The 72089-nt window shown below is 41.3% G+C and overlaps 1 protein-coding gene across 1 annotated transcript; it reads right to left on the bottom strand.

Moving 5' to 3' along the window:
* Nucleotides 1-22431: 22431 nt before the first annotated feature.
* Nucleotides 22432-53792, bottom strand: tmtopsb (teleost multiple tissue opsin b). The gene is made up of 4 exons (XM_074622212.1): nt 53192-53792; nt 43037-43365; nt 29806-30039; nt 22432-23632 (listed from the first exon to the last, which is right to left on the bottom strand). The coding sequence occupies exons 1-4, from the start codon at nt 53631-53633 to the stop codon at nt 23312-23314; spliced, it is 1326 nt and encodes a 441-aa protein (XP_074478313.1). The 5' UTR covers nt 53634-53792; the 3' UTR covers nt 22432-23311.
* Between the last annotated feature and the right edge of the window lie 18297 nt (nt 53793-72089).

The raw sequence follows: 72089 nt of genomic DNA, 5'->3' as shown, positions 1-72089 counted from the left end.
CTTCATCTGGTTGTTGGGACTTGAAAAACAAACCAAGAAGTGTTTAAACGTCTTTGAAGGCCACATGTCACACACACACACACACTCAGTGTTTCTGTTTTGTCCTCATTCAAAAAGTTTCCCCCCTTTGTTTCCTCCTCTTGTTGTTCTATAACTTGGTGATTAGATGTTCTGCGTGTTACTTGAGGGCCACGTCTCTCTGAGGCGAGCGGGCGCTTGGCGACAGGTTGTCGTGGCAACCTTGGTGTGATAGATGTCCCCGCCTCCAGCTGTCGTCTTGGCGATGCTCTGGTGTTTATCTTGCCATCCTTCGCCCGGGGCACTCATTCATCAAACGACTGCTCAGAGGGGGCAACATCCCCCGCTAACAGTGTGTCTGATTAAATATTAATCACTTTTTAAAACACTGCTAGACGTGTGTGTTTGTGTACAAAAAAAAGTGTTGTTTTTTCCTGTACTCTTTCAAGTCCAGTTTGGTAAGAAGGTTTTCCAAAACTTGCTCCACAGAAGTAGCATTTGCTCTGCCTCCCTCTCTGTGCATCTCCTTTTCCACATTTAATTAAAGCAAAGTAATGGAACGCTCTGAAAATTAAATCTGAAGGGCCATGAAAGTGGAGCAGCCATTTGCCCGGCGTGACAAAGTCCATTCTAATAAAATGTGTCTGAATATGTGAGCGTGCGTGTCTCTGAATGATGTCGGTGCGTCCCTTTCTGTGTGCGCTTTCCAAACTCCCCATGTTTGGCCATGAAGCTGTGCCATCTGGAGCCACAATGCCTCCAGTTTATGCATATGTGTGTTCACATCTGAACAGCAGCTGTTTAAAACCGCAACAGATGGCTCCTCCTCCTCTCTCCTGGGGCCCTTCACATTTAACCCTCATCGGAAAGACAAAGTGGAAGAGATCTAAGCAAAAATAGGCTGTTTTTTAAACCTTTACATAAGAGGGACAGTAATAGAATCAGTGTTCATTTGGGCAGCATTTTCAGATTAATCACAGCAATGTTAGCACATTAGTTATTTTCATTGTTTAGTTATTATATTTCTATTAATATCTCTCTACTTGTTGGCCAGTATACTGTATGTGTGAGTTTGTTACAGTTCATGTTTGCACTAATTTTCACTGTCATGTTTTGTAAGTGGTCTCTTTAAGAGGGCAGTGTTAACATGACATGCCTCTTGCTGAGGTTTAACCAGGGTCTGACAAGTGAAGCCAAGGCTGAAGTGCCTTAAACTTGCATTCTTTCTAATAGCCAGCAGGGGGCGACTCCTCTAGTTACAGTCAGATTGTATAGAAGTCTATGAGAAAATCAGCCTACTTCTCACTTGATTTATAATCTCAGTAAACATCGTAAACATGACTTTATGGTCTCAATCGCTAGTTTCAAGTCTATTATGGTCCCATTTAGAGTGAAATAGACCATAAAGCAGGAATGCTTTAGAGCGTGGCTAACTTGTGATTGACAGGTTGCTACCACGGGGTTGTCCGGTCTGAGAGTTGTCTGTATTTTGTCCTTTCACAGTGTGTTTTCAGTTTAATGAAAGTTAATTATAACCTTTTTGGTCGCCTAAAAATGTCTTATTCAGCATTGTACTTAGCTCCACCCTCTTGTGTCACTTCCGGTTGCAAAAAAACAAGATGGCAACGGCTAAAATGACAAAGTCAAGGCTTCAAAACAGTAGTCCATAAACCAGTGGGTGACGTCACGGTGACTACGTCCACTTCTAACAGTATATACAGTCTATGGGTTTAACTTAAATACCTCTCCTCATTGCACTCTATACCCTGATGAAGACTGTTTGAATTCGAAACGTGTTGGTTATCCACGCGTCAATAAAGGATTTCCCATTGAGGGAACTGGAAATCGTATAAGCTTTCATTATCCAGTTTTACAAAAGTCTGCTCTCCGGGAACCATCACCTTAACGTGGTGGAGAGGTTTGTGTGTCCCTATGACCCTGAGGGCTGTGTTGTCTGGAGCCTCGTGCTCCTGGTAGGGTCTCCCATGGCAAATTGGTCTTAGGTGAGGGGCCGGACTAAGAATGGTTCACAAAAAACCCAATGACGACACGAGGCAGAGGAGGAGTTACCCGGCCCGGAGGAAGCCCGGGGCCCACGTCTGGAGCCAGGCCCAGACGGAGGGCCCGTCAACGAGCGTCTGGTGGCCGGGCTTGCCACGGAGCCCGGCCGGGGATACCCCGAAAAAGGAACGTGGCACCCCCCTCCTCTCCATCCTGTGGGCTCACCACCTGCGGGAAGAACCGCTTGGGTCGGGTGCGCTGCCACACGGGTGGCAGTGAAGGCCAGGGACCTCGACGGACTGGACCCGGGCGGCAGAGGCTGGCTCTGGGGACGTGGAACGTCACCTCTCTGTGGGGGAAGGAGCCGGAGCTTGTGCGGGAGGTGGAGCGCTACCAGTTGGATCTGGTAGGGCTTACCTCTACGCACAGCCTCGGTTCTGGAACCGTACTCTTGGATAGGGGTTGGACTCTATTCTTCTCTGGAGTTGCCCATGGTGTGAGGCGCCGGGCGGGTGTGGGGATACTCACAAATCCCCGGCTGAGTGCCGCTACGTTGGAGTTTACCCCGGTGGACGAGAGGGTCGCCTCCCTACGCCTTCGGGTTATGGGGGGGAAAACTCTGACTGTTGTTTGTGCGTATGCACCAAACAGCAGTTCGGAGTATTCGGCCTTCTTGGAGACCCTGAATGGAGTCCTGTATGGGGCTCCAGTAGGGGACTCCATAGTTCTCCTGGGAGACTTCAACGCGCACGTGGGCAACAATGGAGACACCTGGAGTGGCGTGATTGGGAGGAACGGCCTCCCTGATCTAAACCCGAGTGGTCGTTTGTTGTTGGACTTCTGTGCTAGTCATGGATTGTCCATAACGAACACCATGTTCGAACATAAGGATGCTCATAAGTGTACGTGGTACCAGAGCACCCTAGGCCGAAGGTCGATGATCGATTTTGTAATCGTATCATCTGATCTGAGGCCGCATGTTTTGGACACTCGGGTGAAGAGAGGGGCGGAGCTGTCAACTGATCACCATCTGGTGGTGAGTTGGGTCAGAGGGTGGGGGAAGACTCTGGACAGACCTGGTAAGCCCAAACGCGTAGTGAGGGTGAACTGGGAACGTCTGGAGGAGGCTCCTGTCCGAGAGATCTTCAACTCACACCTCCGGCGGAGCTTTTCTGGCATCCCTGTGGAGGTTGGGGGCATTGAACCCGAGTGGACGATGTTCAAAGCTTCCATTGCTGAAGCTGCGGCGGTGAGCTGTGGTTTTAAGGTCTTAGGTGCCTCAAGGGGCGGCAACCCTCGAACACCGTGGTGGACACCGGTGGTCAGGGAAGCCGTCCGACTGAAGAAGGAGGCCTTCCGGGATATGTTATCTCGGAGGTCTCCGGAGGCAGTTGCAGGGTACCGACGGGCCCGAAGAGCAGCAGCCACTGCCGTGACGGAGGCAAAGCAGCGGGTGTGGGAGGAGTTCGGAGCAGCCATGGAGAAGGACTTTCGGTCGGCACCAAAGTGCTTCTGGAAAACCATCCGGCACCTTAGGAGGGGGAAACGGGGAACCATCCAAGCTGTGTACAGTAAGGATGGGACACTGTTGACCTCAACTGAGGAGGTAATCGGGCGGTGGAAGGAGCACTTTGAGGAACTTCTGAATCCGACCAATACGCCCTCTATGGTAGAGGCAGAGCTGGAAGCTGATGGGGGACCATCATCAATTACCCTGGTGGAAGTCACTGAGGTAGTCAAACAACTCCACAGTGGCAAAGCCCCGGGGGTTGATGAGATCCGCCCAGAAATGCTGAAGGCTCTGGGTGGGGAGGGGCTGTCTTGGATGACACGTCTCTTCAACACCGCGTGGAAGTCGGTGACAGTGCCTAAGGAGTGGCAGACCGGGGTGGTGGTTCCCCTTTTCAAAAAGGGGGACCAGAGAGTGTGTGCCAATTACAGGGGTATCACACTGCTCAGCCTCCCTGGTAAAGTCTACTCCAAGGTGCTGGAAAGGAGGGTTCGGCCGATAGTCGAACCTCAGATCGAAGAGGAACAATGCGGATTCCGTCCTGGCCGTGGAACAACGGACCAGCTTTTCACTCTCGCAAGGATCCTGGAGGGGGCCTGGGAGTATGCCCATCCAGTCTACATGTGTTTTGTGGACTTGGAGAAGGCATATGACCGGGTCCCCCGGGAGATACTGTGGGGGGTGCTGCGGGAGTATGGGGTGAGGGGGGCACTTCTCAGGGCCATCCAATCCCTGTACGCCCAAAGCGAGAGCTGTGTTCGGATCCTCGGCAATAAGTCGGACTCGTTTCCGGTGGGGGTTGGCCTCCGCCAGGGCTGCGCTTTGTCACCAATCCTGTTCGTGATATTCACGGACAGGATATCGAGGCGTAGTCGGGTGGAGGAGGGTTTGCAGATCGGTGTGCTGAGGATCTCATCGCTGCTTTTTGCAGATGATGTGGTCCTGTTGGCATCATCGGTCTGCGACCTCCAGCACTCACTGGATCGGTTCGCAGCCGAGTGTGACGCAGTCGGGATGAGAATCAGCACCTCTAAATCTGAGGCCATGGTTCTCAGCAGGAAACCGATGGATTGCCTACTCCGGGTAGGGAATGAGTCCTTACCCCAAGTGAAGGAGTTTAAGTATCTCGGGGTCTTGTTCGCGAGTGAGGGGACGATGGAACGTGAGATTGGTCGGAGAATCGGAGCAGCAGGGGCGGTATTGCATTCGCTTTACCGCACCGTTGTGACGAAAAGAGAGCTGAGCCGGAAGGCAAAGCTCTCGATCTACCGTTCAATCTTCGTTCCTACTCTCACCTATGGTCATGAGGGTTGGGTCATGACCGAAAGAACGAGGTCGCGGGTGCAAGCGGCCGAAATGGGTTTCCTCAGGAGGGTGGCTGGCGTCTCCCTTAGAGATAGGGTAAGAAGCTCAGTCATCCGTGAGGGACTCGGAGTAGAGTCCTTGCTCCTTTGCGTCGAAAGGAGCCAGTTGAGGTGGTTCGGGCATCTAGCACGGATGCCTCCTGGGCGCCTCCCTTGGGAGGTGTTCCAGGCACTACCAGCTGGGAGGAGACCACGGGGAAGACCCAGGACTAGATGGAGAGATTATATCTCTACTCTGGCCTGGGAACGCCTCGGGATCCCCCAGTCAGAGCTGGTTAATGTGGCCCGGGAAAGGGAAGTTTGGGGTCCCCTGCTGGAGCTGTTGCCCCCGCGACCCGATCCCGGATAAGCGGTTGAAGATGGATGGATGGATGCTCTCCTGAGTGAGAAGCAATGTGATAGCAGCTGGCTGCTTCATATTGATTTTACCACAAGCAAAACTATAGCCACAACCCACAAGTCATTTAGGCACCTGTAACAATAACGACAAATGTGCACCCACCTCTTTATCTGGCGGTTTACAGTATACCCAACTATCAACCAAAAAGTCATTGGAAAACATAGGAGAGTACACCCGCTTCCTCCTCAGTAACCTCCTACCCATCTACCTCGTAGTACACCCACCTCATCAAGTCATTTTGAATGGGGGCAGTGTGTTTGGGCTGCGGCAGCCGCAGAAGGTGCCAAAAAAAGGCAGCGGAAAAGAAGAAACAGAATCAACTTTTGGAGAAACGTAATCTGACGTCACGCTGCGGTGGCCAACCACGTAATCGGCGATCTCGAGCTCCACAACCCAGGCACGGGGCAGCAACGCCAATCATTGCAGTCCAAGTGCCTTTAAAGTGACTTTCCCACACTGCCGCACGACCCTGCAGCAAATCACCACAGCGCCTGATCTGGTGAGAATGCAGCTTCAATCAGATTTTGTGAAGTACAGCCACAGTATCCCCTTTGTCCGAAAAGGAAAAGACATCCATATGAGCTGATGTGTCTACTGAGACTTTCAAAAGATTTCCCCATTTGTGGTGCGTTTTAAAATCTCACGTCCCCAAAATGAATACGGTTGCTGTTTTACGACATTAGTTTGTCTGATGTGTGTTTCATTAAAACATGTATACTTGAAGTTGAGGAGTGTATCGAACTGGAGGCAAGAGTGCGTGACAGATTGTGGTGATTTATTCAAGCTGATGTCCTGATGTTTCCCTCTGGAAATGGTGGAGTGGCCTTTTTAAGTGTTACCCTCTTCACTTTTCCCACATTTCTTGTGTTAGACATACAATTTTTCGCAAATGTATCAACAGCTCAAATATCATTACATGAGCATTCAGAGCCTTTTATTTATTTCTTCGCAACATCATCACTGGCATCGATTACAGCTTCTTCCGTCTACCAGCTGTGCTCATCTGGATTTTGTCAGTTTCAGAGCTATTATTTTCAGGTCCCCCAACACATTTCCATGAGGCTTAAAGGACCAGTTTGCAACAATTAGAGGGATCTATTGGCAGTAATTTAATATAATATTAATAAATATGTTTTCATTAGTGTATAGTCACCTGAGAATAAGAATCATTGTCTTTTCATTAGCTGAGAATGAGCCGTTTATATCTACATAGGGAGCAGGTCCTCTATTTCAACAGCCCAGAACGGACAAACCAAACTGTTAACTTTTCCTGCTTGAGCCGGAGTCGATAATGTTACTTGCTGCCATCGCAGCTCTCGCTCTCTTGCTTCACCACTCACTTCCCTCGTACACACACTCTACGCACAGGCTCTGCTCCAAATGGCTCTAGAGAGGGCCATTCGCGTTGGCCACCATAGCCCTCCAACACGCTTGGCAATCTCTTCACCTCACTGCTAGATACCGCCAGATCCTGCACACTGGACCTTTAAGGCCTTGCTTGTCCCCAAGCCAGCCTTGCTTTGGCTGTGTGCTTCAGGTCATTGACTCGCTGAAATAGAAATCTTGACTCCAGTGGAGCAAGTTTTCTTCCCAGTCACGGCTGCAGAAAAGCATGATGCTGCCGTCAGCAGACATCACTGGAGAGATTATTATCCAGGTAATGAGTGAGACCTGGTTTTTATCAGATGAAGCATTTGGCATTAAGGACAAAGGTCAATAATTGTCAATTTAAGTTATTTGTGGAAAATCTCAGACAAGCTGTCATTGCCGTTTACTCAGAGATGGTTGTTCTCTCGTCTCTGCAGAGTAAGCTTGATGAAGCTATTTTCAGACATGCTCCTTAACAACGCAAAATAGGATCAGATTATAAGAAAACCTTAGAAACCTTAGAAAGACCAACACAGAAAAAGCGGCAGTGTGTGCACTAAACTCTAGACTGCCTTTTAAAGTCCTGTATAGTCATCTTCCTGACCTCTTCAGATGCTGAGTTTGAATAGCCGACTCTTATAAAGAATCATAGTAAAGAAGTGGCTGACAGGATGATTAATCATCACCAGCTGGGTGACTGCAGGAAAACCACAGAGGGTAACTGTGGTTCCCTGTGCTGAGCCCCAATAATGTGATAATGTTCAGGCTGTTCTCATTCACTGTTCGTACCCATACTGTACATACGAAAAGTAATGCACTGTAATCCGTATATAACCCACGTAATTGTGAGCCACTAAGGAAGTCAAGTGGCGTAGTATAAAGAGTGACAAAGTCTGCGTAGGGAGGAGGTCAGAATGGATGGATGGGACAAACAAACAGGTTTGTTTTACACCGTGAGAAACCAAGTTAATGTTGACTAATTTGACCTTACTTTTGTTTTACGTAACTTACGGGCTTAACTAACACCACGTACGTTATTTTATGTAACAAATTTATTCTAACCCAAACCACAATCTTTTCCTAAACTTAAATAATAGTTAGTTTATTACACAGAACCATCTGAGAAGACATCATTGGAAACTGTTTGGAAAAAGGCAGGCATTTTCAAAAATACTTGGCAGGTGATTGGTTGAACCATCTGTCAATCAAACTTTTGCCGAACCCAGTCGGGAGAAGAGCGAAAACAGCTTTTCAATCGAGAAAAGCCTTCAGTGCCGTTCTTTGCTCTTCTTTCAAGAAATATTCTCCAGTTTTGATATAACTGATGCTCTTGCAGCTACGCTAAACCTCTTAAGGAACTGCCATTGTTGTTTAGAATGAACAATCATCTCACACTAAGCCACGCCCGTAGTTGCCAGTAGCTTTTATGGACGCTGATTGGTCCGTGATCTGGCTTGCCGGACACAAACGCATTACTTGAAGCCTGACGATGGATTTTCTGTGATATGAGATCCTGTGATTCTCGCGTGATATCGTGAGAATCCAGCTGCCGTGCAAGGTAAGGACATTCATAGGAGAATGCACGAAAAATGAAATGTAACTTTTCATAAGATCGTACGAACCGTTGTATGAGGAAATGTTCTAATGCTGGACTTTGGGGCCAGATGCTTCAGTATGGAAGAGTGTAGGTGCAGGCTAAGGGCCCAGTCAGTGGAAGTGCAGTAGTTAATGGGGACACATGAAGTGCTGGACTCCAGGAAAGTGCTTCTAATAAGCTCCAGAGATGCACTGGAGGGCGCTGGAAGACACTAGAAAGCAGCAGGTAGGAATTGGAAGATGCCAAACAGGCACTATAGGAGATGGCACAGAAGTGAGAATGGAGGGCTCAGGGGACTTTATGAAGTGTTTGTTTCTCCCAGTTGTGTGAAGAGTGGAGTGAAAATGTTGTGGCAGAAGGGTCGTGTGTGTGTGTACCTGAATACATCACCAGTATCTCAAGTGAGCTACTGTTTACCTGCTTTTCAGCCATTTTCACTTTATCCACATAGCTCAGCTTGTTTCATAACAGGTTCACTTTGTTGCAGCAATGTGTGCCATCAAACAATATTTGTGCGTTTCATCATGTGGAAATGACTGCTCCAATCCATATTCCCAGCAAAAGAAGAGCAGAAGACAATACTGAACACCCTAAAAATCTTCTACAACCTACTGTACGTGAGAAGAGGCACAATTAGTCTCATATTTTCCCAACAGGATCCGTCACAGTCCAGCAGAGCTCGGCTTGCCGTGTTCGTTGTTTGTTTGCCAAGATGTTCAGAGCCCGTAAGCATCTAACCAGCGATACGCTCAATATCAATTGTGTTATTTTCTGTGAAATGAGAAATTTATGCAGTGGCCCTAAATAATGTGAACATGAACTGGACAGCTAAAATGTCACAAAATGGAAGACACTCATCTGTGAGAGGCCACACAGTTGCAAAAGGTTTCCAGGAAGGCAATAAATATTTATGCATTTTCATTTCTGGAAGCTTTCCTAGCAGCACTAATGCTTTTCTATTTTTTTCCCCCTTTTCATATATATATCTGCATTGCTGGAAGCATATCTTTTGTTTCCACACCATTTCTGTGTATCCACGCCACACAGTGTTACATGACTCTTACACAAGTAAAAAGAGCAAAGAAGAGAGGGAGCGTCCACATTCAGGCCCGGAGAGGTCAAGGATGTTGGTGCGGATGTTTTTATGAGGTGAGGACGAGCAGCCGCATTTGTCTTCAGCGTCGTGGTCAGCCGCAGGATGTAGAAGGACAAAAGAGAGGGATGATGGAAGGAAGCGAATGGCAGGACAATAAACAAGTGCCACATGGCTCTTTGCTCACGTTGCATGTGCGTCTGTGTGTGTGTGTGCGCCCAGGTGTGTGTGTGTTTGAGTGTGATTTGCTGTGATGAATACTGTCATTACTCAACGTGCCCTTTGACATTTTCCTTTGGGAGCTCATTCAGAGCCCCCCGAAGAATAAAATGACAAACACAAAATGAGTGAATGTGCATGAATATGTATGTGCATGTGTTTGAGTGTTTAAAGTCTTGTTTACAGCAAAAACCTCATCTCACAGCTGTGATTACAGATGAGCAGCGCAGAGCCACGACAAAACAAAGAGGGAGGATGGGACAGCGAGACAGAAAAGTGATTACAGAATACAAAACTACTTTAGTAGTAATAGTTTGTTTAACGGAAACGTGGCTCACTGAAGAAACTAAGGAATTATATCTCTGTTCACCTTGTAAGGGAACGTGGTGTTTCAGTTTTCATACATAAAGAACATAACTTTGTGAATGCATCTGATCTATCCCTCAATTCTGAGCAGACTGTGTTTAGTAGTTCAAAAAGATTAGATACAGATAATAATAATGTTTGGTTTACTATTGGTTTGCGAAATCTCCTTAGAGCAGCAAAAAAAAAAAAGTTTTTCCAGTGATTAGTTCAAGAAATCTGCAAGTAATATCAAAGAAAATTATGAATACATAAGAAAAAAAAGCATCCACAAGATTTCCCCTAGTTTTTCGGATGGGAAAACATCCATCACAAATGATTGAATCCTTTGTGAATGTGGGAGTTTCCATTTGTAAAAACATTGGTAATGATAGTCCAGCTGATAAGGAGGTAACAAGCTCAATTATGAAACAATTATTTAACCATATTTTTGCAATGTCCATGGAAACTGGTATTGTATAAAATACTGTACAAACACTAGTATGGATTCAACAAAAAACACTCCGCCTTAATGGCTCTTTTACAACTAGTGGACAAGATTCATATTGCCATAGAAAAGACAGAGTTTACAAGTGATTCTGAATATTAGTATATGAGCGAATTTAGATCAGTCCAGATCATCCATAGACCCAGGCAACGTATCCTCATACGACAGTTCGTATGATATCTCACGAAAAGTTGTTCCTCATTTTTCGGGCGTTTCCCACGAAGGTCCAGCAACACGTGTTTATTTCCTCTTGTTACATGCATCCAGTCTCCTCAAAATAAACTTCCATCTTCACTGGAAACAACTTGGTTAGGTTTAGGCAACAAAACTACTTGGTTAGGCTTAAGGAAAGATCGGAGTTTGGGTTAAATTAACTCCGGAAGTGGCCTAACTTAAAGTGGCAGTAGGCAGAATATTTTTGGCATCATTGTGCAGAAATTCCATAATAACCTTTCAGCATATTGTAATTCAAGTGTTCTAAGAGATAACTAGATTCCTGCTCCTCCTCATGGCTCTGTTTTCAGGCTTTAAAACATCTAGCCCGTGACGGGAGACTTTGATCAATCACAGGTCGTTTCATTGAGAGAGCGTTCCTATTGGCTGTGCTCCGGTCATGTCACCGGAATTTGGCGTTCATTCAAGAGATTTCACAATGGCTGCTGCGTCACAAACTTTCTCATTTTACAGCTAAACCGTGCACTACAAGATGATTCTGAAAACATTTGAGGTGAGAAATAGGCATTAACGTAACATAATATTGATTAATATTTGTTTGAACGTTTGGTCGGAGTTCGCAATTGATTGACTCTCATAGACGGCAGCTGGTCAGCGGACTTCAGATCAGCTCTGACCGGTTGTTTCACAGAGGCACATGATTTTTTCAGGTTACCTGTTTCATGTACTACTGTCACGATATAGCGTCCGTTTTATAAAAATGACTTTTTTTTAATCATATTTGCTCCAATCTCGCCTATTTCAGCTTCAAGTACAGAAGTTTGGAAGGTGTGTTTCATTCTGACACTAAAGGGTGCTTTGTGCGGCGCTACCGAACGCAGACATCCGTGACAAAGCCTCGCTATTTGAAACCCTGGGAATGAGAACGAGCTGGACTCCAACAACGGCCTCCTGGGCTAAAAAGTCTGGTGATTTTGGACCCACCCAGCCCGACCTCCTCCCATGTCACGCTTTACACTTTCTGGTTCAAGATCACGTGGATTACATACAAATTGATTTCATGGGATGTATACGGATTACAGTGCATTACTTTTCGTAGGTATGCTACAGCTACAAACGGCTTATTTTAAGATTTTGTTTTTGCTGCAGGTGGTTCTGGTGAGTTTTGATACATATGGCCTCATTATATCTTAGCCTTGAAGTAGACGAATAATGATGTAGAAGTAACCAGTCTGTCCCATTTATATTAATGCATAGTGGAATTCTCTCAGGCATGTTTGAGCTTTCCTCAGGCCTCCCCATAAGGTGGATCATATTTTAGTCGAGTAACCAGTCTGTCACTTCTGTTATCGTAAAGCCTGTATAGAAGCTGGAGATTTTCAGATTGCCAGTGGATTCCCAGTGTGTTGTATCTCTGAAGAGTCCTACCGTCTTGGAATTGTAAATTAGTGCTGAAATACATCAAGAAATTGCGGCTCTGACTCCTAATTTGCAAGTCAATTTCTGTAACCGGTTTTGTTCTGATGGTTTGTGTATTTTCCGAGCTCATTGCATTACTTTGTTCTTTCTCCTAAACTTTGGTTTTCATTTTTTTAATTGTTGTAATTATATAGTGGAGTTTTCTTTTGTTAGAGAGATCTCCTCTGTATGACTTTGTTATGTGATAAAATCCTTAAACTAGCTGGAGGTCTGCAGATCCCAGCAGAAGATTCTAGATATATAGTGTTGTGTCTCTGATTTGGCCTTTTGTCTCGTGTTTTCCTACAAAGAATGGGTGCTGGAATTAGGTAGTTTTTCAGGATATTAGTTTTAATGTCTTTTTTGTTTTATAGCAAACTATAATATTAGACAAATACAAAGAAGTTAAATGCATAATCCAGACTAAAAGACACAGTTGCAGCTGCCAAATGTAGGAAGGACAGCTGGCACAAAATCGTCGACTGTGTTAATGTGTATGTTAATAGGCTTATATTATGACATCGCCCCATCTAGGGCACAAGTAGACCTGACTATAATTGCATTTAAGTATTCCATTAAATTAATGTGTTTCTCATATGTATTCTTATGGCGTGTATGACCATTTTAGCCTTATTCTTTCAGCTGCAATCCCGGCCGTGTGAAGCAGACATGGGAACAAATGAAAAATAAATATAAAAACATAATTCAAAGTGGTAAGTAGGATTACTTTTATATATCATAAGCACAACAAGGCTGTAGTGCTTCAATCAGTCTCTTGTGTAGAATGATATCGGCATACAGAAGCACAATGAAATCTCTTTGACATTGTTTGCAGCCAACAGGGGAAAGAAATGAAATTAAGAGCTGGCTCTCTGCAATAATGAGAGGGGTGTCTCATCAGACCTTCAGTAACATGTATTTACTTTCTCTACAGTTGATGGGGAGACATTGGTTTCGCTACTACCACCCACTTACACACTCTCTCATTCAGAGGTAATTGTGAAAGTAATCTGTCATATATATACGGCCATACCACTCTGACGTCCGCACATGCACACTGCTGACGAGAGGACGCCAGAGAGTGTTTTTTGCTTGAGATTTCAACATTTATGAACTGTTAAAGTAGGTTTTGTTGTTTTATATTGGTGTTTAAGTGTCCCCCAACACTGCTTCAGTGTTGGGGGACAGTTTTTTGTGCTTTAAAGAACTCCAAATAACTTTTTCAATCAATCACGGACCAAGCGGTAAATGAACCCAGAACTAACAAGATGGCAGCTGCTACAAAGAATGGACAAACGGCAACGGAAGTAATTAACGCTTATGAACTAAGGAAAGTATTAACTGTTGTGACAGGTGAAAGTCGTGTACAACTTAACTCATGAACAAAGTAAGGCTTCTTTGTGGCGTCCTGGGTGACAGCACCAAAAAAAATACAAGTTGACAATGAGCGAGGAGAAAGTCAAGCAGCAGCTGTTGGAGGGGTTCAAGATCGGGAGCAGCAACGTAAAGGCCCGTAAACTCAATAACAGCGAGGAGGCGCCATCCTTCCTTCACTTACTGGTCTACACGACGGATGACAAGATCCTGGCGAAACTCCACAGCTGGGAAATGTCACCGGCATCCCATATCAAGAGGTGAATGTGGCCAGGCACCAAAATTGAGGACGGGACGAGGTTTCGTAAAGTGAAGTTCACAGATGCCAAATTACTCTGACCTGTCATCTGTGGTTGCTGATCATGATGCTGATTAAATAGACCATTTATATGTCTTATTTTCTCAGCCCTAGATGACGAGACAGTGTCTGTATGCTCAGAGAGAGCTTTGGGGGTATACACTTTAGTCCTTTGCTACCAATTTTATGCAGTTTTCAATTTGCCCATTTTAACACAGATGTTGATTGTGGACACTTGGCTGTAATTGATTTATATTTACTAACTTGCTAATGATGGTGGTCTGCACATTGGACTAATTAACTGCTTCAAGTGCTCTCTATCACAAAATTAATCAATTGCTATGATGTTGATTTTGCAGATAGAGGGAAATCTTCCTTCCCGAGCCTGTGGTCTCCACTTCCAGGCCAAGTGGTAATGAATTTAAACAAGGTAGTCAATGTGACATTTGCACCTTTATTCAAGGAAGTCTTGCAACGGAACAATACTTAAATGTTAAAGCAACTCTATTATGTGTTTTATTTGTTTCAGGTCTGCGCCACCCTCCACCACACTCACCAGGGAGAGAACATTTGAGTCATACAGCTATGAGGGATTCACCGACCCTATATGAATCGGTCAGAAAGGAGTTGTAGCACCTCGCCGTGAGGGAAACCGTGGCCCCCTTCTGGAGTCAGACCTGGGAGGGGAGCTCGCCGATGAGCATTTGGTGGCCGGGCCTTGACACATGGTGCTCGACTGGTCACAGCCTGAAAAATCTACATGGAGCCGTCGCCATGTGGGTCTACCACTCGCAGGGACATGCATTGGGGTCGGGTGCATTATGAGCCACCTGGCATTTCCGACTGGCTCTAGGGACGTTGAACGTCACCTCTCTGGCGGGGAAGGAACTGGAGCTGGAGATGGAGTGATATCAACTAGATATAGATGGGCTCATCTCCATGTATAGCATTGGTTCTGAGCCGACGAGCATTTGGTGGCCGGGCCTTGACACATGGAGCCGTCGCCATGTGGATCTACCACTCGCAGGGACATGCTTTGGGGTCGGGAGCATTGTGAGCCGGGCGGCAGGCAAAAGCAGGGACCTCAACATGCTGACACCTGGCATTTCAGACTGTCTCTAGGGACGTGGAATGTCACCTCTCTGGCGGGGAAGGTGGAATGGTATCAACTAGATATAGTTGGGCTCACCTCCATGTATAGCATTGGTTCTGGAAGCCAGACCTGCGAAGGGAGCTCGCTGACGAATGTCTTGACAAATAGGGCTCAACTGGGCACAGCCTGAACAATCTACATGGATGGAGCTGTCATCCTGTGTGTTCACCACTCGCAGGGATAGGCATTTGGGTTTTGATCTGAACCCAAGTGGTTCTTTATATTGGACTTCTGTGCTAGTCACGATTGGCCATAATAAACACCATGTTCGAGCACGGTGCATGTTCATATTACACAATCTACTATATTATCTGGACTGGATTATGGAGATATATGCTCATGTTACTGCCACTATCCGTAAACCAAAAGATGCTGCAGACAAGCTATCACACTCTGGAATTAATGTAATTTTCTCTCAGGTCTCTTTTGCTAAAGAGATTTCCCTGAATAATTAAAGCTCGAGTAAATAATTAAAAGCTCAAATAAGTGTTTATCCGTTTTTATCTTTGTCCTCCCTCTCCTTTTCTCAATGTCTCTGTCACTCAGCAGTTTCCTTTCCCTCTCTCTCACCGTTATATACACAGTTTGATGTGTATTAATTTGTTTTTTAATATAATTTTACCATAAATAGCCCCATTAATCACTTACTTTTGGCAGATTTTTAAGCATCCATAATCCCACTTTCCCATCACGAGCTAATGCGCTCTGGATATTGAGGAATCAATTCTCTACCCTGAAAACATAAACCACACATTTTAATTGCAGTTCTGCCTGAGTGAGCCGTGGCTTTGTGATTGATTCCCAATCAGCAGCTATTGGAGGAGTGTGTGATCAGTGTTCTTTTGGGGTTTTGGTTGTCTCATCTCAGCTTCTCAATATCGACTAGGAGTTTATAGGAAATGACACTGAATGACGTGTCATTCTTCAGTAGGTCTCTATCCTTGTGTGTGAGGTGGTGCTGTGGCTTAATGGTTCGAGTAGTACAAACTAAGTGAGATCTGAAAGTGTGGTTGGTCTTAACTGACTGGTTGTCACGCTATAAAGCCTCTGTTATACTTTCCGCGAGGTCGGTCGCATGGACGTGAGCTGACGCGGAATCGTGACACGGTTGTTTGGAGCTTTATACTCCATACAGGCTTACCCCCTCGCAGAAACCGAAATTCTCAAAGCTCCTCAAATTTCTCCATTTTCCCCCACTTTTCCACCCACTCAATGGAGTCCAATCAGTCAAACTAGCTGCAGCTGCCACACAATGAGCACCTGCCTGATTACACTGCAGCTCACCTGGCCTCAATTAAGTAGTGGACCTCAAAGGAAAGAGTTTCAAATAAGCAAAAATCATAAACAAAGATTCAAAAGACCTCATTAAAATACAATAATTTACTTAACTGAAGTGTGAACTTTTTCCCAGTTGCATAAATTTAGTCCCCATTTCTACAACTGTATGTATAAAAGGGTCCGTGTGACATAAATTTCATCATCAGGGAGTGTATGCGTGGACTGTGTGGGGACATCCACGTACAGCCAATTTGTTGTGACCGCGTGGACTTGTCCGGACTTCGCGAGGCCACTACGAGTGGCAGCGTAGTGATCTACTGCGCATGTGTGGAAGGTGGCTTCCAAGCGGACATTATGAACAGTACTACTACGCCTGCATGGTGTTCGTAGCTGTCCGTGCACGCCTCCGTTTGGAAGTACAACCGAGGCTTAATGCTGCGTTCCATAGAATTCTGAACTCAAAAAATGACGTCCTCCTACTAGGAAAGGTACAACGGAACGACTACACGAATAAGCAGTCGTCTGATGTCACATATTATAAATGATAAACCATCAACTAAAAGGCAACATTAAGTATATTTACCTGTATTCAATTAAAATAACAGATACTATCATATAGTGAAACCTGTTCTGCATATAAATTGATGTCAAAACATTTCGTCATGTTATTAGGTAGCTGGTTACGTGAAAGTTACTTTCTCTGCACAATAGTTATTCGGTAAAATGTTAAACATTCCAGAAAAATGTGGAACCTGCACTGCTGAGAGTTCAATTGTGTGTACACAAACAAACATCAGTTTGTCACAGTCAGCTAGGGTTTTTGTTTGCGTTTGACGTTGTGCACCTGGAACGCCTGGGGGTCGGAAGTTCGAAATTTCAACTTGGAAAATTCCCACCACTGAGTTGTCTGGACAAACAAGTCTTTCATCCCGTGTCCCGTGCGTCACGTTACAATCAGTTCTTTGTTCGTTTTCACAACGTTCTGTGTCATTTTCACTGTACAAACGTAGTAGTCCTTTCCTAAACTTAACTATAGTGATTTTGATGCAGATAAAAACGACACCAGGGGGGCATGACGCCAACCCAACGGGTGCGTGACGTGTTGTATATTCTTTAGATAATTTCTTTTACAACACTGCTTTTTTTTCCCAAACAATTTTCATGGATGCAAACTAAATTAACAGGGACGTTCAGTGTGCTTAATTCAAAATGGGATTTATTGGATGCAGACGCATTAGATCAGATCTCAATTTAATAAAAACCAGGCCAATCTATTCAGCTTGTACTGTCTCTCCCCAATAATTATGTTCTTCTGCATAACAGGGTTGATTATTAAAACACTTTATAGGCTGTGATCACCATGACAGTCAGCGTTTATGGTTTCATCTCCATATTACTCAGTTAATTTATAAACTCAAACTAGACAATTTATGCAGGTTACAACCCCAGCAAACATGTAGACATAATCCCATAGTTTTGTCGTTGACTTGCCCAATTTTTAAACAGACCACTGCAGATTCTCTGTAATCTTTAAACTGAGTTGTCATTGTGGGAAAATGAAAGAGTTTTAATTCTGGTTGTAGTAATTCTAAGGTTTGGCTTTTCTCAAAAAGGCTGACGTGGTGGTGGCAGCACACTATTTTCAGGTTTCAAAGTGGATTTGGTTCATTGACTCAGGTCTGTTCAAGCAACCATAGTGTCATTCAAAAACAGAAAGACAATCTTCAGCTCAAGGTGTTAGAGTTCCCCTGCCCACAGTCAAAATGCAAACACTGCATGCAAATACCTTTTGGAGTATACCATTAACATCAGCTACAGGGTAGAATCAATCAACAAAAAGGTAAATGTAAATGGTCATTTCAGTGACTTCATTAGTCTTTTGACAGAATATCTATCACATCTTCAGTATTTCATGAGAGAGGAGATAAAAAGGAAGAATAGAGAATAAAAAAGCTGAATCAAACTCAGTCTAACTCCCCTTCTTATTTAACCCACTTGATGGAGTCCAATCAGTGAAACTAGCTGCAGCTGCCACACAATGAGAACCTGGCTGATTACACTGCAGCTCACCTGACCTCACTGAAGTAGTGGACCTCAAAGGAAAGAGTCTGTTTAAAAGAAGAAAAATACACAAAAAGATTTAAAAGGTCTCATTAAAATACAATAATTTACTGAACTGAAGTGGAAACTTTTGCAAGTTGAAACTGTTTAAAGGTCAGATCACACCAAAATGCTTAAATTACAGGGTGAAAAACCAAAGATGTCTTGCATCATCCACCTTTATTCAACCTCTTCTACTGGAAGAACTGCTCCACAAGACAGGCAATGATTTTATACAGTTATGGGACAAATACTTCTCTTAAATAAGCTGTATGAACTTAGTGTATTGTCCCTGTGGATGTATTAGCCTGTAAGAACTGGAAACTGACTAACTATAGTTAACATTCAGTAACACACACAGATCCACTAGAACATATACACTCAAGAATATTGCACATTTCCCCTAATAAAAGCCAAAACGGGCCTATTTGGCATCTTCTTCCCAACAAACAGTTTCACTCGCTCGACTCAACTGCACATTGTGCACATTATAAAACCAATTTAAAACTTCCTCTTTTTATCAAGCTGCTAATGAGGATGCATGTAGTGATTTTAGTGGAGATGAACGCTCACTTTTCCAATACGGCTCCCAGTTGGATTGGATTTGGTCCAGTTACAAATGAGACAGCGATGCGGAGAGAGGACATTTCTGCACAATCCAATTATAACTGAGTCAAAGGAGGGACACACTAAGGACATGTCGAACAATCAATTATTAATAATGGAGGTGTTTTCTTGTTGTTTCTGCTTTGCTAAGTGTTTTCTGGCAACAAAGGGACACAGTATGGAAATTAGCTCATTTATCCTTTCTGATAAATGAGCTAGATAAATGTTTGTTGTAATACTTGTGGTCAAATTAATAGTCCTGGGAGTGAAATGAATGAGCTTTGGGAATGTATTATCATAAAAAAGGCTCTTATTTTTTCTCTCAGATGTCACAGTAAAGTAATAATTAGTGCTGCCCAAACTTTCAGAGCAGAAAAAAGGTGAAAACATTGCCAAGTTAATCTGATTTTGGGCCCTGCGGCAAAAAATGTGCCTTTGGGGGACGACAGCATGCATTAAATATCATGACCTGATAATATTAGACGGTATAAAACTACCCAGTTGAGAAGTTTCTCTTTATGGAGCCTATCTCAGTGGCCGGTAACGCTGCAAACTCTCGTTGCCATGCTGATAATTATCCAGCTCTGAACCCATCATGCGTTACTGTACCTCATCAACTGTACCTCATCAACTGGATCTCTCAGGCGGAACGGGGTCCCAAGGATGGGTGACGAATCATTTTCTGCAAAAATTAAACTTGGCTGTTCTTCAAAAACACACAAATCTGTAAATACAAAAGTGAGGACACACATACAGAACAATTCTGAGTATAACAAACCAGACATACGAAACACTGAGGAAATGAGATTACAGGACTATGGAAGCGTATTGCTGCGACACAAAAAAAACTGATCTGTATCACGTTATAATGTGAAAAGTTTGTCGTTAAAATAAGATGTTCTCCACGTTATAACAAGATATTTTCACGTTATTACGCAATACAAATGTATCTTGTTATAACATTAAACTTTTCATGTTAAAACGTGATAACTTACTATTTTAACAAATGTTTCATGTTATGATTATCACTTAAATTGTTATAACATGAAAGCTTTCACATGATAACAATATACTAAGTTATCATGTTATGTGATCATCACTTATATTGTTAAAACATGATCATGCTAAAATTTATAATATAAGTATACAAACTTATCACGTAATAACATAACATAACATAGCGTTAATATTTCAAGAAATGTTTCATATAACAATAAGTTATGCTATAACAAGAAAAGTTTCTTGTTATAGCATGATAAGTTTTTATTGCGTAATAACGTGAAAATATCTTGTTATAATGTGAAAAACATCTTGTTATAACAATAAACTTTTCACATTATAACGTGATACTGATCTGATTTATTTTCCTGTTGTGATAGCAATATGCTGCTGCACAGGACTTCAGTGTGGTGCTCTGAGGTGTTTTTGGGGATCATGTAATTAAAGAGCAGTGGGGTCCAAAAGTCCAGTGCAAAAAAAGAGTCTGTTAATTAGTTAAACTTGGATGATCCCCAATTAAAATAAAACACATGACAGTTGGAGCTGACCAGTGTTAGTCCTGCTACTTGCATGCAACTTCTCAGTATAATTTGATTTAAAATGTGAACACTGTGTCCTGAGCTCCCATCACAACAGAGCAACAATTTATTATACAATATCACATAAAGGCTACAGTTTGGATGTCTGGAAGAGATAAGCAGACCACATGTACAACAGTTCATCTGTTTGATTACATAATCTGTGCACGCGATGAAGCCGTGGCTGCATGGTTTAGACACACACATACATAGCATGCACAAAGTAGCCTTGTTCTGAGAGATTATATTCATGGTGATAAAGGTCAGGGCGTGTTTGTATAAAACGTTAGAGAAATGCCATGAAAGGGTCAGTTCACACAAATAGCATACAGTACTAAAAATACATTTCTCGCCTGACTTCAGCACTGCGTGAGGAAAAATCGCAGCCTAGTCACTCATTTTATTTTGTTTTATTTGCACACAAAAATCCAGATAAGAAAAAAACTAAGCTAACATCATTTTGAAAAATATAACAAAAAATAAATGACAACAAAAAGTCACATACACGCAAGCGTAGGCTTCTTAATGGGAACAGGTAATTCTACTGTTTACCTCCTTGACTGATTGTCAAGATAGAACATAAAATTGTTGTTACGATAACTTAACTCCACAGTAAAATCCTGTGTTGTAAATCAGCCGTTCTCATTCCCAGGACGTTAAATAAAGACACTTTGTCACGGCTAACTGCGTTCGATACCGCCGCACAAGGCAACTTTTATGAGAGATGCACCGGGCTTTACATTAACTACAATGTAAACCCATCCGTGTCAATATTAAACGCTCGGGGAAAGTGCTGTGGTGACCAGGGCGGGCAGGATGGGTTCAACAAATACATGGCGTTCATCCAGGAGACCGCTGTTTGTGTCCCGTGCGTCACGCTTCACTTTCACTTTACAATCAGCTGTTCATTGGTGTCCCGTGTTCACAACGCCAAGTCACATTTCAACTGTACAAACGTAGTCATTTTAAGCTCTATCATATAGTTTTTTTTCTAAACTTAACTATGTGGTTTTGTTGCCTAAACCTAAGCAAGTGTTTTTGTTTAATTCACAAAGTTAAGCGTGTTTACTGCGACCGAAAAGTGGCCCAACAAAGCGTCAGTATGTGACGAATGTGTTGTGTGAACTCTTGGATCTTTTGCTCACCCTGGATTTCCTGGATTATACCATTTCATCGTGTTACCTGTACCCATCACAAGAAACTAAAAATCAAGCAAATGCTGAAGCCTCTTGTCAGTCAACGTCCGTCGTTAAAGGTGATTAAACTCAAATTTAATGGATATAGTTTTATGTTGTCAGTGCGCAATATTTTTAACCCTCAAACGACCAACTCAACCTGACCTCACTGGAGCACTGAATCAGTCAGTTATTGGCATTTAAATGAAAAGCTATTGATGTTTGAGACAGAAGCAGATAATGCATCTAACTATTGGCAAAAATCTAACTTTTTGGACTCCACTGAGCGTATGGATAGACAGAGGAGAGGTTTTATAGGCGTTAATAAAATGTATTCTGCTGTGAAAACCACCACCGTGTATTCAATTTCACCAAGGCCTCTGCAACGGAGCAAACTTTTTACACCCACATTTAAATCCTACAGGACCTGTATACCCAAAAGATAGATACTTCACCCAAAAGTTTACTCTGAGCAGACGTGCAGCGAGACACGTATTATTTTTCCTCTGTGTGTGTGTATGTGTGTGTGTGTGTGCAGCCCACAGCTCATCATTCATTCATCGCCGTCAGTTGTAATAGTCTGCTCTAACACTCCAAATGCTGTTTGTTTTGCACCGACACGAAGGCTGTAATGTAGAACGTTAATCTGTTTCCCTCCCCGTAAATAATGCCTGCGTTAATAATTCATGGATTAATCAACATGTGGAGGAAGAAGAGCTCCAGTTTCTGAGGAAAGACGCACACACATAGACACACGACACACACTTTGGGTGAAGTAAATAGAAAACAATCGAGACTCAAATCTGTTTGTGACATGATTTAATTTAAGTTACATGAGCAAATGAAAATACATCGGGAGACAAAACAAAAGCACGTTTCCACAAAACAAAAGCGAAACAGCGGATTCAGAAACATCAAGATAATTCAAAAAACAGTGAAATCTCTTTACATGTCCCTCATAACCTGGCGAAATGTCCCTTTTAATGGCTTTCATAACAGTCCCAGCAAAGTGTACATAAAGGCATAATAAAAAAACCTTCTCAGTTTCTAAATTACATAAAATTGTTAAACACATTTATAATACTCTGTATCAAATCCTCAAACATCAGGCATGGAAATGGGGTCAGGAAAAAAAAAACGCTTACCCCGTTCTTCAACCGAATTATCGGCGAAAAAAGAAAGAATAATCCTGCTAACGGTAGCTACACGCTTTGAGCCCACAAAATATCTCATTGCCCCGTTTACGAAACAAAAAAAACCAACCAAACAATTTATGAAAATCGCCGCCAAAGGACACTGTGCTTCTCCAATTTGTTCCTTAATAATTTCTCCGATTAAGAAAGAACATTATTTAAAATATCAATGCAAGCAAAGAGCTGAAAAAGCTTGACCTATTTATGTGTTTTTTTTGGTGTGTAATCTTAACATGAATGCTTAGCCCTATTTTCTTGCTGTGTATATACAGTGCCTCTGGTAAACAGGATGAGACTGGCATTTTCTGTGTTTCCCTGTTTGCCGACTTCACAGAGCAACGATAACCTGCTCTGGGATTAAAACATCCCAGCTCCTATTTAAGGCTCCCACTGCGACTCTGACTTTTTCTACTATTAAGAGGATTTGTGTGTAAATTAGAGACCTGCTCGTCACTTTCCTTTCTGTAAACCTTCAGCTCCATGCTGTTTGTTGTTGCTCTGCTTTTCATTCCCTGTAGTGAGCCACCAGAATCAGTTTGGGTTTGGGGGCGTTAGCAGCGGGGGCGTGTGAAGCAGCAGAGCGTTGATACGATGGCGACGGAGATGGGGACGGGGATGTCGTTGGAGACACGTGATTGGCTTTCTGCTGCGAGGACTCGTGGATGAAGTTGGGCGTGGGCAGGACGGAGGACGGGGCGGGAGTGGACACGGGGTGTTCTTTCTCCGGGCGGACGGTGCGGATCGTCTTGGTCGGCCGTGAAAATGTCTTGGTGGAGCCTCGCTCGGGGATGGAGCAGCTAAGGAACGCCCTGAAACACCTGTAGAACTAAACAGACACACAGGATTACTGACATTATTAAGAGTGCAGTAATAACAGTTTTACACAATAGTGATAATGGGATTAATAGAGGACACCAGTAGTTCAAACAGGGACGACACCATACGTCAACATGAATAAAAAAGATTTAAATAAGGAGACTTAAGGGTTCTCTTCGCCATAAAGGCGATTCATTCACAATGACCCGCTAGCTGTACATTATCCCGCTTATTACACGCCTACTTACTGAAGAAATCAATATTTTTACACAAAATCAGAGCTGCGTCCATAGCAATGGTCTGTTATACAGAAATTACAGACCGCAGAACGCCGTGATTGACCAATCAGAATCGAGTATTCAACACAGCCGTGTAATAAGATAAAGTTAAAGAGAACCTATTATGTTTTTCTGCTTTTTTCCCTTTCCTTTAGTGTGTTATATTGTTTTTTTGTGCATGTAAAAGGTCTGCAAAGTTACAAAGCTGAGTAGTAGTAGAAGAACTCGATGAAGTTACAGTCATAGTTGTAGTTGTAGCAGTTAATTTGCAAAATATTACAAGAATAAAGGCAGAACTTTACAAGAAAAAAAGTCATAATATTACGAGAATAAAGTCATAACTTTACGGTGGAAAAGTCATAATATTACAAGAATAAAGGCAGAACTTTACGGATTTTTTTTTTCATATTACGAGAATAAAATCATAACTTTGCGGCAAAAAAGTCGTAATATTAGGAGAATAAAGTCATAGGTTTATGACAAAAAATATCTTAAAATTACAAGAATGAAGTCATAACTTTACAAGAAAAAAGAAAATAACCCGTAAAATTACTACTACTATACTACTATAAATATGTGTGTATATATATATACATATATATACTAATATTATGACTTTATTCTCATAATACTACGATTTTTTTTCTCATAAACCTATGACTTTATTCTCTTAATATTACGACTTTATTCTCAAAATCTCAGATTATTTTTTTTCCTCAATGTGGCCCTAATACTCCGTCGTACCATCGTATATTAGACCTACAACAATGATGAATAAAAATGAAAATGTAAACAAAAAAACTGTTCATTTCCACTAATTTTTTTAAAAATCCGGAGGGAGCCACTGGAGAAGAGCATGTGGCTCCGGAGCCGCAGGTTTCTGACCCCTGACCTACAGTAACAGTAATTGTACAAATACTGTAGTAATATAGGACCTGGTGGTATCAGTAGTTATATGGAACAGTATAAAAGGTGTCACACTTAATGCTTGTAGTCTTGTAGTAATAATAATAGTAGTAAACACATATTAAATATTATCTAAATGTTTATAATAGTAAGTACGTTTCTACTGCCATCCTTCTTCCTTCCTCTGTGTTGGGAGTCCAGCAGGCAGCGTGCTCCCCTGGATAAACATAGTGTACTTAGTATACTCTCTACTTCCACACGTATACTTTAAGTCTACTACATTTCCCCAGGGCGCCGCGGATCAAACGGGCGTGCTGCATTAAACACGAGTACATCTCATGCCAGCATCAGAGTGTTTCCTCCAGCATGTTCCCACCCACTAATTGATATGACAAATGAGAGCAGTTTGTGGTGCTTTTTAACTTAAGGTGCCTCAGCAGTTGGCTGGCAATTCATCATATATGAGCCAATTAATTTGAGTTACCCCAGAGGAAATTATGCAGCTTTCAAAATTAGCACATGTTTTAAATCTTCTAGTGTCTCAAATCCTACATGAGAGCTGTGCATGGGGGGAAAAGCTGTTGGTTTTTTGAAAGCAAAACCTCAGGGGAAAGAAAAAGAGTACATGTGTGAGGGAAGTGTGAAGGAGAACGAGATGTCTGAGGTGAATGAAGAATAAAACAACAGCAGAGTGGAGGAGCAAGCTGCCGTCAGGAGGGATTACAGGTAAAACCAGGCACAGATGGGGATTTTAAAACTGAGGAGTGACCAAATCCTCACCTGTCACTCCAAATCTGTCTTTAAGGCAAACAGACATGTTTTGTGTGCAATAATATGTGCTTGTGTATCTGCAGTAAACTCTCTGCAAAGAGCAAAAACCAGCCTGGTGATAAATGTCACATTTGACAAACGGCAGGAAACACATAAAAGGAGGGAATAAAGGAGAAAATATTGCAAAAGACAAAAGCTTTAGGTTTGTCTGAAGAAGAAGAAAAGTTGACATATCTGAAAAGACAGGATGTAATAAAGAAACATTCTTCTTTTACTGTACAAAAGTGTTAATATCATGCTGCCATTCACTGTTACAGTGCACGCCTTCACTCCACCAGAAAGCCCAAATAATTCAGAATAAAGGGAGCAGAAGTATCACGTAACATCAATGTTCCCTGTTGCAGTCAGAAAGAAGCACTCTTGTTGCATCTCAATCACCATAGTGGCTGAAATAAACAACACAAGGTGGAACAGAGCGAACAAATGGTATCTAAGGCGGGAAGCAACAATGAAAAGCCACGATGTAAACAGGGCCGAGGTCACAGAGGTAGTTCACATTTTATAATATGAAGTTACATAAAGTTGCATTATTAAAGGCAGAAACCGATATGTTTTATACTCAATGCAATGTTAGCAGGCAAAGAAAAATGAATAAATACATATAATTCAATACAATTAACAGGCGAGGAACCAGAAAATAAACACATCTCTCCCACAAGATCATGTTTACTTTTGTAGACTTTCCTCTAATTTTACCATTTTACTAGGGGTGTAACGATACATGGATCTGGAACGATATATTGAAACAATGATCAATATTGCAATATCATTGATGCAAATTTAAAAACATATACATATCATCATCTTTAAGACACGCCTTTATTTTGGAATTAGACCATCATAGTGACAAAGTCAGGACATACACGTTTTTAAAACATTAAAATCCCCCAAAAATAAAGCTAAAAAATAAAGTTGCATTATTAAAGGGACTGTTTGTAAGAATCAGAAATGCTTGTTAACGGCGACACTTGTGGCTGTTAAGTTAATGAAAGTCAGTGCTTGCTTGCTCTACATAGACATGAACGAGCATCGCTCAACACAGTGAGGCGACACACGTCAGCTAAAACCACAATATCACTCTATATTTCAGCTGCTTGGCAGTAATGTTAGCTGACCAGACGAAGGTCTCTTCATGAATCACTGCTGATCCTAGTGTTGGCTTTTCCTGTCTCAGCCAGGGGAGAAACTGGAGTTTTGGTCGGAGACGATAACGTTACTTGCTGCGGAGCCCCGTCACTTCACAAGACACGGGAAACCTCTGTTGGTCTGGAGGAGCTGCAGCATTTAATTCTGCACAAACGTCCACTGTACATTCACTAGATATTCTCCGAGCTAAACTAACTCTTCTGCAGTGTGGAGTGTGCGCACATGCACGTGAGAGTCCTACAGCAGAGACTCCGGCTCTGGAGACCAAAGCTACGGTCTCCCCCGCGTCCTCCGACCGCGGCCAACACTGTTTGACAGGCTTCACTAGATACAACTTTGCGGTTTTGGTGTTTCTGTGTAGTTTGTGTTGGAGTCTGAACAGCGTAGCCACACGCGAGCACGCATGGGACGCAGACTCGGATTGATTTATACAAGTAGGAAGTTACAAACAGTCCCTTTTTAATATGTAAAGTAACACCAGCTGCCAGATCAATGTAGTGGAGTAAAAAGTACAATATTAGTAGTAAAAGTATAAAGGAGTATAAAATTGAATGAGTGTTTGAGTGAATTTACTCAGTGACCTTCCAACACTGCAAAAAATGTAAAAAAAAAGTGAATACATTCACAGACAGATATCAGCAGTGGCACCTTCATAGCAGTAAAGCTGTGATTCCTGTGATGACGTATACAGCTCAGGTGCGGGGCGTGAATCTGCGCAGCGCTTGAAGTCTTCAACTCGCCTCAACACACTGTTGCCATAGTTATGGGCTGGGAGGAACTGAAGACTGAAAGTGCCACACAGTGCGGCGGCGGCGGCGTCCTGCGCGTTTATCTGAGGCCCTGCAAGTTCAGTTAGTAGCTTAATCATCACACACATGCAGAGGAACTTCAGGGAGCAGCAGACCGCCCTGACGACTCCGGCTTCATCAAACAAAGTTAAATGTCTCCCGAGCTCCAAAGAGACAGGCCGTCCACGGGAGGAGACAGACGGAGGTAGCAGCAGATAAAACGAGACAGAGACAGATAAAAGGAGTGAGAAGAAGGAAAGGTCACCGCCGCAGTGTGTCGCTCCCTGATAGTAACATCGCATGCTAATCAAAATCAAAGCTACGTTACCTTTCGGAGATTAAACAGAACTTTCTTCCTCACCTTTCTCTTTCTCTACCTGCCTCGTCTTCATCGTTCCGTCTGATTCATTCCTACTTTTACTGCCTTTCTTCTGCTCTTTATCTAATTGGCCTTCACTTCTTTTCACTTTTCCTTCTCAGTTTCTGGCTGCTGTCTTTCTGACATTCAACACGGCTTCGTCCTCTCTACAACTTCTCATTACTTTCTTTCTTCCTCTCTTTCCTTCCTTTTCGTTCTTTCCTAATTCTTTCCTCCTTACTCCCTTTCTCTTTCTTTCATTCTTTGTTCCTCTTTCACTTTTCTTTCTGTCTTCCTTCCTTTCTTCCTCTCTTTTTCCTTCCTTTCTCATTCTTCCTTCCTTTCTCTCCTTTTTCTTCCTTTTTCTTTTCTCCATCGTTCTGTCCTTTCTTTCATTCTTGCTCCTCTTTCCTCATTCCTTTCTTTTATATTTCTTTCTTTATTATGTCTTTCCTTCCTTTTTCTTCTTCCTTTTCTTTCATTCTTTGTTCCTTCCTTCCTTCCTCTCCTTTTTCTTCCTTTTCCTTTCCTCCATCGTTCTGTCCTTTCTTTCGTCCTTTGCTCCTCTTTCCTCACTTCTTTCATTTATATTTCTTTCCTTCTTCCTTTCTTTCTCTTTATTAATTATTTGTTCCTTCCTTCATTTCTTCCTCTCCTTTTTCTTTCCTCCATCCTTCTGTCCTATCTTTCATTCTTTGTTCGCTTTTCTTTATCTTTCTTCTTTCCTTTCTTTCTTCCTCTCCTTTTCCCTTCCTTTTTCTTTCTTTTCTTCTTTCTTTCTTTCATTTTATGTTCCTCTTTCACTTTTATTTCCTACTTCCTTCCTTCCCATCATCCCTCCTCTTACCTTCATCCTTCTAATTCCTTTTTTCCTTCACCATCTCTTCTCTTCCCACCACAGCTAACTGTACTTTCTGTCTTTTTTAGTCCTCTTATCCTCCAACTTTCATCTCTTCATTCATTTCCTCCTCACTTATTTCTTCACATTCTCTTTGCTTGCTTGCTTTTATTCTTTAATTCAATTGATTTCTCCTTCCTTACCTTCTTCTCTTTTTCCTTCCAACATTAATCATTGCTTTCTCCCTTCATCTCTTCCCAGTCAGTCAAGTTTTGTTTCATTAAATTAGGTTTTTTGGTGAAATGGTAGTTAGAGAGACGTGGCGCCAGAAACTTCATGAGTACATCTACAACTAAATACTGCTGTGTTGTACTGTTTCCATTATTTACAGAAGGACAAGCTTGTCAAATTGTCCCTACACAGCGTGGAGTCACGCATGAGCTGTCCGCCCTGTGATGCTCATATCTGTTTTCAGTTATTAATTAAACTAATCTTCTAATGACTGCGGTAATGATTTATTGAAGGTGAAACGCCGCCCGAAGCACCTTGAAGTTCGCTCCGCTGTCAATTACGACGGCCGCTGGCATCAACCAGATTACTTCCTCTCTGTGTTTCATGTTCTTTTCCTGCTGTGCGCTTGAATGTCAGCGATGTCAACTTCACAGGCGGTGGGCGGCTGTTGATGCTGCTACGGCTTCCACGCCATGATAATAATGTCACACCTCTGTCTTTTATCTGGGCGTGCGTGTGTGCCTTTTAGCGGGTTTGCATTGTGTGCGTCTATCTGTGTGAAGGTGTAAATGAGGAGCCAGCAGATGGAGAGTGGTGGGTCTGCTCACACCTACATTAATCTCCCCTGGCTGTGAATCTCATATAGCTTATAGGTCTGGGTGTCTAAAATAAATAAATAAAGTAAAGCAGATAATTAGATGCAACCTGCTGTTGACTCTGATCTACAGCAGTTTAGTTTAAGGAAGACAGAGAGAGGCGGCGATGGAAGAAGAGACAAATGAACCCAGAGGAAGAGCGACGACTCACCTGTTTGTTCATGAATACGTAGATAAAAGGGTTGATGACGGTGGAGAACTTGGCCAGCAGCGACGGCATGATGGTCGCCTCCGGGGTCAAAAGGTCACGGGGGCCAAAGGTCGCGAGCAGAGCTGCCACTCCGTAGGGTAGCCAGCAGACCAGGTAGCACACCACCATGGTGACGACCATCATCAGCACCCGCTGCTCTCTGCGGCGGGTCACCACCGAGTTCACACTGCGGACCTGCCAGAGGAAAAAAAAATAACTTTATTGGTACAATTTCAGCAGATTGAACTTTTTCTTGTTGTCTGTCAGTGTGATCTGTACCTGAGGCCAGTTTATGCACAAAACAAACAGTTCCTCACCCAGCGAAAAAGCACCCACAGGCAGAGAAACACAACCCACATCCTTCAGTTGGATCATATGATGGGTATGATGGGTGTTCAAAGGAGATAACTTTAACACATGATTACACACTGTTCACTCACAAGTTTACTACAAAAGAGAACTAGGTCATTGTTAAATAACACTTTCTATCACGCACATGTCTATAAGGCATTATAAACACACTTAAAATGCATTATATTCTGCTTATAGCGCTGTATAATTATAGCAGTATATATAGTATAGTAAATATTCATAATGCTTTATCACAATAATAACACATTATAAAGCATTTTGTAATGACTTATAAGGTCAAATATCATAAAACTTCATATTTTTGCAAGGTGTATTATGATTCCCATAGTTGTAATACATAATAATATATTTTATAATGCATTATAATGTGATTTATAAGTCACTATTAGTAGTCATAGTTAGCTTTAGTAAAGCGAAAAAATATCATTAGATATATGCAAGAACAACACAAAGCAAACAATGACCACTTAGAGTAACTAAAAATCTCATAATGCATTATAACATCATAACTATGGGAATTATAATACACTATGTCAGTGAGTGACCAGTAACTATGAGGTATGATGATACTTGACCGTATAAGTTATTATAAAATGCTTTATAATGTGGTATGATTATTGTTATAAAGTGTTATAAAAATATATGAGTGCTTATAACTATAATTATACAGTGCTATAAGCAGATTATAATGCATTATAGACATGGGCATGATAGAAAGTGTTATCTAAACTTTATGTCAAAATATAAACGTTTTATATAATATTATGGCTTAAATTTTTGACACTGAGTTTTTCTTCTCAAAGAGTTACATATTTCCTCGCAAAATCTCTGATTTTTTTCACCTTTAATCTCAATCAAGGTGTTTTCAGTGTCAATTTGTTGCAGCTAAATGCTAATGTCGAAGCCAGCTCTATAAGGGAACAAGAAAACCTTTCTAGGGCTGTCCTCGACCAACGGAAGTTTTAGTCGACTAACACTCGTACGATTTTGTCCACTAATCGATTTAATCGACAGATCTGTAAAACTGAGTTTCTCCACAAAGAATCAACAAAAGCACCACTTTAAATCTTGTGTTTACCAGAGATGTGCTCTTACGTTTATTAGAAATAAGTTATTCAGCATGAAAAAACCTGACTAATCGACTAAAGAAATCTTAGTCGACTAAGACCGAAACGGACGATTAGACGAATAAGAGGGGGCAGCCCTAAACTTTTCCCAAGAAAGTCAATGCTCTTCCCATTCTCTCTTTAATCTGGTGAAAAGTTATCAATAGAGTCAATGGCAGAAGTCTCCCTGCCTCCACCCCCCTGGTTCCTCAATCATGCCGGATAGAGAGGGGACACTCGTGATGCAGCCAATTTAACGCTCCCAAAGGGGGTCTTCAAGCATGAACCTGCCCCCTGCTGTTTTCTCTTATTACCATGTTCTCTTCTTGTTCTCTCTGAACTGTTCCAGCCTGAAAAAAAAACGGATTATGAAACGGTCTGAGTAGTACAGTTCCCATTTATTGCTCTTACACTGCTGTAAAACTAATTTAAAAAAAAATAAAAAACGCCACAGACTCCCAGGGAGGGAGATAAGTTGCCAATGTCTCCTTCTGCTAGAAACAGATGCTTGTTATGACCAAACACCCGAGCCAGAGCAGAGACACATTCAATCAATCCATCTTTCAGTACATCAATAGACAGAGAGACAGACAACAACAGAACCAAATCTATTTTTCATTTCCAGGAGCTGCAAATGCTCAAGTGACATTTAAACCCAATCACATCCTCCTCTGCCAACATAAATATTGCATAAAGAAACTCCTCAATATTCATAAAAATGGGCAATATGATTTAAACATCTAAATTAAACAGAGGAGATTCAGAGTGACATAACCAGCGCCATTGATGCCAACTCTCCTCTGAGGGAAGTAGCTAATAGCTGCTGAAACAGACACCATATGCGTGTGCATGACTACTCATTTTTCATGTAAAGTGTAATAAAAAGCTGAGTATCAGCCACAGACAAAGACACAAAGTTGCCAAAAAATGTCTACTGGTTCAAATCAAGGCACATCTCTCACTTTGGCATTCATATTACTCAATCATACCAACTTAAAGGTGCAGTGAGTGGGATTTGGCGCCATCTAGTGGTGAGGTTGCAGACTGCAACCAACTGAATACAGCTCCGTTCACTCCTCCCTTTCTAAGACTGTGTTAACGCCGTTCGCCTCGCTCAGAGGTCATCCTTACCATAATAACACTACAACTAAACTCAAACGGCGGCTGGCAGTACCACGGTTTGGCACTCTGCGGCTCACGTTACAGCAGTTTCACAAACGTGTCGGAGAACTACATGTTTCTATCTAATGTAGGAACATGGCGGACTCCGTGAAGAGGACCCGCTCCCTATGTAGATATGAAGGGCTCATTCTAAGCTAACAAAAACACAATGATTCTTAGTTTCACACTAATTAAAACAAAGTTATTAATATTATATTCCATCTGTATTAATAGATCCGATGTAATATTACACACTGTCCCCTTTAAAATGTCATAATTTTGATTTCGACGTTTTAGCCCTTTATCTATAACTTGTACTTTACATTACTAAAGAATACCGTAACTTTTGATTCCCTAACTCACTGGTTTCCATTCATTTAAAAAACAACTTGAATATAAAATATGTCTCTACAAATGTCATAAAGTCCAATGAAGAGAATAAACAAATACACATCAGTGCTGGAAAATAGAAACATTTTAAATCTAATGTCACAGTCACAGGTAGTCCTTTTATCTAATATCATGGGTCAGTGGGCTGACACCAGAGGAGACAGAGAACAATACATTATAACCTTCATCCCTGAAGTTTCTGTAATTTATTTGTTAACCTAAATGAACTCCGGGCCGGCTTACCCACGTGGAGAATGAGAACAACACTGTGGGGAACAAGCAAAAGTGAATGTGAATTTAGTGATTTTTCTGGCTTTAAAAACAGTGCTACGTGGCATCTTGCTCACAAGTCTCAGATGTCTGAGTATTGTTGAACTCACCAAGCAGCAAAGTGCGGTTTGCCTTTTTCTGCGGCCGGGAGGCGTCTTCATGTGTTTCAAGTGTGAACAAAATCCTTTGTAACATACAGTAAGAGTCACAAGACTCTGTTAACTGATTGGCTGCGGGTATTGTCTGGCCAACTTCCGCTGAAAGTTCAATTTTTACCAACTTTTAGTTTGGACACACTTCGCCACCACAGCTCGCTGCAGGCCACTCTCCGCCGCTGCTGTGGTGTGAATTCGGCGTAAGGTGACAAAAACGTTTGCCGTCATGGATTACCACATGAAAAATGTCTCCACAAGTTGATTCTCATACCACAATGAAATTAATTTAAATCCAAAACTGCCTTGAGATAAGTCCAAAAAATTTACAATCCGTCTTAAATTTTACTTTTTAAAGTATTTGTAAGGCTAAAACTTTTACTGGTGTGTGTTTTCTAATTGAATAATAGATAGACTAAAGGTGATGAGTAAAAAAATTGAACTTTATAATGCAGATGCATTGGTGTATGACCCAAAATATGTCCTGACTGTCCTACCAAAGCACAGAGCGGCTTAAATGTTTCCACAAGGTCTCAGTCCGTGAGCTGCCACACTCAGGACTACATCATCACTTCCATGTTACTCTGTGCGACCTGCACCCTCTCAACCCTGGTGACAGGTGCTGTGTCACCCGGATGGGCTGTCGAGGACGTCTTAAGAATATTTCAGGCCTCTGAACCGGCTGAGTGCAGAGGATACGACATGTGACAGGGTCAGGTCAATAATACACCAAACACTGTCACATGAGCTCCATCATCTGGTCTTTCTAAACTATCGCTATGAGCAAGGGGTAAGAGGAAGGAAAGGGTATTAAAGAAAAGGAACAATACAATGCTAGTAGTATCGTCGTCCTGCAGACATGGCTCTAAAAAGTACAAAAAAAAATCTAACGGCTTGTCAGACCGGACCGGCCGCGTGAGCAGAGCATAGCGGTTGGCGTGGCAACAGTACTTAGCTCCACCCTCTCATGTCACTTCTGGTGGCAAAAAAACAAGACGCGACGGCCAAAATGCCGAACTCGAGGCTTCAAAACGGCAGTTCATAAATCAATGGGTGACGTCATGGTTACTACGTACACTTCTTATATACAGTCTGTGTTTAAGACATAGTATATATATAACTTTTCAGTTCCTTTAAAATATAGTTTCTTCAAAGTAAAAACTTTTGTTTGGCTGCTCAATTGTTCCAAGGGTAGATTTCCAATTCAGTCTCCATGTGTAGTCGTCCCAAACCAACCAAAATAGAAAAGGCAGTCAATGTTTCAGTAGAAAGACCAGAATAGGTGGAAAGTCGACAGCCTGACTGTCCATCATACTGAAGGGAAGGACAAAGGAGACAAAATTGCATTACATTTTCTGTGCAGAAGCGAGGGCTGAAAGTCCACCCTGCATCTTAAAGTCTACAACTTAAATTGACCAAGCAGAGGGAGGAGACCGCGGTCCTGAAACACATTTATAATGTCAGAGCTGCTGGTTTTCAGCAAGCCCAAAACTTCTTGTGGTAAAACAGCTCAATATTCATACAAACTGCAAATCTTGGCAGTAGATATCCCCCAAAATCTTTCTTTTTCTTCATCAAGTATTTTCTGTATACATTCACAACTCTCCACACACATTTGCAAATAAAATTTCTACAATAATAAAAAGCTTCTTCTTATTAGCGACAGGAACATTTTCTGCAGCAGTTTCGGTCGTTCCACATAAGATATTTCTGGATTTCTTTTGGTCTCTGTGCTCTTCTTGTGATAAATACTGTATATATTTCAGTGGACCCCTCAAGATTTATCAATATTTCAATCAAAATATGATGCCAGTTGTGGAGTTGTTACCTTATATATTGTCAATCAAATCTGATCAAACATCACCCAAACCATGCTGATGAAGCAGAATTTTCGAGTGTCAAACTCTAAATAAATAATACCTACAATGTTTTACTGTACTGGAGACATACTCAACATCTGAAACAAGTTTTCGGGGGCTTTAAAGAGTGTGGGGGCGGTGTCTTCTCCAAAACCAAAAACACAAGATCAAAACTGTAAGAACTCTATTGATAAGTACGCCAAGTATAAACTAGTTCACTACCTACAACAGTAAACTAGCATTTCTTATAAAGTCAAGGAGCATATCATTAACTACATTGTTTTGTGTTTTTCATTCTTGGAGTCTTTTATCTCGTATAAGTGAAACATATTGTTTGAAAATGCTAACAATGAATCGCGTCTAAGACAATTGTGGGATTCTAGTTTTAAAGCTGGAGTTACCATTAATTAGCTAGGCAGCTATCTGATAAATGATGCCGCCAAAGTCGTCATTTCATTCAGCGAAATCAACGGTTGTTGGCTAGAATTTAAAGTCCTATTGTGTCAAAAATTATTACAAATTTGACCCTTATCATTGCAAACTGCACTAAACATAAAAAATAGACTTTAAATACTAATGAAAAATGTCCAGTGACGCTACTACTTAGAAAAAATCGTGGTTTGGGTAACTACGGAAGTGGCATTACTTAAGTACGCGAGTTACGTGACAAATAAATCAACGTTGACTTCTAGTTTCACACCAGATACAAACAGTGGTCTCCTGGGTGAAAGTTTATTTCACACACCATCCACCTCGACCTCCTCCCTATGCGGCGTTTGTCGCTCTTTATACTTCTTGATTCATAATTACGTGGATTACATAAAAATGGATTTCATGGGATATTTATGAATTGCATTGCATTACTTTTCATAGGTAGGCTATAGCTACAGACGGCGTATGAGAACAGCCGGGGCGATGGATCACAAGTACTTCTGAAACGGTCAGAACGTGGTTCATTTACTGTTTTGATTAGACAATATAGAAAAAGCGTATTACTGAGCAGAGGAAACTGTTGCTGCTGTATTACAAGCTCTGATGCAGATATAATCACTCTGGCAGATGCGAGCTATCAGCATAATGCCCGTTATTTGAAAAAAGGAAACAAATCATATAATTCAGAGAGAGAAATATGCAGATGAATGCATTACCGCATCAAAATGCACATTAATGCTAAACAAAGTGCTGTAAGAGCTTTAATAACAAGAAAATGGTTATGAATAAATAAAAACGAATACAGCTCACAGTGAAAGCCTGAAGAAACTCGCTTCTCTCCCCTCAGTTTCTTTCTCTTGTGCAGTGTTTCAGGTTTCAATATACTGTACAGTATAAACACACACACAAGAGATTAAATCACATTCTGCCGAACTCTGGGAATGACGTTATAGGTTTGTGTGTGTGACCTGCAATTGAGAGAAATGCATGCTGTGTTGGCAAGGGATTATCTTCCCCACAGGTAACCTTACACCAAGGCTGCTGAGAGACAACAGGCGACACACACACACACACACACACACTCTCACGCATATAAACAATTTGCAGACAGCAGAAATTAGACACACTCCCCGCCTGATTCTAATCTTGATCACCTTGAGCATTTCCTCTCGCCTGTCTCCCCATAAAGTAATATTTCATTGTGGTTAATTAAGAAGATCTTCACACAACATTCATCATCACTGCATCATAACAGCTGTGAAAATGATTAGGATTGTTATCAGTTCATTAACTGAAGCGGTTATCTGTATGATTCTTGTTTTCAGATTCTCACATGTTTGTTTTAATGAGGTTTAATTGCTTATCAGTTTGGTAATGATATAGTTTAATGGATCGCCAAGCAGCTATGAATTGAAGATTTAAATCGGCTCTGTGTGTTGTGGACTGCGCTACCTGCAGCTCTGAGCACTTGGAAAACTAATACGCGAGATAAAGATAGTTATCTGTTTGGCTTCAGGCTCGCTGACAACTCGACAAAAATATGGCAGCTTTCTCAACTTTCCCACTGTGCCAGTAGCACCAAAACTGCACACGGACTGTTATTTGTTTATTGTGCTCAGCAATTCATTTGATGTGGTCAAAAACCAAAAAAAAGAAATGAGAAATATGGGACTGAAATCAGCAGTTAGTATTCTGCTCACATAAAACAAGTTACAACGTTTTTTAGACTCTATTAGCATTCATTTGGAGTCGTGTTTGTGTCCACCGGATGAATGTTAAGTCCACCTTTTAGCTCCGTTTTGGTTTCCTGTGGGAAATATCCTGCTTTTTAGCCACTAAATGCTCCACTGTGTCAACCCTGTCTCCTAAAATATTACTTTCCCATACAACTAAACTGCATTCTCAATGACGTTTCAAGGGAAATTAGACTCCCTGCCGACGAACTATCCTAACGTTAACCAAGTTATCACCTAAAACTTTTAAATCTGCCTACAAGAATCCATCCACATACCTGCCACCTGTACTTCTCACTACATCTGGCTCTGTTTACCTCACACTACATCTACCTTAGTTTCTCAGTTTAATTCATTCAGAAGGCATCATCCGCTGAAATAAAAGTCTGAAGAGTCCCTTTCTCTCTCTCTGTCCTAACTCCCTCAATCTTAAAGGCGTTTCATGACGACTTCCAGCAGATGTGAATTCATTCATCTGCCATTCTGAAATCTGCACCAAATGAGAAAATGCACCCGTCATATCAAACTAAAGGTGGATGGAGAAGAACATCTCCAGTGACTGAAAACTGCTCAAGTTAATTTCAGGAGTCTTGCATAGTCACTGATCGGAATTTATCTTGTGCATCACGACTTCAACTAATCTTAAGAGGACATTTTCACTTGTTATTTTCATATTTGTTGGGTCACATGAATGTTTTTAGGGCTCTCTGAATCTTTTTTTTCCATTCAGTTTCCCTTGAGGTGATTTGAAAATGGTTCATATTTTGGACCTCATCTGACTGTCTCACAAACCTCAAATGAACTTAAGCAAGAAAACGGTGTATTCAGATATTTATATCTATAACTTATAACTTTATTTATTTATAACTTATAAAAATGATGCACTAGAAAAGAGTTTTTGGAAACAAGATAATAAGTCTACAGTCATGCTAGCATCATCCATTGGTTTGTGGACTGCCGTTTCGAAGCCTCAAGTTCGGCATTTTGGCCGTCGCTATCTTGGTTTATGGCCGTCACCATCTTGATTTTTTGCAAGCAGAAGTGGCACGAGAGGGTGGAGCTAAGCACAACCAAATGCTGAATAAGACATTTCTAGGCGATCACTGTGAAAGGGTTAAAGTTCTAAGACGAAAACACGGACAACTCCCAGACCGGACAACGCCGTGGTAGCGACCTGTCAATCACATGGTAGCCACGCCCTAAAGCATCCCCTGCTTTATGGTCTATTCAACTCTAAATGGGACCATAATTTACTAAATGAACATCATGCTGTATTGTAGAAGACTTAAAACTAGCGATTGAGACCATAAACTCATGTTTACAATGTTTACTGAGGTAATAAATCAAGTGAGAAGTAGGCTCATTTTCTCAAAGACTTCTATACAATCAGACTTCTTTTTGCAACAAAATAAAAGTTCAGTGTGCTTGCAGGCATTACAGAGACCCAACAAAGGCATGGCACATGAACCAACAAATGGAGTGGCAAATAAAATGATTGTGCAAACAGCATCAACACATCAACACCCGGGGCTCACAGAGACGAACAAAATGTGGTTCATGGCCGTGAACAAACACATTTAACAATCTCACACAAAGTTAAGAAAAGACATGTGACGCTCAACCAACCACTGAGACCTAATTCTTAGACACTGTCTGTATGTTTACTATGTAGCTGCCACATAGAATACATACAGTAAAAGAAATAATTAATCATCAGGATGACGGCAAAAGAAGAACACCGACCATTTACATTCTTACATACACAAACACAGAGATATAAAGCCAGGATTTATGACATAATAATTCCCAAATTTCTGTCATTCAAACCCCCACATTTTAAGAAACAGTATGAAGTTGTGCTCTTGGTGTCATCTGTGGTCGCTGCCAAACCGTTTTCACTGCCAATGCGTCAAATACCGCAGCTTGGTCAGTGCCCCTCGGCGTCTGACACCAACGCACGGAGGCACTCTTTACGGCCAATTCATACTTTCTGCGTCCTAGTTTGGGTCCGCACTGACCCTCGCGGGGAAATGGACGTCCGCCTGCAGCCCAAAATTTGTGACCGTGCAGACTGTACACATAGCAGGGACCAAGCAGTTGGTGGCGTATGCACCTCTGGTTTGCAAAGAAGAAGAAGAAGAAGAAGAAGAAGAAGAAGAAGAAGAAGAAGAAGAAGAAGAAGAAGAAGAAGAAGCTTGTTTTGAAGAGAGGTTGTGCGAGGAGATCTGCCGTTACCCACTTTTATATAATTTGTCTTTAAAGGAATACAAAAACAGCCAAATGGCGTTGAACTCCTGGCAAAGAACGTTATGGTGCATTGCCGCTACCAACTGAAATAGAGTGTGGATCAGGATATGAGCCCATCCAATGCGTCGCACCTGGCTCACAAAACTTGGACCAAGCTGTCAAACTAGGTGATATAGTTCTACAATAAAACTAAATTCAGCAGTGGCATGGACTATTTCTCGCCTAAAATGTTTTCAGAAATAGATTTTGGTGGATTGTTTAGACGGAATAACAGAAGTGAAATGGTGAGCATAGAACCAGGGATCAATCAGGGGCGTTCCACATTAGGGTATGTCAATGCTTAAATGGCCAGTTGAGTGAAGCATTGCGTCCCCTAGCGCCCTCGCCAGACCTGGAGGAAATGTAGCGTTAAGAGCACTGACAAAGCTGCGGTATTTAATGCATTGTGGTGAGAATGTGTTGTCCCTGCAGCCCTGGTACACGCACAGTTCACAGACACACACGGCTAAATGAAGAGCTTTTGTCTCTTGTCATTAGCTGACAGTGGGCGTGAAGGTCTGCAGCCTCGAGGTTTAATGAGGCGCCTCAGCAGAGTGTAATGAAGACAGTCGTCTGTAATCCTGTCATTAACACCAGCCTGTAGACAAAACCTCTGCGCTGCTCTCCCGTCCCCTAACCATAGACTTCTAACTTCACTCTTTGAAATTCACCCACCAGAAGGTACCACTCACAACTTTCCTCTAACCTAATCTTACCTAGTTTTCTCAACTATGTTTCACTGCATCCCCAAACTCAACAGAAGCAACACTTCACAGACAGAGATATGCACAGGTATTGACCATTTATAGAGTTAGATTTGGAAGAAAAGGCTTTGAGGAATAGTCTGAGCAGCAACAAGGTTTTTGCTGAGAATCCCCCTCAACAAACACATACACAAGCGTGAAGTCAACAAAAGCTTAACATGTAAGAAAGAGGTTGGGGAAGCAAACAGTGTTTGCATGAGGATATCTGCAGATGTAAAGGTATGGTCACATTACATTTCTGTCCTACAAATATCCCCATTCATTTCAATTGAAACACAAACTAAGGACAAAAGTCAAGCATGCATGAGTTTATCTTTTTCCAGCTTTGCCCAGGTGGATGTAATTGGTCAACTAATAGAAACACTGATGCACTGTGTTTGGCAATTTATTCTGGCTTGTTGCATCACTATATTTAGTACATTATCGCACTACTAGACTAGAAAATGTAGCATTGCTCTCATACACGGTGTGCCATTGTGTAGACCAGGGCTTCTCAAAGTCCGGACCAATGTCCGCAGCAGGACCGAACGGCAAATCCATTTGTTCATCGGTATTTAATACTCTTATCAGCATGGTAGTGGGCAAATGTGCTTATTTTTTGCAAATGAATGTATATATTTATTATTGGAAATCAATTACCAACACAAAACAATGATAAATATTGTCCAGAAACCCTCACAGGTACTGCATTTAGCATAAAAAATATGCTCAAATCATAACATGGCAAACTGCAGCCCAACAGACAACAACAGCTGTCAGTGTGTCAGTGTGCTGACTTGACTATGACTTGCCCCAAACTGCATGTTATTGTCATAAAGTGGGCATGTCTGTAAAGGGGAGACTCGTGGGTACCCATAGAACCCATTTTCATTCACATATCTTGAGGTCAGAGGTCAAGGGACCCCTTTGAAAATGAGCCCACTACAACCTCCGAAAGATCGACTGCATTAATGCGTTAAAGCAATTAGTGCCGTTAAAACGAATTTGTGTTATTATCGTGTTAACTTTGACACCCCTAGTTATGAAGTAAAACGTTTTCTATTTTGAAATAAATGTACTATTGATCAATACGTTGTTGGTGAAGTTGAATATACAGTGTAGCTGCAGGTCACTCAGAGCGATCCTGTCACCAGATGAATGTGGTTTTAATGTTTGACAACTAGTGTCAGAAATAATAAATGTCTGAGCCTCAGTTTTGTGCTGGCCCAATCACAAGAGATTAATTGCGACAACGAGTAGCCTACCGAGAGAGCAGGGCGGATGTTAAGTGAGTTGATTAAATGTTATTATGTCACCAATCGTTCCTGACCTCTGACCTTGAATAAAAATCAGATGAGTAATACGTTTGAGAACGCCTGGCGTAGACATCACGTCATTTTATTGAGGCCGAGTAGGGGGCAATTTCAGCAAACTGAAATATGACCATACCTTACTGGTGAGAAGTGGCCGAGCTGTACACCTGTATGAATGTGACAGGGTGTGCTCGTCATCTGGTAGCCGAGCAGCTATAATGAATGAGGTTGAAGCTTGAGTGAAGCAGCTGATGCCAATCAGCTAATGCAACTGCTCTGCCTGGACTAACACTGTGATCCGTAACATTAGCCGGGTTAGCTCTCTGTAAACAGTAGTGGGAAGAAACTCTGAGCCAAGGTTGCATTTCAAATTAGGCTTGAAGAAAAGAAATACCAATAAAATCACAGTCCAGCAAGTAAAGAAAAAGGAGAATTCACAAAGCCAAATCCATCAGGACGCTTTTATAATTTATCAGTTTCTGTCAGTAAGTGTGTTTCCGTCCACCTGATTTTATGTGCCTGAGTGAAACTTATTTTAAAAGTTGAAATACTGCAACAACAACAACAAATCACTTGGCTAAGGAGGAAAAGTTGGTGTATCGATAACTAGTACGCCTCTACCAACCAGTCAAGTTGCAGTTTACATCCATGTCTGTCCAAAATGTCATCACTTCATCATTTTATCCTGTTAGACATTTGTGTAAAAGTTTTTACTTTTAACTCAAGACTTGAGTGATGGCCAAAAACGTGTTTTTTTAAGGGTCACAGTGACCTTGATTTTTGTCCTTTGACTACCAAAATCTAAACAAGTAGCCTACAGATCAGATCTTTTCCTGTGACTTCCTGTAAATTCTTTGAAGGCTGCTGGAAACGTCTGGAAACTGCGTGACTTGACTGCAGCTTGCCGCCTGATCTCGTGTACTTTCCAAGTGAGGCAAAGTTCACCTCGAATGAGCCTACTAACGTTCTTTTTTTCCGGTGGACAGGCGGGTCTATTACACGCTTTGCCGTGAGACTGGGCTAAAAAAAAATATATAACACGCTAAAGGAAAAGGGAAAAAGCACAAAAGCACAATAGGTCCTCTTTAAGATCAGATGATGCGTGGCTTCATTTCTCTTGTCAATTTCACAGCCCCTGATTGAACGTCCAGACTGACTGGAGGCTTTTGATACAGTAGTGGATCGGCTAAGGTCACAGAAAAGGGAGCGCATTGTGTATTTAAAGCATTTATAAATACTTGTTCTTTCCTCGAATCGACCGCGAAGTGCTTTTAGTACTTTGCAATCACTCGCTCTGAGATTTACAAACTCTCAACAAAGTCGGCGTTATGTTCTGAACATAGAATAATCATCTCACTTTGGAACAGAGTCGCACCTGTCTGATGGCGTGCAGCAGCTTGCCGTAGGAGTAGAGGATGACGCAGAACGGCAGGACCAGGCAGAAGGTGAACAGGCAGATGATGTAGGAGATATTGTTTGGCGTCTGGGTCCTCCAGTCCACGGAGCAGGTGGTGCCGGGACCCTCGGGCCCGTAACTGCTCCAGCCCAGCAGCGGAGGTACAGTCCAGGCAATAGAGTAGAGCCAGGAGAAGCAGATCCCACCCAGCGCCGGGCGGTAGTTTCTGCCGTCGGCTATGGTGGGCTTCATCATGGTGGAGTACCGCTCGTAGGACAGGACGGCCAGGGAGATCAGGGAGACGATGCCTGAGGAAGGGGAAATGTAGAAACTGTGGTGAGTAGTTGTGTAACAAAATACTGCGGCATAAATTCCTGATGCCCCGATCCGATACTGAAATCGGATATCAGGCCGATACTGCTCTGATTATTTTTAATCATTGATTAATCTGGTCATTATTTTCTTGATTAATTCATGAATCATTTGGTCTGTAAAACACCAGAAAACAATTAAAAATGCTCATCACAAAATCATTAGACGCGTTGTCTTGTCTGTTCAGCAGTCCAAAATCCAAAGAGAATCAATATACTATAATGTAAGGAAAGGTAAAGCAGCAAATTGTCACATTTAAGAACCTGAACGCATCAAATATTTTGCATTTTTGCTTGAAAAGTGACCTGAACGATTATCAATATAGTTGTCAATTAATTTTCTGTTGTAGCTCTACAGAAATTGGAAACTAAAAAGTGCACATTTTATATAAAATAAATCATTTTCTATGTACATACTTTATTTTCCATGTAACATGATGTGAGCTAATTGATTCTCTGGCTAATTACATCTTCAGCGGTTATAGTCTGTTCACATTGAAACAAATATGCAGAGAAACATTGATTTGCATGGGAGCGGAAGCACACGGCCTTTAACTGCATGTTAATTACTAATCGATGAATGAGCTCTGTTGGTGTAAATTGTTGCTGAAGCGACGAAGACTTAAATCAGAGCTAATCAGCACATACATGCTAAAGTGCTGTTCGGGGCACTTCACCTCCATTACATTGAATCTCTCAGGGACAAAGACTTTGATTACAGACAATCACAGCACCTCTATGCATAATGAAGGATTCTGATTGGCTGACACACACAGCAACGGGTGACAGTCTTGAGAATAATGGGGAATGATTTTGTGTTTGTGTGTTTGTGCATGTTGTATGTCTGCATAAATACAGTGTGCATGTGTGTGTGTGTGTGCAGGTGGATGAAGAGGGAGTAAGAGCCCTCTGCATTCATTACTGATGCTCTCTGGTTAGATGAAGCACATGGACTCCACAAGTGCCCTTTTAGGTCAAACAGATTCTTCCTGAGCATACCGTGTTAAAATACATAAAAGATTAAATCACATGGGATTGATTTATTAAAATATTAAACTGAGTTATAAAGAAAAAATAAGACAAAAGCACATTAATGTCCTTATGTGTAGAACTTTTTATTTAATTATTTAGTTAATCTCGATTAATTGCAAATTAATGCACATTATTTTATCTGTTCAAAATGTAGTATATAAGTATATAATACTCGTATTAACAGGGGAGTGGACAAATATGCTTGCTTTATGCAAATGGGGGATATATTTATTACTGAAAATCAAAACAATGATAAATATTGTCCAGAAACCCTCACAGGTACTGCATTTAGCATAAAAAAAATATGCACAAACATGGCAAACTACAGCCCAACAGGCAACAACAGCTGTCAGTGTGTCAGTGTGCTGGCTTGACTATGACTTGCCCCAAAACGGCATGTGATTATCATAAAGTGGGCATGTCTGTAAAGGGGAGACTCGTGGGTACCCATAGAACCCATTTTCATTCACATATCATGAGGTCAGAGGTCAAAATGGCCTTGACAGTTTTTCCCCATATCAATTAGGTTTAGCTTTAATATTCTGTTTTCTCATAATCATGGGCTCATCTATTTGTAATCTCCTTGTGATCATGTAATTATTAGTCTTGTGATCGCTATCTTGTGATGTCAACATTGTTTTTTCATGATTGTGTGACTAATTAGAGGGCAGATTATCTAATAAACTGTAACACCTGCAGGATGAGAAAATTAAATCTGTGTCGAAACTACAAAGCGATGATATAATCATGGACAAATAAATCCTAAAAGTAGCAGCACCCACGGCTTCTCCAGCAAAGGTTAGTGGGCTACATTAATATGAATGGTCTGCTACCTCAGCAACAGGGAAACTTCTCTTAACAGTGACCGTTTTTCCATTCATTTCCTGTAATGATTGCACAGTCTCTCTCCTCGCAGCCTGGTGGGGATTCGGGGGGAACGTATCAGTCCCCCTAACGTTGGCTTTGATTCAAACATGGCCCACTTTGATTCTCCACCATGCACTTTAATGGGTTTTTCACCTGAGGCCTTAAGCACCGGAATGGTGCGGAATAGATTTATGGTAAAATGAATGACCCAATGTCCTCCGCCTGAGTCAGCACAGGAGCTAATCATCTTTCATTGTCTACCACTATTCCTTTGTCTCTCTCTCTCTCTCTCTCTCTCTCTCTCTCTCTCTCTCTCTCTCTCTCTCTCTCTCTCGGTCTCTCTAAATATGTATTACCCTCTTCCTCCCTCTGCTACTTTCTACCTCACCTCTGTCTCCCTCTTTTCTTCCCTCTTTTCTTCAAATCCAACTGATGCCAAATCAAGACCATTTCTCCAAAATGCTGCACACTAAGCAAAACTTCCAGCACACTTAAGTTGGGCATACACTGTACGACTTTAGAAATGTTGCTGTGTAATCTCTGCTCCTACTGTACGAGATGATTGTTTGCGATGTAAGGCTAAAGCTCAATGACCCAATGACCTGCTCCCTCTGTACTGTAGATATAAAAGGATCATTCTAAGGTAACGAAAACGCAACGATTCTTTTCAGGTGGTTATACACTAAAGAAAACATACTTATTAATTCATATTATATTCCATTTCTACCAATAGATAGACGGAATGAAAGGAAATATCAGTTCACATAGCTGACAATTATTTTTATTAACAATTAACCTGCAGATGATTTTCTTCAATAATCAATCGTAAAAAATGCCGAGACATCCTGACATTGGTTATCGTTGTGTTTCAGACTGTTGGTCAGGGAAAGTCAGCAGTATGATGTAACAGAGAAGAGCAATTGGAGTCATATTGCTGGAACTCAATACCACTTCTGACGATGTACGGATCAATATAATTGTTTCAGTTCTACACAGAGCAATGCATGCTTGTATTAATTGTAATAATTTATTTTTAAAGCGTGACTGAAACTTACAATGAGCATCCTCTATATGTCTGAATGAGGTAGTTTTCACAGCAAAGCAGCTGACTAATTGTAAAACAATCAGGCATACTCATGCTGTAAGGAAAAGCTGTGTCTTGCATCACTAATACACTTGAAATAAGGCGGAGAGGGCGATGCTTCCTGCTTCTCTTCATGCTAGTTTAAAAAGTGGGCATATGCTCAAAAGACTTACAACCAATGTCTTTCTTTCAGATATTATCATCCAACTTTTACTTTCATATATCCCTGCAGCTGTTGCCCCATCATTATGATGGTAAACCGTATATGTAAGCTTCCTAACAGGCTGCAAGTACAATAGCTCCGATGTTAGTCGCAGCGGGACGGATCAGTGTCTCAACAGTGAATTGACAAACAAACTGGACTCCATCACGTAGGCAGAAGGTGAAACGAGAAGTCTCATTTCTGTTTTCACTTCAGTCCTGCCAACCTCAGTAGATCCATTTCTGTTTTGTGGGGCCTGTAAGTGATTGCCTCTATTCAGACTGATTGAACGGCATAATGCGTATTCCTTGTGATTCCTGGGGGTTATTTAATTTAAATACCAGGGTATCTGCAGGTCTTGAAAAGTCTTTAAAAAAAACCCATTGAATTCAGCTCCCTAAAAAAGGCATGAGATGGTATTAAAACGTCCTAAATTGCATTTACAAAAGTCTTAAATGTTATAAAATGTTTTTATATCTAACTGTTGGGAGACAAGGGGTTCTAACGTGGCCTGGAAAACCTGGAAAACGGTTGATACGTTTTCCAGTCGTTGAAAACACGTCGAAAATAAGAGAAAAAGTCAAATGTCCTGGAAAATGATTTCAATATTTTGCTATTTTCCTTTAGCTGACAATGACCTAGGCTACTTATCAAAGCTCCCCAAGATGAATAACATTGCCATCTGAAAGGGCTCAGTTATGTTCAGGATCATATTAACGGTAAAACGTTGGACGAGAGTGTTTTGAATGTGCTGCTCTCAGTTATGTTGTACATCACATGATAGCACGTGCAGCTTGGATGACATTACATAACGTTGTTTTGATCCCAAACGGTTGATAAAGTTAAATTGGTTAGCATGTTTGGTTCAGTTGTAAAAGTTGGCATCCTTGCTAGCTTGGCGTGATGTCTACCTGAGCAGAGAATGAAGTCACTCTCCCTCTCTGTGTGTTGTAATCAGAGCTTCTTTGTGCTTTGTTGACATCGACAGGCCGGCTGTGTGTGCCTTTTAATGCATGTAAGTGGATGTTAGCGTGCCCTACCGGCTAGCTCACGGCCGCTGCTCTGCACTGCTCTCATACGGCGGATACAGCTGATAACGCTGTTGTGAAAGCGTAGCACCCACCCTCCAATTCCCCCCCAGGTTAACACTGTTAGGTCTGTCAGCAGTGTTGCCATGGTTTTCACTGTTAGCGCTGTTAGCACCGTTAGCTACGACCCGCCGGTTCAGCTGTGATGATGTTGCCATGTTGAGGGCCGTACGGAGGAAATAGAAATGCTCCCGATCGCGTATAGAGCACCTTTAAGGTTTGTGATTCAACCAGAAGCAATGGTTTCACATGTGCGTTGGGCATTGTTGAGAGAGTTGGATACTAATGAATGGGAAGCCGGGGTCAAAACAATGAATCAGAGACAAACATATTAGTGTACGGCTTGATCCCTGTCTATCATACCAGCTAGATCACCACTGAAAATGTCCTGGAAAATTATCACTAGAAAAGCTTATAATAGACTTAAGTGGGATTGTTTCAACAGTGGTTTATATGCACAGGACACTGTTTAATCCTATTTTGTGGCATCTCAGTCAGCACAATCAGACTTTCATCCATCCATTTTCTGCTGCTTATCCAGTTCACCTTAAGGTAATGAATTGTATCATTAGAACTTGTTGTTTTTACTGAAATAAAGTACTGAAAAAACATATCGTCCCTGCTATTTCGCCATCGAACTTTTGTTTTGTGAAACACGTATTAAATTGGATTCTGTGTGGTATTGAAAAAGGTCTATATAAGCCTTAAATTGAACTCTGCAGAAACTCTGAACGGGTCATTTTAGTCCAACAAATACATCAAACACTGGGAAGCCACTTGCATGCAAAAACATTTGCTCAGCTATTTCACAAGTTTAATGCACACAAAGATCCTGAAGCTAAAAATGCACTCTAAAGAAGCGATGCAATTCAAGCTAAATCTCCTCCTCAGGCAGCACTTTTTACCAGTTAAAAAAAACACAATTTAGTTTGAACTCTTCTCACTTCTGAAAGGTGAAAGAATCAAATTTAAAAAGCAACTCTAACACTTCCACTAAAGGTGATTCATTTTCTGTTGATCAGACTTATTCTTCACTAACAATCACACCTGTGCACCATTTTTACTTTTGCTTACAGTCTTTCCATCAGCCAGAGTAAGATGTGAAAAAACTTGAACCTATAGGTTATTTATGGGCATTTTCAAAATGGGCTGCATTTCGTCTTGTTTTCCCACAATCTGATCAATTCTGACCAAACTACTCACATAAATATTTGATGCAAGGGTAGGGTGCCCATCTCTCAACTCAGGAGAGCCGATGATCAGCCCAGTCTGGCATTCAATCTCTAAAGCATCTCATTCAGAACAGTGAGCCTATGATCATCCCTAGTACAGTTTTTGATGTTATTGGTTATTGCTTGTTTATCCAACTTCTGAACTTACACCACAGAGAAACACTGTACAAAATGAATCATGAAAGTTCTGCAAATTAGATATAAATGCAACATGTCTACAGAGGGAATGTGTGAATGTGTGGAAAGATGTGCTTGTAGCATCCGGGATTGCATTTACGCTGCGGACTGTCAGTAGCCGTATAGTGGATTTATTGAGGAGTTGAGTCAGAGTCGCTCAATTTAATTGGATAAAGATAGAAGACAGAGTCCGAGTGAAGAATGGTTTGAGGAGAGGTGACTTACTGCACGTCCAGAATCAACAGAGAAAACAACTGATTTAAGAGCAACAACAAAACGTTACACCTTACTTCAAGTCCAGACTCCTAAGAAGAAACAACGTATTTAAGAGCAACAACAACACTTTACTTCACCTTACTCCAGAGGTCCAGACTCCACAGAGAAACATCAGATTTTAAGAACACCTCAGTGCATGTCCAGACTTCAGAGAGGAAACAACTGATTTAAGAGCAGAAACACCTTACTTTGAGTCCAGACTCCACAGAGAAAACAACCACATTAAGAGCAACAACAACACCTCGTTGCAAGTACAGACTCCTGAGAGGACACAATGTATTTAGGAGCAACAACACCTTACTTCAAATACGGACTCCACAGAGAAAACAACCATTTTAAGAGCAACAACAACCCTTAACACCTTACTGCCAGGCCAGACTCGAGAGAGAGGAAACAACTTATTTAAGAGCAGCAACACCTTAATGCACCTTACGTCAAGTCCAGACTCCACAGAGAAACAACAGATTTAAAGAGCAACAACACCTTACTGAATGTCAAGACACCACAGCAAGAACAACGTATTTAGGAGCAACAACAACACCTCACTGAAAGTCCAGAATCCGCAGAGAAAACAATTGATTTCAGGAGCAACAATACCTCAGTGTATGTCCAGACACCAGAGAGAGAACAACCGATTTAAGAACACTTTACACATCACTGCAAGTCCAGACTCCAAAGAGGAAACAACGAATTTAAGAGCAACAACGCCTGAGTGCAGGCGTTGTTGCAGATTCCGTCCTAACGGGTTAGGAGCACCAGAAGACACCAGAGGACACCAGAGGACACCGGAGGACACCGGAGGACACCGGAGGACACAGTGGCACATGATTTTTTTTCAGGGTTACCCGTTTCATGTACTACTGTCACGGTATAGCGACCGTTTTATAAAAATAACTTTTTTTTAAATCAAATTTGCTCCAATCTCGCCTACTTCAGCTTTAAGAGCAACACCACCTTACTAAACCTTACTTCAAGGCCAGACTCCAAAGAGGAAACAACTGATTTAAGAACAACACCTACTGTAACTGCACCTCACAGTACTTCAAGTCCAGACCCCAAAGAGAAACCAAGAGATTTAAGAGTAACAATGTCAAGAGAGCAGTAAAAGTAACAGAGATAGATCAGGAAGAGGAGATGAGTAAAGGAGAAGAGAGGTCTGTAGTTTATTGACAGATAATTCACTTACATTTTCTCTCAATCACAGAGTCTCTTAAGACTACAAAGAGAAAAAACACCCCTAGTCATCATCATCTCTCTCTCCTCTTGTAGTCTTTGCTTCAACAGCTAGAACATCACGATGTTTCCTAGCAGAGAGGTGACATTAATCAAGCCCTGGCACTAATTAGAGGGATTGTCCTGAAACTGAGAGGTCACAGGTTTGATCCCAGCACTGGTGAAGAGCTCTGTCAACAGTCCTGTTAAAACACCTGACACAACCTCTGAGGATCAAGATGAGAGCCGAGCAACAGCAGATATATTATGTAATACGATCAGAAATGCTTTTTCCATGTTTTATGTTTTATTTTCCATCAGTCCTCCTCTCTAAAAATGTAAAGTTAGCTCTGGGACTAAATCTGAATTATGACACATCATATTATTTATGTCTGCAGGAAATTCAGTTTGCACGCTTATAGCAGCTCAACATAATCAGCAGCGAACAGCACATTACCCCTCACAACTTAATAGGATTGTAATTGAAATTAACTGCAGAATGAAATTGGTTAACGGGATTTTAATCATGTTGTTAATCTTCTCAGTTAGTTGTATATTGCCCGTTGCTGCAGGCGATGAAAGCAGATTTTCTTCATTCATGCTCCTGTGAGCTTCTACAGCAGGAACATATGTTATAGCAGAGCAAATCTACAGTAAGATATAAGGGAGCATGCTGCTGCTGCTGCTAAACTGGAATTTTGTCACTTTTCATGATAAGATTTCCTATTTAAAGATGTAGAACTGATCAAATGCTGTGACTTTTGGTGCTTGTTTGGATCAAAGTGCATGGTGTGCAGTGGTCAAGTTGGAAGACAAGACATTTTGGAGACCAGATTTGCACATTTTCAGCAACATTTAGGGTTAATATGTTGAGAAAATAAGTTACTAAACCTGAATTTTGTCACTTTTTAACATAAGATTTCCTATTTAAAGATGTAGAACTGATAAAATGTTGTGACTTTTGGTGCTTGTTTGGATCAAAGTGCATGGTGTGCAGTGGTCAAGTTGGAAAACAAGACATTTTGGAGACCATTTTTTGCACATTTTCAGCAACATTTAGAGTTAATATGTTGAAAAAGAAGACACTATCTATCTGGTTGTAGAAATAAGAAACAAAATCAACATTTCATCTCTTTTTCAACTGTTAAAGGTGAAAATAAGAAGGAAAACATGAGATTTAATTCGTTAATAAGTAGTTGTATATTGCTCGTTGCTGTAGGCGATGAAAGCATATTTACTTCATTCATGCTCCTGCCAGCAGCTACAGCAAGAACATATGTTATAGAAGAGCAAATCTACAGTAAGATCTCATAATTATGAGGCAGCGTGCTGCTGCTGAACCTGAATTTTTCATGATAAAAATTAATATTTAAAGATGTAGAACTGATACAAATGCTGCGACTTCTGGTGCTTGTTTGGATCAAAGTGCATCAGATAAGTGGACTGCTTCCTGATGGACCTGGTCAACAAGGTGCCCACCATCTCAGCTGAGGACTTTGAGAACATGCTCAATTCCAACATCAATGACCTGTTGATGGTGACCTACCGGTCTAACCTCACCCAAGCACAGATTGCTCTAAATGAGAAGCTGGTGCTGCTCTGAGGGGAATTCACTGAAGTGATTCATATTACATTTTTGTACACTACACTACACTACACTCAAAGTGCAGGCAGTGGTCGAGTTGGAAAACAAGACATTTTGGAGACCATTTTTTGCACATTTTCAGAAACATTTAGAGTTAATAAGTTGAGAAAAGAAGACACTATCTGTCTGGTTGTAGAAATAAGTAACAAAATCAACATTTCATCTCTTTTTCAACTGTTAGAGGTGAAAATAAGAAGGAAAACATGATATTTAATTCGTTAATAAGTAGTTGTATATTGCCTGTTGCTGCAGGCGATAAAAGCATATTTTCTTCCTTCATGCTCCTGCAAGCAGCCAGAACATATGTTATAGTAGAGCAAATCTACAGTAAGATATTCTGATTATGAGGGAGCTTGCAGCTGCTGCTAAACCTGAATTGTGACTTTTGGTGCTTGTTTGGATCAAAATGCATGGTATACAGTGGTCAAGTTGGAAGACAAGACATTTGGAGACCAGATTTGCAGCAACATTAAGAGTTGATATGTTGAGAAGGGCATGTCCGAAAATAGACACAGACACTATCTGTCTGGTTGTAGAAATAAGTAACAACATCAACATATCATCTCTTTTGCAAAATACACCTCAAGTGCAACTACCTTTGTTTACATTTATTTAGTTATTACATCTACCCTACCTGTTTTACAAGTGCAATTACCTGACTTTTGGTGCATGTTTGGATCAAAGTGCATGGTGTGCAGTGGTCAAGTTGGAAAACAAGACATTTTGGAGACCAGATTTGCACATTTTCAGCAACATTTAGAGTTAATATGTTGAGAAAAGAAGACACTATCCAACTGGTTGTAGAAATAAGAAACAAAAATCAACATTTCATCTCTTTTTCAACTGTTAGAGGTAAAAATAAGAAGGAAAAAATGAGATTTGATTTGATAATAATGTGTCTCCAGTGAGTGACACATTGCCAAAGGAAGATGGAAACATGCTGCTCACCTAAACATGCGTTGACGAACCCGTACCAGACGCACCCAGCTCGTCCGATCAGCCATCGCCCCTGGGTGCTGGCTGCAAAGCTGAACGGAGTCCCCAGCACGCTGACCAGCAGGTCGCTGGCTGAGATGCTCACCAGCAGCAGGTTCATGGGCGTGCGCAGCGTCCGGTACCTGCAGAACAGCCCGAGCACCAGGACGTTACTGAGGAACCCGAAGGTGCCGATGAAGCCCAGACATACCGCCACCAGCAGGTGACCATTTGGGCTCAGAGACGGAGGAGGCAGAGAACCGGACAGAGAACCGGACAGATCCTCCAACGAGTCCGTCTCCGTCGCTCCTCCTCCTCCTCCGGTGCAGTGCGCACAGCTCAGGCTCACGTTGCACACAAGCATACCTGATGCACCTTGCACCTGCACGAAGTTTGCACCACAGGACGGAACCATGCGGTCTCAGGTGGACTCGTGTTAGCCCATCTGGAGGAGCGAAGGCGCACGAGGGAGTCCTCTGTTGTTGCGCATGTGGTTTGATTTCACTAAAGGGATGGAGATGGAGATGGAGGAATGCGTAAAGGAGCTGCTGCTGCTGGGGGGCTATTTCCAGTTCTCCAGGTCGTGACAGCTACTTGGTGAATGAGTGAGGATTCAGAGAGCCAGAGAGATGCCGTTGCTCTTCATGTTTTTAGATCCGCCTCCTCATTGCCTGACGCCGTGCGCTCCTGGTCTGGAGAGGAGCGCTCCTTTTTTTTTTTAGTAAGGTACACCGCCTTCGCCCAATGTCAGCTGGGATTGGTTCCAAGTAGTTATGAGATATTATGATACTTGACCTTATAAGTCATTATAAAATGCTTTATAATGGGTTGTGATTATTTGTATAAAGCATTATGAATATGTATGAGTGCTTATAACTGTATACAGTGCTATAAGGATATTGTAGAAAGCAAGAATGTTGAAAGTGTTGGCATTGGACGTAAAAAAAAGTCTTAAAGAATCATCCAACATAAGGAACTCCCACAAGAAAAAGTTTACAAGCGATATGATTTGAAATGTGGCTTAATCTGCAAAAACCCGCAACACCAGGCGGCTCGGAGGTGCATGTGTGTGTTTGAGATAGCGTGTGTCATAATCTCAGACCACCATCAGACCATCAATGGAAGCACTGTATAACACTATTTGTGGGTCATAAAACACACTGCAAATGAAGGGAAAGTGATTGAAAAGCTGTTTGACAGGTGCCTGTAGAGCAACACTCCACATTTCTTCTACATTAAAGGGACTGTTTGTAAGAATCGAAAATGCTTGTTAACAGCAACACCTGTGGCCATTAACTGCTTACTGTTTGTAAGGTTTTACAGGTATAAATCTACCGGGTCGCAGCGTCGGCGTTAGGGACGGGCCATGGGGGTCCAGGCCCGACCAAAAAGGTCACTGTGCCCCCTCAGCTGTATTATCTCCTGACAAAAAACTAAACTGAAATAACAGCTAGGCTATACGTAAAATTCATTCAGTTTGGTAATGGAAGGACTTAACACTGCAATGCAAAATAAAGCACAAAACAGTGATAGTTTTTCATGGGTCGGCGCCAGAGTGTTAGGGGCGGACGGGCAATCAGCTTTGACAGGGGGGCATTTTTTTTCACCTCATATAGCCTTTATTAAGTGTATCTTTGACATTATCATGTTTCATGAAAGAAATAAACTGACAGAGAGGTGTATACATACTGCCACTTGTGTGCACACATACACATGCTGTTATGTCCACAAAAACAGGTTATAAACTAACACCGTGTCCTAACTGGATGCGAGCATCCGACTGTCGCGCTGCATCGCGTAGCATCTGACGCTCTCTGTCCACTGAATATGTTAAATCTGCACTTCTGTTACATCATGTAAACAAACCAGGAATATATCAACTGTGAGCTCCAGATCAGACTGGAGCTGAAGACGTAACCACCTCAAAGATGGGTTAGTAGTACTTGTTATCTTCCTACGTTCGTACTTTTTTTTTTTATCAGAAAACACACGTTTTATTTGTGATATTTACTGTAAATAACATATGATATAGCCAAGAGCAAGTAGGTTGTTATCTAGTGATCTTCTCCAGCCAGCTGCCACCTTATTTTGGTTTCTGTATGAGGAGGTACTAAATCTATTGAGCTAGATTTAAAAAAACAAAAACAAAAACAAACACGCAAACAGAGCGGATCGCAGGGCGTGCCTGAGGAGTTACCTGTAGCCTCCAGTACCTCCTCATTTCAAAACAGAAACCAAAATAAGGTGGCAGCTGGCTGGAGAAGATCACTAGATAACAACCTACTTGCTCTTGGCTGTATCGTATGTTATTTACAGTAAATATCACAAATAAAACGTGTGTTTTCTGATAAATAAAAAAGTATGAACGTAGGAAGATAACAAGTACTACTAACCCATCTTTGAGGTGGTTACGTCTTCAGCTCCAGTCTGATCTGGAGCTCACAGCTGATATGTTCCTGGTTTGTTTACATGATGTAACAGAAGTGCAGATTTAACGTATTCAGTGGACAGAGAGCGTCAGATGCGCGATGCAGCGCGACAGTCGTTTTATAGTTCCTTTAAAACAGTTATAAAAACATAAAAACATTAAAGATTAGAAAATAAAAGCAAGCTAAAAAAAAAGGCTAGGATAGAAGCTAAAATAGAGTATAACACACAAGAGTAAAAGCTCTAGTGCAGTATAAGATCATTATCTGGTTTAATAAAAGGCAGCAGCAAACAGGAAAGTTTTAAGTTTTGATTTAAAAGAACTCAGAGTTGGAGTTGGTCCTGCAGGTTTCTGGGAGCTTGTTCCAAATATTTGGTGCATAAAAACTGAACGCTGCTTCTGCATGTTTAGTTCTGACTCTGGGGACACTAAGCAGACCTGATCCAGATGACCTGAGAGGTCTGGATGGTTCAGAACATAGCAGAAGATCAGAAATGTATTTTAGCCCTAAACCATTTAGTGCCTTGTAAACCAGCAGCAGTATTTTGGGTCATAAAACACACTGCAAATCAAGGGAAAGTGATTGAAAAGCTGCGTGACAGGTGCGTGTAGAACAACACTCCACATTTCTTCTACATTAACCAGAGTGAACCCCATGATCGATACTCCTGTACATGCATTTAATTAAAAGGACTCACTGGTCCCTCACGTTAAGAAGAGTGCAGGAGAGAATCTATAAAGTTCCAGCCAGAGGGACAAGGGCTTAAATACTCTACGAGGCCAATCATTATTTCAAAAATCAAGACAATAGATAAATAGATCTGTACTCTCCAATGTTGGGTCACAGCTTAATGCGAGGGGTCAAGAAATGTAATTAACAGTCAAAAGCATGTGAATCAATGGTATTGGCTCGATCCCACTCCTGTTGCTCCCTCTGCTCTTTCTTATTCTACACGACTTGTTGCAGGTGTCTTTCCCTTCTCTCTGTCACTGATAGGAACACACAGATACAGACACATTTGACCGTTTCAAAGGGAGTTGATTTGAAGGATTAAACCAACAGAAAAGGGGAAAGTGTTGCATAAAGATTAGATACTTCCTTTGCACCTTAATGTTAGAGTAAACTCTCACTTAAATGACAAATTGATCTTTTACCAGTGCCTTCCAAAATGAGTTAAGGCAACTATTTACTGGGGTATATTATCACACTACCAGTGAACGTGATCCAGGCAGCATTGTGTTTACTGCAAACTTGCAAATGAGTTGCATATATGAATGTAATTCTTAGGAAACAGGGTTGTATGAGTGACATGTCTCCCCCAACATGCCCAGATAAGTATACCTACTGTATGCACAAGGGCTCTAAGATTAAAGAGAACCTATTATGCTTATTTTTTCAGGTTCATACTTGTATTGTGGGTTTCTACTAGAACATGATTACATGCTTTAATGTTCAAAAAATGCTTTATTTTTCTCATAGCGGCTCATAGCAGCACCTCTTTTCACCCTCTGTCTCAAACGCTCTGTTTGAGCTCCTCCCCCTCCCCTTCCTCCCGAAAAGCCCAGTCTGCTCTGATTGGTCAACCAAACCCAACTCTTTGGACTCCGCTCCAGCTTCGCTCTAACTAGCTTTGTTGAGGACGTGCCAAACTGGCCGCTAGGCAGGTATTATGCAAAATGTCAAAATGCAAATTAGCTCCACCCTCTCGTGTCACTTCTGGTTGCAAAAAAACAAGATGGTGACGGCCAAAATGCCGAGCTTGAGGCTTCAAAACGTTAGTCGACAGACCACTGGGTGACGTCACCATGACTACGTCACCATGACTACGTCACCATGACTACGTCCACTTCTTATATACAGTCTATGTGAGACGAGGAAACGCAGGAAAGAAACTGGAAGCATCAAATGTTAAACAATTAATCGATCATCAAAATAGTTGCCGATTATTTTCCTGTTGATCGACTAATCGTTTCAGCTCCGGTTGTTGGTGGTGGAGAAGACAGACATTATTCCAGCCCAGTTACCAGACAAGAACATCAGTATTGGACGATTCAGCAAAACCCGGAAAAGTTTTTTCTGTGATGTGATGCAAACTCTGGTCTCCTGCATGACAGTCAGACGCGCTACACCCCTATAAATGTAAATCATGAGGTGTGAAATTGATCACTTTGGATGTAAAGGTACCAGGCTGCATTATTCGCTTTTCGCTCATCAGGAAAGCATTAACATAAGTCCCTTTAAGGATTTAAATAAAGCACCAATTATGTCCTTTTTGTGGAGAGGTCAGTCACATAGAATGACTGGCCTTGCATTAGAAATATGCAGGTAATGTACTGAAACACTTTAATAATACCCGTGTTGCTCCAGCACTCTGTCATTTGTACATTTCCTTTCCTTTGATTTCAAATGTAACCTTGCCAACAGATGCACTCTTGCACCTCCAGTGAGAGATGAATTATTAACAAAAGGAGTTAATGAAATTTGCTTCATAAAAAAATGTCGCAGTGTTCATAAAAACTTAAGTATACAGGACACATTTCCCACAACCTTTGTCTCTTAAGGGACTATAATATCCCTATCATTAAGAATATATCACTTTCATCTATGCATTATAAATAGAGCTGTGCAATCAGGGTTACAAAATAGCATAAGTTTAATTCTCTGATGATTTTTACAACTTTGTACAGGGTTTCATACTTTTTACAATCACATGGAGTCAATTTATTGTAAGAAAAAGTAAATAAATGAGAAAAGGTGGGCTTCACATGGATATCTCACACCTTCTGGGGACTGTTTGGGACATTTATTATCAGTCAAAGACTCTCTGACATACAGTTTTTTTCAATTTCATTGTAATGAAATGAAATGAAATATTTTCAATTTTCTACTGAAGCCACTTTTTCCAAAAGTCTTCTACAGTCTGCATCACCAACATGCATCTTGGCCAAACAATAGTAAAAGACCTTCATTTATATAGCGCCCTTCTAGTTTTCAAATCACTTAAAGCGCTTTACAATAAATCTCAACATTCACCCAAGGACACTTCAACATATCGAACATATGAATTTCTTTCTAAAGCACGGCATAGGAGAAGAAAAGCAACATACAATATGTCTTTTTTTTATCATGATTGAATTTGTGTTTGTGTCTAGTGCTTAGGGAGCTGTGATTGTATACATCTGTGAATGTTTATTTGTTGTATTTTCATTCTGGATGTATCCTGGCGCTTTATTTGTGTGTGGTTCACGTGTGCGATATTGTGCCTGGATGATGATTCATTTTACGTTTGGATGATGCTGGTGTATTGTGCTGTTAGATGATGGTGGTCTAACATGTTTTGTTGTCTGTTAATGTGTCTGAATAATCCCATGAGGAATGGGTTTATGTAAATGACCAGACACGAAAATAAATTATTCATATAAATTATTCATTATTAGTAACAGGCGACCGGAGGAGCTGGGGATCAAACTGACAATGTTCCTATTGGTGGACAACCTGCTCTACCTTCTGAGCCGCACTTAATCTCACCTCCAAAACTCCCTCAAACCACCAAAACACTTCAAACGTGTCTCAAAATAAGCTTGTTCAATAATAATACTGGCAACAATTCTCACTCAGAAAGCATACACTATCACTCATAACACACTGACCTGAAAACACAACGGTTTGGACATTATTCAGTATTTCATTATAGAATGAGAATAACACCTTTTCGGTTTATTGACTCTACAAAAGTATGAGTGACAAGAATGAAACAGAAATGCATTACAAAGGTAAAGTGTGTAGGATTTGGCAGCATCTAGTGGTGTGGTTGCAGTTTGCAACCAACTGAGTACCCCTCCGCTCACTCCTCCCTTTCCAAGACTGTGGTAACGTGAGCCAGCGAGTGTAAAACCGTGGTAACAGCGTTCGCCTCGCTCAGAGGCCATCCTTACCATAATAACACTACTTTAGGAGCAACGGAAATCCGACGTCAGCTGGCAGTAACACGGTTTTGCGATCTGCGGCTCACGTTACCGCAGTTTCACAAGCGTGCCGGAGAACTACTGTACAGTGATCTTCAGGTAACGTAAAAATGTGAAAGGTTCTCTGTAGAGCCAGTGTTTGGTTTGTCTTTTCTGGGCTACTGTAGAAACATGGCGGTGCAACATGGCAGACTCTGTGAAGAGGACCTGCTCACTATGTCGATATGAATGGCTTGTTCTAGGCTAACAAAAACACAACAAATCTTAGTTTCAGGTGATTATACACTAATGAAAATCTAAAATCTAAAATCTCTCCTCTGATATCCTTTATTTTATTAACAGGACACCTGGTAGGCTTTCAGCTTAAATTGCTATCAGCTGGAAAGATTATTTCATTCTGATGTAAATATTCTGCTAAGATTTTCTATATATTTCAATACGGTTACAGCAGAAACGCATGAACTTTGCCATCATTCAGTTTTGAATGTGTTTTCAACAGTTTTGAGAACATCGTGTTAGCGTTTGAAAAGTTCATGGATTTTGGACAATGTGATCATTGAATGCATTTGCGTGAAAGCAGTGAATCGCAGCTTTGCCCACATTGACTGCATGTTAGAAATCGAAAGAACCCATAATGTCTGTAGCCTAAATCAACAACAAGATTTATTGTTCTTCTTAAATGGATACAACCAAACGTTGTACATTTTCAAACTTTCATGACATTTTCTTTTCCCCACCTGATGCACAAAATCAGCCCTAGGAAAAGAAATGTGTGAGGAGTGTCTTCGATGAATTTATTACAGATACGCTGTTGGTTAAGTAATCATAGGACCTGTCAGCGTGAGGTTTGTTGACATATAAATAAATCACGACACAACCAGCATCGTTTCACCTCTAAACCTGACCCTCTTCAACTCTTCCACAAAGCTAAACACCAACAACTCACAAACATATTGAATCTTAGCTCCTTTTGAAACTGAAATGTGGATTTATGGACACACACACACACATTGTGCAGACTTCAGGAAAACATTATGAAGTATAACAATATGTTATGATGAGCTACAACCACCCTTGGTGCTACATTGAATTTACACCGAGCTGAAATCAAAGTGATGCAGCCGTCAAGCCCGTAGTCATCCGACTGGTCTCATTTTACTGGAACCTGCAGAGATGATGCACCTCATTACTGGTTGGTTAAAAGGAAAAAAAGGAAAGTTTTACAAATACAAAACCTCCATGGGTCAAAACTTCATAATAGAAAGAGTCATAATTGGCCTTGTTTGCAGTTCAAGGTATCCTGACAACAGTTTTACAGACGTCTTTCTTCAATGGTCGTCTATGGGGAAAATGCTTTTTGGGCCGCAGGGGGACTATTTTGCTGCAATACCACTGGAAGTGGCCACTGGAAGAAATTAGAAGCAAGTGTTAAGACCAGTTTTAGGCGAACCCAGATGCAGACACGGGAGGCTGATGAAAAATTTAACAATGAGGCTTTATTGCCAAAAGTGTGAATCGTGAAATGAGCAAGGGGAATGCATAGGCTGGGGAGTCGGGGAGTCGGGCAGCACAGGCAGGCAGGAATCCTAGGCACAGAGATACACGTTAGTAGACGAAAAACACCATCAAAACTTGGAACAAGAAATAACTCATAAACTGAACGACCGAGGCAAAGCTCCTACTCGGGTCGAGTCAACGATCTGGCGACGAGTGACTGAGGAGGTATAAGTAGAGTAGCTGATGAACTGATTACTGCCAGCCGCGTGGTTAGACTCAGGTGAGCTGATTGCATCAGTGAGCACAGGAACCTGCAGATGGGAGGAGAACACACACACACACACACACCATCTACCAGGCACGCCCACACAAGACAGACAGGGGAACTGGACAAAACAGGGAAAAGGGGAAAAGACACACTAGGAAGCTGGAGTTATGGCTGGGACCATAACAGCAAGGCTGAGTGGCGGCGCCGTATCCAGGTTTTATATACATCCATGATATAAACATGAAGGTCAACCCTAAAATTATAATACCTGGTTAAAACCAGAGATGGACTTTTCAGTTCTAAGTGCCACAAAGTGCACAGGAAATACAGGAAATGCAAACAGAGGGAATAAAAAAACACGAGTGCAGCCGCACATGAAGGCTCATCACTGGCATTTCTAGGTCAAGAGGGGAAATGAAGTGATGTGAATTCTTATCACGTCACATCACTCATCAAATATTACCTCAACATGTGGTGTAACTGTAGCAGAGGATTGTGAAATGGATTGAAATCCTTGACAAAAGTGCTCAAATGACAGTTTATGGATGTAATATGGAGATATTTCTAAGGATTGACACATTCATACACATGCAGAAGTGCACACAACGGGGTTTAATGTGACATGTTTATTAATTCCAGTGGACATTTTGCCAATAATGTTCATTAATAGTAAGAGTTGTGACATTAATTAGTCCATGCATTTGTTACCTCTAGACTCGATTACTGCAATTCCTTATTATCAGGCTGCTCCAATAAGTCTCTTAAGACTCTCCAGTTGATCCAGAATGCTGCAGCACGTGCACTGACTAGAACTAGAAAAAGAGATCATATTACGCCTGTATTAGCTTCTCTACACTGGCTGCCTGTAAAATCCAGAATAGATTTTAAAATCGTCCTCCTCACCTACAAAGCGCTAAACGGTCAGGCCCCATCATATCTTAAAGAGCTCATAGTACCCTACTACCCCACTAGAGCACTGCGCTCACAGAATGCAGGGTTACTTGAGGTTCCTAGAGTCTCCAAACGTAGAATGGGAGCCAGAGCCTTCAGCTATCAAGCTCCTCTTCTCTGGAACCAGCTCCCAGTTTCAGTCCGGGAGGCAGACACCGTCTCTACATTTAAGAGTAGGCTAAAGACTTTCCTCTTTGATAACGCTTATACTTAAGCTGCTATAGGCATAGACTGCCGGGGGACTTCCTATGACACACTGTCATAAGGAACTTCCTATGACACACTGAGCTCCCCTCTCCTTATGTATATACTCATGTCCCATGTCCATGTTGTTACTAACTTCATTCCTTCCCGGGAGTCCTTGTGCCTCCTTGTCTCGCAGCTAACCGTGGAGCGGGGTCACACCTGGAGTGAGGTCATACCTGGAGCATGGGTACACTTGGAGCAGGGTTTCACCTGGATCTTGGTGGTCTCCGGTATTGTGGCTGCATCTGCTGCCGCGTCGGTGCCTGCTTGACACCAACTGCTACCATCCCTAATTAACTACGTCTGTACGAGGGACTACCAATGCTAACGAGGGATTTCCAACACCTAATGACAATGTGGCAGCCTGGAGAATAACACTTCTCAATCACTGCCAAAGACATCAAGAGCTCCCAGCAAGCATGCTGATGCTGCAGGAACCAATGCACGGGCATCGATCGCAGGGACGTCCCACACCAATACACATGGACGTACTGAGGAGAGATGCTGGACAGTGCTGGCTTTCCGATAGTTGTATTATCACTCTTTCCATCCACCACTATTGGTTTTGTGTTATCAGCCCTACTTGTATTAGTTATTACAGCTGCTAGACTGCTATTGTGGCTGCTTCTATATCTCTCTCTCTCTATCTCTCTCTCTCTCTCTCTCTCTCACTCTATCTATCTATCCCCCCAGCCGGTCTCGGCAGATGGCCGCCCGCCCTGCGCCCGGTTCTGCTCCAGGTTTCTTCCCAGTAATCGGGGAGTTTTTCCTGGCCACAGTGCGCTTGGTGGATCCTGTTGGGTCTCAAAACTATGGTGTACGGTCATAGACCTGCTCTACATATAAAGCGTCTTGAGATAACTTCTGTTGTGATTTGACGCTATACAAAAATAAATTGATTTGATTTGATTTGATTAAGTAGTATTGACTTAAGCCGAGAGACAAGGTGAGACAGCAAACAGGCAACACGGCAACAGCAACAAGAGTGAAAAAAACTGATTGCAGATGGTGAGGGAATAGAGGTCAATATGGCAACGTGGGAGGCTGACCTTGAGAGGATTCGTTCATTCACCCCGGTGTTAGTATTTATTGTAAAAGCTTGTAATCTCAGTTTTCTATCTAAGTGCTGAGTGCTAATTGAGCTGAAAAGTGAGAGAGACGGCCGTGTGCCATAATGAGAGAGGGCTGCAGTGGCCATTTGAAAAAGGTATTTGTTGCTCGACGGTTTCTACGGCTACCGGGAGTAATTTGGGAGCCATGGATGTTTTCATTGTTAGCCCTCTGGCATGAGTTCAGGCACAGTGTGAAAGAGCTGCTTTATTTAACAGAGCTGAGAATGACATGTTTAAATGTGTGTGTGTGTGTGTGTGTGTGTGTGCGTGTGGCGGAGACATGTGGATTCACTGTAGCATTCATTATTTTCAAATCAAAGCTTTGATATGCAACTTTTTCCACATTAATAATGTATAAGTTAGCTTTATCATAAGACTGTAGGTGCATGTGGACAAGTTGGAGATATAAGGTTTCTTTGATGTTCCTGGCTGTAAGAGATGTATATGAAGTGTGTGTTCGTGGAAGACAGTGTGTTAGGTTGTAGTTACCAGGCGGCAACTTCCACTTCTGAAAAGTGAATCGAATGCTGAAGTGCCTTAAACTTGCATTCTTTCTAACAGCCAGCAGGGGGCGACTCCTCTGGTTGCAAAAAGAAGTCTGATTGTATAGAAGTCTATGAGAAAATGGACCTACTTCTCTCTTGATTTATTACCTCAGTAAACATTTTAAACATGAGTTTATGGTCTCAATCGCTAGTTTCAAGTCTTCTTCAATACAGCATGATGTTCATTTAGTAAATGATGGTCCCATTTAGAGTGAAATAGTCCATAAAGCAGGGGATGCTTTAGGGCGTGGCTACCTTGTGATTGACAGGTCGCTACCACGGCGTTGTCTGGTCTGGGAGTTGTCCGTGTTTTCGTCTTACAACTTTAACCCTTTCACAGTGTGTTTTCAGTTCATGAAAGTTAATTATAACATTTTGGTTTCCTAAAAATTTCTTATTAGCTCCACCCTTTCATGTCCCTTCTGGTTACAAAAAAAACAAGATTGCGACAGCCAAAAAGTATGACCAAAGGCCAAAATGACGAACTCGAGGCTTCAAAACGGCAGTCTACATACCAATGGGTGATGTCACGGTGACTATGACCACTTCTAATATACGGTCTATGTTCCTGGCGCTAAAAGATGTATACGATCAACATATCCTCATACAAAAGTTCATATGATATCTTACGAAGTGTTATTCCTCATTTTTTTAAGATAACACTGGAAGTGGTGTAACTTACATACAAAGTTACGTGACAAAAACTACTTAATTAGGTTTAGGAAAAGATTGTTGTTTGGCTTCAAATAAGTCAAGTAGCGTAAAGTTACGGAAGTGGCGTAACTTAAGCACGGACGTTACATGACAAATAAATCAACGTTGACTTCTGGTTTCACACGGGACATGAACAGCGGTCTCCTGGGCGAAAGTCCGGTGTTCTTTGACCTATCCATCCACCTTGATTTTCTCCCCTATGTGCAATTTGTCGTTATTTATACTTCCTGGTTCACGATTATGTGGATTTCATACATATTGATTTCGTTGGATATACAGTATAGGAATTACAGTGCATTATAGGTACGAACGGGGTATGAGAACAGCCTGATATGATGTGTGATTACATGGAAGACAGTGTGTTAGCTTGTAGTTACATTGATTCACATTAATGGCATGACAGCAGGAAGCACCAAACAATCACAACTAAATATGCCACAGACAAGACCCAGTTAGAATCACTTAATGTTGTAGTGCAGATGTTGTAATTTTTCACCATCTGCTCCTTCTGTTTCTGCTGCTGCCGTGTCGTCATGGATGCTGATCACCTCAGCCTCAGGCGAGAGATGTCCTCTTAAGCTCATCAAGATGAGTGACAAGTGTTAGGGGCAGAAGGGCGGGATTAAGAATACTTCCTGCCTCGAGGCAAACAAAGGTTACTTTGATCAATTAGAGGACACGGATGGAAAACATAACCGACGATGTCCAATCTCTCCTTTTTTCCTTCTCTTCTTCTTTAACCCGAAAGCTGTGTTAAAGTAAGATGTTTCCTGCCATAAAATTACCAAAATATTCTTTTATGGTTTTATGAGGTTGTTGACTGGTTCCAGTAAACCGAGTGACGTCAGAAAGAACTGCATCTTTCAGAATCTGAATCCGGTCCCGACTTTTGTCAAAATGACGTCGACCGCCAACCGTCAGGAAAAACCTTGAAATCAAACACACTTTACTGATTTGTGGGGTCGTTATGTTCACACAGCGGTTTAAAGAGCGTGCTGTGTATTGTGACATCATAGATTCACAGCAATACAGTGGAGCATGCACTTAAGTGGGTTGGTTATTCCCAGCTTTCTGCAGTAACCTGATTTACAACAAACAAGAAACTACGAAGATAAGACGTTTTTTAGAGTAATCAGATTACTGTAGTGCTTATAAACACACTTGCTGCCCTAATCCCATTTCTCTCATTAACCTGCTCTATGGTGTGCGTGTAAATGTCATCGAGGAAGAAAAGAAAAAGCCAAAGCAATATTAAAAAATAAGTTATTTTTTTTTATTATCAAAGGATCTGCAGACAACAATCCTCTACTGTACTGTACAAGTAAGATGTTATTCTCTCATATTTGGGTGGAAAATATGATTTATTTCACCCCACTTGGTAAAAATAAAAGCAAAAGTCAGACTGAAATCAGAGTTGTCCTCAGTTTTGTGGTAGGAAATATAAAAAGGTATTTTGCATTAATTCATTTCCCCCTTAATCTCTTTAAAAAGGTTATTTTTGTATATATATCTTCAGGCCTCTGGGTGGGTATTTTCCATGGCTGCGGTTGACTAACATCTGAGAGGGCCGACAAGCCACAAGACAAGCTGTCAACCTCTGTGTTGTGCTAATGACTAAGCACAGCCCTGACTTGCCTAAAGACATTGATACGAGATGTTTTTCCCCACAACAACCCAACATGGTGTTGGTTATTCAACATTTGGGAGGACCGTTTATGCTGTTAAGTTTTATTTAACTTGTTAAGTGGAGGCAAACAAGTGGACCTAGTCACTGTGACATCACCCATTGGTTTGTGGACTAACGTTTTGAAGCGTCGGGTTCGAGATTTTGGCCGACGCCATTTAGGTTTTTGGCCGTTGCCATCTTTGTTATTTGCAACCAGAAGTGACACGAGAGGGTGAAGCTAAGTACAACCGAGTGCTGAATAAGACATTTTTAGGTGACCAAAAAGGTTAGAATTAATTTCATGAACTGAATAGTTTTATTGCCTAAACCTAAAGAAGTTGTAGTTTTGATGCCTAAACCTAAAGAAGTTGTAGGTTTATCACCTAAACTTAAATAAGTTGTAGTTTTATCGCCTAAACCTAAAGAAGTTGTAGGTTTATTGCCTAAACCTAAAGAAGTTGTAGGTTTATTGCCTAAACCTAAAGAAGTTGTAGTTTTGTTGCCTAAACCTAGAGAAGTTGAAGTTTTATCGCCTAAACCTAAAGAAGTTGTAGGTTTATTGCCTAAACCTAAATAAGTTGTAGTTTTGTTGCCTAAACCTAGAGAAGTTGTAGTTTTATTGCCCAAACCTAAAGAAGTTGTAGTTTGTTGCCTAAACCTAAAGAAGTTGTAGTTGTGTTGCTTAAACCTAAAGAAGTTGTAGTTGTGTTGCCTAAACCTAAAGGATACTTTTGTTTGTATTAAAAACGTGACATTTCATTCATTTTTACATGTTAGAACGTGTTGCTAACATAGTAGGCGTAGTAGGCCCCTAATGACCCACATCTATGGTGCTTATAGTGACTGATAACACCTATTTAATGTCCTGATAACAGTCAAATCAGGTGAATCAACCTACCAGTTGGAAAAGCACCTCCCCTCCACCACCTCAAAAAAAATATGTTTATTTACATATGAAATAAAACACAACATTTAGATCAATATTGGAAAAATTCAAAACTCAAAACATGCAAAGCAGTTCCTTAGGGTATGGCTCTTATCATCCCGCACGCTGCCGGCATCAAACTGAGGATGACCAAAGACATTTTTCATCAAAGAGATCAAAGTGAAAAGGTTTTGGTTCTCCAGTCGGATGATTTTTTTTCTGTCGGGCCAATAAATTGATGATTGAACAGGAAAGCAGATGAAGGGGAAAAAGGGGAAAAAAGGAGACGAGTTTGAATTAAATATCCCTCAATCAAAATTATTTTTATTAATTCTCATTGAAGAAGACGAGTGATATTGACAGACGGAGATAAAAGACAGTTGCGCTTTCCTTCTGTCTGTCCTTCTCAGGTTCTTTTTCTCTTCGCTCTGCCGGGGGACTCGTTTGGCCGTGAGTGATCGGCTGAGTTGGGAAAAAGCATCAGTATCCATTTATCCACACCATTACCCACATCAACCAGCACCACACAGAGTTCACACTCCAATCTCCGGTCCACTAGATGACACTTTGACCTCTGGCAAGTGCCGGCATGTGATTACAGGAGACCAGAGGAGGAGAAAGACAGAAAGACACAGTCCAATGTTGTTGGGTGAAATGTACTATAAAAGACAAACAGGGATGGATATTTTCGTTCATCCTTTTAAAATAAAATCCAAGATATGTAGAATCTTCTTTATTATTGTACAGAGCATCAGAACTAGTTATGAAAATCACAACAATTACAGTACCGACCTTTTACCATTTAAGTCATTTGAGACTAGTGGAAAGAAAACATCCAAAATACACATTTAGCTGTTTAATTTACAACTTTGTCTATTTGCGTCTGCAGATTTTCACATAACAATTCACCAAAAGTTTGCAGTCCCCAACCCCAAAGGGTTTTCATAGTTGTGTTGTGCCAGTTGAAGTCGCTGCAGGAGAAAACAAAAGTTCAATCTGCAACAACAACTAAATATAATAACAGTTCTTAAGGCGAGACAATAAAGACAAAAATATTTTCATGCAGATTTCGGGCTATTTTGTTTCCATAACATGTCTTCTTTCAGACTAGTGGAAAAAAAAAAAAAAAAAATACACATTTAGCTGTTTAATTTACTACTTTGTCTATTTGCGTCTGTAGATTTCTCCTAAATTCACCAAGTTAGCATTACATAATGCCTCATTTGCATATTTAAACATAACATTTCAGAAAACTTGTAATACAAAAAATAATTTTCTTAATGTAAGTAATCAAGTGGGAAAGTTTCATGATGATATATAACACTTATTGTTTTTATCCATATTCACCTGTAGTGCCTTCAAGATGTATGAAATTTTACTAAACATATTTTTAAAGGTCGTTTTCTAAAAATGATTTTTTTCCTCAGACTGAGCCAGAAACCTCCACTTCAGTAGCTCTTACATCCACCAAACTTTCCAATGTCATTCCTATCTATATTCTGAAGGTTTTTACAGAGCAGTTTGTTCATATATCATTCATAGCCTGATTTATAGAACATTTTATTTCTTAAAAACATGGCCAAAATGGATTTTTGGTGATATATGGAGTGATAAAAACTTAAAAATCTTTGACTCTAATATGTCAACAAAATGAAACAAGAATTTTGAACCTGGCTTTATCCAATGTTCAGGTTTCTGCTCTGGAATTGTAGCACATATTTAATAAGATAATGCATCATTTGCTTATTTAAACATAACATTTCAGAAAACTTGTAATACAAAAAATAATTGTGATTAATCAACTGGGGAAGTTTCATGGTGATATCTATTAGTTCATATTTTTTACCCTATTCACCTGATGTGTATGAGCCAATAATCTCCTCTTCACTAGCACTTACACACACCAAACTTTCCAGTTTCATTCCTATCTATATTCTGAAGGTTTTTTACTTAGTGGTTTGTTCATTTATCATTCATAGCCTGATTTATACAACATTTTATTCCTTAAAAACAAGTTGTTGCTCACTTTCTCACGTTTGTATTTTTCCTTGGTTCGTTAGCTGTTCAATCCTTTAAGTTGAGATGTGGAAGATATGATAAAACTTCAAACCACTTCTACAGGCTCTTCATCTCACAGCCAATTAAATTTTTAGTAGGGGTTAAAATCAGGGTCAGAAATTAATAAGGACTTGGGGCGTATTTTGCCACAGGCCCTGAAATTAATAATGAACTGGGAAATACTCCTGGGCCCCTTCTTTTTCTTTTTTTCAATTTCACCCTGTTCACATTTTTTTGGAAGAGTTGTCATGCATGAATGTGACTTTTCTCCTGTGGACCATCAGAGGGTGATTCATGGGGAGTTTAGGACCGGGTTATGACTCTTCTACCCCAACAGTAACAGAAAAGGCACCAAAAAATATGTTGTGTTTTATGCCAGTTAGGTTGGATGTATCGCCCAACCAAGCTGCGAGCTGCTAAACCCGGGTCTCTATAGTGCTTTTGTGCATGGTGAGTACAGGTTTCTGTAGGGGGGTTTGTTTGCAGACCACGTATCTTTCTTCTGGCTTTGCTAATTTCCAGTCAAAAAGACGATGCAAATCATTTTCTAGTATTGTATCATCCTGTACACGCTCTATCCACCATGTGACCTTGTGGAATATGGAAGAACGTCAACAGGTGCGCTCTTTCTGACTGATTTCTTATTGTCCATATAGGAGCCACCTTATACTTTTATACAACCCATTTGTAGCCTTGATCTGTCAGCTGAACCGTCATCTAGTTGAAGTCTTTATACATGCCTGACGTGATGTACACATTTACATGATAATAGGACATTTTGCTGATGGATGCACAGCAGTTGTTAGCCCTGATCCGGAACCATTGTACCGTACAGAACATTTAAATTAGTCCAGTATTCTTGAAATCTGTCACAGAAAGAATGCTGAAAATATGATGTCTCTTCTTGGTGATTCATCAGGAGAAATAGCCAATCTATACTCTTATGTCAGAATTACTGCAATTTACACAGATCAGCCATAACATTAAGACCACTGAGAGGTGACGTGAATAACATTGATTATCTGGTTACCATGGCACCATGGTCCAAGGAAGGAAAACCGGTGAACCGACAACAGGGTCAGACCCGAGGCTCATTGATGCACGTGGGGAGCGAAGGCTGCGCATGTTGTCTGATCCAATAGAAGAGCTACTGGAGCTCAAATGGCTGAAAAAGTTAATTCTGGTTCTGATAGAAAGGTGTCAGAACACACAGTGCATCGCAGTTTGTTGCGTATGGGGCTGCGTAGCCGCCATGCTGACCTAATGTTATGGCTGATCGGTGTAGCTTCTGGCCACTAGCTGCAGCACTGATTATAATGCTGCTGAGCGAAAAATATATAAATTAATATTTAAAAAATCGTGCAGGATTAAGCAATGTGAGCTCCAACTGTTTCAGCGGAAACTGCCATTGTGACTTCTGCAATCTTTAAAGGTGCAGTGTGCAGGATTTGGCGGCATCTAGTGTTGAGGTTGCAGATTGTAATCAAACTGAAACTTCTTCTGTGTGCATGTAGGAGAACTACGGTGGCCAACGCGAAAATGTGAAAGGCTCTCTCTAGAGCCAGAGTTTGGTTTGTTCGTTCTGGGCTACGGTAGAAACATGGCGGCTGGCTCCATGAAAAGGACCCGCTCCCTATGTAGATATAAACAGCTCATTCTAAGCTAACGAAAACAGGTGTTCAGGTGATTATACTCTAATGAAAACATAGTTATGAATATTATATTCCATTTCTGCCAATAAATCCCCCGAAATGTACACATTGGGTTCACTTCTATAGAGAATTGAATAGTGAAAATAAACTGGGGGGACCCCAAGGAACTCCTTCAAGGACAGGACGGACCCCTGGTTGAGAACCACTGAGATATTGCATGTGTATATGTACTGTATGTATATTTTCCTTAACCTAACCAAGTAATTTTGGTGCCTAAACCAAACCAAACTGCAACTGAAAATAATAATTAAAAAAAACAGAAAAATAATGTAACTAAGAGATTTCACCCCGGTCTCCATTCATCCACCACAACCTACTCCTTGCTTGTACTTTGTCACCTTTATATTACTGCTACTATCACCAGGTCTAAATAGCGGAATAGTGTGGCTTTAACATTGTACTATGATTGTTTTACCCTTTATGTGAAGCGCCTTGAGATTTCTTTGTATTTTAAAGTGTGCTATATATATTAAATTCATTATTATTATCCCTCACAAGTGTGTTAAAATACAAACAATATCGTTTTCTATTATTCTCTATTCATTCATATTTATGGATTATTAACTTGGGAGCCTAAATTATTAATTCATGCAGTAAAATTAGTTTTCTAACCTCTGAGACTTGAACGTGGAATAAATCCATCTTTGTTCCCCTCTCCTCTAAGCTCATGTTTTACAGAAGCCGTACATTGATTTTTTTCCACATGATAAGTCACATAGAAGATTTCCTTTCTTCATGTGAATTCATATCATCGGAGGATCAATGCTGTAAACCGTGGATTAA

The sequence above is a fragment of the Sebastes fasciatus genome, chromosome 21, assembly GCF_043250625.1.
Source record: "Sebastes fasciatus isolate fSebFas1 chromosome 21, fSebFas1.pri, whole genome shotgun sequence".
NCBI classification, from domain to species: domain Eukaryota; kingdom Metazoa; phylum Chordata; class Actinopteri; order Perciformes; family Sebastidae; genus Sebastes; species Sebastes fasciatus.
This window is presented reverse-complemented; position numbering and strand designations above follow the sequence as displayed.

What these genes read in the sequence shown, in the direction of transcription:
- tmtopsb (XM_074622212.1), bottom strand. Translation starts at nt 53,633, where the DNA reads ATGGTTCCGTCCTGTGGTGCAAACTTCGTGCAGGTGCAAGGTGCATCA. An exon ending in GTTCGTCAACGCATGTTTAG is followed by an intron (nt 43,366 to 53,191) that starts GTGAGCAGCATG and finishes CCCCTTCCTCAG; the next exon opens with GCATCGTCTCCCTGATCTCC. An exon ending in ACGTATTCATGAACAAACAG is followed by an intron (nt 23,633 to 29,805) that starts GTGAGTCGTCGC and finishes GTGTCTGTTTAG; the next exon opens with TTCTACAGGTGTTTCAGGGC.